The sequence below is a fragment of the Papio anubis genome, chromosome 10 (assembly GCF_008728515.1).
Source record: "Papio anubis isolate 15944 chromosome 10, Panubis1.0, whole genome shotgun sequence".
Taxonomy (NCBI): domain Eukaryota; kingdom Metazoa; phylum Chordata; class Mammalia; order Primates; family Cercopithecidae; genus Papio; species Papio anubis.
The window spans coordinates 120,881,412-120,953,500 of NC_044985.1; the positions used below are offsets into that span (position 1 = coordinate 120,881,412).

General features: G+C 44.0%; 1 protein-coding gene and 1 pseudogene across 4 annotated transcripts in view; one reads left to right on the plus strand and one right to left on the minus strand.

Moving 5' to 3' along the window:
* Window positions 1-12,230: 12,230 nt before the first annotated feature.
* LOC108581493 lies at window positions 12,231-32,009 on the minus strand (annotated as a pseudogene). Its single transcript, XR_002515983.2, has 4 exons — window positions 31,929-32,009; window positions 30,228-30,366; window positions 29,480-29,616; window positions 12,231-29,161 (listed from the first exon to the last, which is right to left on the minus strand). The product of XR_002515983.2 is annotated as an uncharacterized LOC108581493 (transcript).
* Window positions 32,010-59,220: 27,211 nt separating this feature from the next.
* The window catches only part of COPS8 (COP9 signalosome subunit 8), a 14,147-nt gene continuing 1,278 nt past the window's right edge, over window positions 59,221-72,089 (plus strand). The window contains exons 1-8 of one of the 3 annotated variants that reach the window (XM_009183401.3): window positions 59,353-59,952; window positions 60,643-60,707; window positions 61,037-61,107; window positions 62,813-62,861; window positions 64,102-64,234; window positions 68,589-68,696; window positions 70,279-70,341; window positions 71,374-71,421. In XM_009183401.3, the coding sequence (XP_009181665.1) occupies window positions 61,106-61,107; window positions 62,813-62,861; window positions 64,102-64,234; window positions 68,589-68,696; window positions 70,279-70,341; window positions 71,374-71,421 (403 nt within the window). In that variant the 5' untranslated portion in view covers window positions 59,353-59,952; window positions 60,643-60,707; window positions 61,037-61,105. Of the gene's footprint in view, window positions 59,953-60,642; window positions 60,708-61,036; window positions 61,108-62,812; window positions 62,862-64,101; window positions 64,235-68,588; window positions 68,697-70,278; window positions 70,342-71,373; window positions 71,422-72,089 lie in introns of all 3 variants that reach the window. The other 2 variants (XM_003908130.4, XM_021924182.2) reach the window with 2 other exon arrangements.

Here is a 72,089-nt window from a genome sequence, read left to right on the forward strand (position 1 = left end):
CATTCATTTCAGGGGTATTTGCTGAGAGGCTGCTGTGTGCCATGCACTCCCTCGGAGCCCTAGACACATTAGGAGGTGGCATTTAGAGTGTCCTAGGGGGCAAGAGCTGGAGTCACAGAGTAGATGAGATTGCTCAGGAGACCATGAGTTAAGAGAGAGGAGACTCAAGGGCAGAACTTCAGGGAAAACGTCTCTTCTATGAAAGGGGTGAACAGGAGAAGTTGTGCCAAAGCCCCAGGGAAGGAGGAAAGCTCTTGACCCCCCAACCACTACCCAACCTGCTATCTGCCCACCTCCATGAGCTCCATGAGTGAGCCCTGAAATGCAGGGGAGGAGAGAGGTTACAGGGCGAGGTGACTGCATCTGACCACCTGACTGAGGAATAGTCTTCCCCTACAGGAAAGGCATTCTCCCCTTCTGAAGGTGCAGCTTAGAGAGGGAAGGACACTTAAGAAGCAGTGAGAAATTGGATATGCAGCCGCCAAGCCAGGGCAGCTGAGTCCACCTGGTGGCCGGTGGGTGATATGAAGGCAGTACTATCATTACAAGTGATTTCAAGAGAGGCTGCAGCAAAGTTATCAAAGATGGTCAGTGTTCATGACGGCCATGGAAGCTTCAATTTGTGTAGACTGGATCTTTTACTAAGTTCTTTCAACATCCTTTACCTCATTTGATTTTCACCATAGCCATGTGAGACTTGACCCCTCAAAGATGGGAAAGTTGGGGCCAAAAGGAGATTTAACGAACTCGCCCAAAGACGCACAGCTGGAATGAAAGTTACATGAAAGTGACCCATTGCAATGGGAGCATCAAGATTGTTTAATTTATTGTGCACGGTCCTCTTTTTTTATGCTATGTGAAATGTCAAGAATAATTTCCTGATAATCAACAATGCTCATTTCTTTGTTTCTTTCCCTTTTACTGCCTTTTCAGAAACTTTGCTCATGTCTTTTGGAAGCTTCTATTCCAATGAGTCTTTTCCAGCTCTCCATTATTGGCAAGGTGTGAGGGAACTAGTCACTCCCCAAAGACTACCAGAAAAGTTCATTTTCTAGTTGAGCTGGGAGGTGCACCTTAACCAGGAATATGGAGACTTCCTCTGGTTTCACATGGAGGCCTCCCGCCTTCTCGTGTATGCCAGTGGGGCAGTTACTGAGTTGGGTAAAGATGCTCTTACTGGCCATACAGGGTATGTTGAAGAAATGAAAATACAACCTAGGTAAGCATTCAGTTCATTTCAACCAACATTTTCTAGGTGCCTAGAATGGGCGCTGTTTGGACAAAATGGCGCATGGGGATTTAACATTCCCAAGGTCAAACAAGAAGGCCCAGGTCTCTGCGAAGCAGTCCAGGGACAACCAGCACCACCACAGATGGCTTCCCAGGCACAGGGGAGCAGCCTGGCACAGATACAATAGTTATGCGCTTTTAGGGACATGCACTCCTTAAAAACTGAAGGCAAGTATGGAATCTCCAGGAAAATGTACATGCGTGAAAACTACATATAATTTGTGGAGTTTTCTGACAGTCAGAAGTATTTCCTGTACCTCAGACTAACAAGCCCTTAAAACCTGGCCGTTTTTTTTTTTTTTTTTTTGAGATGGAGTCTCTCTCTGTTGCCCAGGATGGACTGCAGTCACATGATCTTGGCTCACTGCAACTCCCGCCTCCTGAGTTCAAGTGATTTTCCTGCCTCAGCCTCTTGAGTAGCTGAGATTATAGGTGTGCACCACTACATCTGGCTAATTTGTGTATTTTTGGTAGAGATGGGGTTTCACCGTGTTGACCAGGCTGGTCTTGAACTCCTGACCTCAAGTGATCTGCCCACTTCAGCATCCCAAACTGCTGGGATTACAGGAGTGAGCCACTGTGCCCAGCCAAAACCTTGCTCTTCTGAACAAACTCAAGGACAAAGCAGATACATGGCAAATTTCAGCTGTATATCCAGAGTTCACCATCCACTCTCTATGCCTGTTTCTGCAGCCCTTGAAGGAAGGCCATGACGGCAGCTTATAACATCAGTCTCACCCCCACTTCACCCCACCCCACTCCTTTTCCTGAAGTAAACCCTCCCCCCGTCCAAGCCAAACTCCAACGCTCACCCTTCCTCTGGGCCCTCATAGCATTTTGTTGACACTCCAGTTAAAGCCTTGCTTCCTTGTCTACCTGGGTCTCTCCCTAGGAAACTGTGAGTCCCTCAACAGCACAGGAACAACACCTTGTCCCTTGCACTTCCCACTGCCTGGCAGCCCAGAGACGCTTAGTAAATACCACTTGTGCCAATGGATGCTTAAATGGCTCAGGCACCAATTTTGATTGTTTCGTAATTCTCCAATGTGATTAAAAGTCATTTGCTGCTTCAAAACTCGGAGCGAAAGTTATTTTACAAAGGCCTGTTAAAATGACACAGCGGTGCATGGTCTAATGAGTCCTTTTGTGAAATTTCCTCTGGAATGTGAAGCACCCCAATGTTCTGAAAGCTTGCTGAAGCTCTTCTTCTGAAAGCCAACTGTGTCTGCTTCTCATGGTAAAGTTTTACAGTAGCCTTTGGCATAAGGTAATTCCATCCTACGGGACCCAAGCCAAGATGTAAGCCCCCTGGTTTAAGGTTATATCTCCTTTGTGCACTTAAAAATGTATTAAGCGAATAGATCACATGGTTAGTGCTCTTAACACAGTAAAAAATGGGGAGACACAAAGACATTTGTGGAGGCAATAGGTACATTTATCTTGATTGTGGTGATTGTCTCAGTGGGTATGAACGTATCAAACTCCTCAAACTGTGTACATTAAATAAGTGCAGGTTTGTATATCAATTTTAAAAACAACTCAATAAAGCTGTTTTTTAAACAGATATTTCTCATACAGGCAGGGCCTGGGGTTAATGGAGGCGGGGGCGCTGAGATGTGCTGGGAGGGAGGAGGGAACAGGAAGGGCTGGGGGAACAGGTGGCCCTGAGAGGAGCTAGGAGATTTGAGGGTGAGGGAGAGAACTGGGGGGCATGGGGTGCATGGTGAGCCCAGAGTCCATTGTTTAAGGTGCAGAATTTAAACTAGCCATTATCAGGTAAAAGTATTTCACAGGTGATCAAAAAGGTAATAACATCTAAGAAGTAGATATGCCATTCAATAACCAAGTTTTCTGAGAGCTTCATCAGGTATCTTGAAACTCAGGAAAAGAAGGCATGCCAGCTTTCAGCGTGGAGGAAAACAAAGTGGCATTTGGGGTGTGCTGAAGAGGTATGGGGACACTCGGGTCCCCATCTGGACCAGTCCAGGGAGGGGCCTTTGGGGGGGCTATCCTGGTCAAAACAATACAACAATCACAAAAGTCAAGCTGGTGCAGGAGGGCACGAGGCTCGGGGTCTGGAGTGGCTGACTCCTCCGTGGGGTAGGTGGTGCCAGGTACCCAGCCAGGAGGGCATTGCCACAGGGCTCCCCAGGGGCAGTCAGACACCCAAGAAGCAGGGCTGGACTGGTTCAGTGCTTTCTCCAAGGTCTGCTTCAAGGTGATGGAGGCCTGGCAGCAGCCCATGGCCCCAAGCAGGGCTCCCAGGGAAGTGGCTGCAGGAGCTGGGCAGGGTCCCAGGCCCCACAGAGAAGCCTGGCTCCTCACCCTCGGCCCACAGAGAAGGCCGGCTCCTCACCCTAGGCCCAGAGAGAAGGCCAGCTCCTCACCCTAGGCCCACAGAGAAGGCTGCAGCATTGCAGGGAGACCCAAGCAAAGCCATTCCTGTGGGACAGATGCTGACATTAACAACAAAGGCAGGAACTGAGACCCAGATGGCACTCAATCATGTGGCACTCATTCCTATGGCACTCACTCCTATGTCACTCACTCATGTGGCACTCATTCCTGTGGCACTCACTCATGTGGCACTCACTCATGTAGTGCTCACTCCTGTGGCACTCACTCCTGTGGCACTCACTCATACGTCACTCACTCCTGTGTCACTCACTCATGTCTCACTCCTGTGTCACTCACGTGTCACTCACTCCTGTGGCACTCTTGTAAGCCAGGTACTCTTCTCCATGCTGGGCATGCAATAACACACTCAACTCCTAACAATCCTGTGAGGGAAGTGCGAAGAGCATCAAACCCCTCGCATGGATGAGGAGACTGTGGCAGTGAGAGATGAAGTAACTTGCCAGGCTAGTGTTGGTGGAGTTGGGATTTAAACTCAAGCAGCATGGCTCCTGGGCTCATCCTCTTAAACCCTATGCTGTATTTTCTCATTGTATGGGGAAAGAGGAAGGAGGCAGGGAGTTAAGAGCCAGAGGTGGGCATGTTGGCTGAGCCTGGGTTTAATTCGCTCACACACACACTGCCAGCAGGGGACGTGGCCCTTGTTCCATGTCCTGGCCTCAGGGCAGCAGTCCCATGGATGGATTCTGAGCTGGGAAAGGGAGATGTAGGAGTTGCTGGAGGTATGTCTATGACTCTATAAATGGATGGTCTGAACTCCCTCCCAGACAGAGCGAAAGTCTCGCTGTGTGAGTGTCATGGACACAGCATGTGCACCCCTGGAGCCCAAGTGATGTTATTGCAACAAAGATCAGATCGTGTCCTATTTAAAAGCTTCTCCTGGCTCCCCATGTCACTCAGAAAGCTCCTTACCATGACCTGGAGACCCCTCTGACCCCACGTTCTAACTCACCTCCCTCTACTCCCTTCACTCTGCTCTATCCTGCTGGCCACCTAGCTCCTAGCTCAGGGCCTTTGCACATGGCACAGTCCCTTCCTGAAACTCCCCTCCCTTGCAGAACTGCATGGCTTACGCCTTTACTCCCCACTGGTCTCTCCTCAAATGCCACCTTCTCAGGAGGTGCCTTGGACCAACCTGTGCCAAGTCACCTTCTCCTTGCTCTGCTTCCTTACTCCATGCACCAATGCCATGTGGAATGCACACACTACATACAACACCATGAGGGGTCCACACACAACACTGTGTTGGGTATACAAATAACACCAGGTGGAGTCTACACACAACACCATGTAGAGTCTACTTATAACACCATGTGGGTCTACACACTACACACAACACCATGTGGAGTCTACACACAACACCATGTGGAGTCTACACACAACACTATATGGGGTATACACACAACACTATGTGGAGTCTACACACAACACCATGTGGGGTCTACACACAACACCATGTGGAGTCTACACATAACACTATATGGGGTCTACACACAACACCATATGGAGTCTACACAACACCATGTGAGGTCTGCACAACACCGTAAGGATCTGCACATAACACTATATGGGGTCTGCACAACACCGTATTGGAGTCTGCACAACACCATGTGGGGGAATCTGCTTATAACGCAAAACAATGGGTCTGCACACTGCACACAACACCAGCATGGGTCTACACACAACACCATGTGAAGTCTACACACAACACCATGTGAGGTCTACACACAACACCATGTGGAATCTACACACAACACCATGTATGGAGTCTACACACAACACCATATGGAGTCTACACATAACACTATATGGGGTCTACATAACACTATATGGGGTCTACACACAACACCATGTGGAGTCTACACAACACCATATGGAGTCACACAAGCATGCATGTAGGTCTACACACAACACTATATGGAGTCATACACACAACACCATGTGGAGTCTACACCCAACACCATGTGGAATCTACACCTAGCATGTAATGGGGTCTACACACAGCATGCGTAATGGGGTCTACACCTGGCAGCCATGTGGGGTCTACACATGATACCATGTGAAGTGTACGCACAACACCATATGGAATCTACACACAACACCATGTGGGGTCTACACATGACGCCATGTGAAGTCTACACACAGCACGATGTGGAATCTACACTAACTGGTTTGTTTGCTTGCTGTATGTCCGCACCCCCTCCCCACATCACAAGAACTTAGGTGGCATGAGGGCAGGAAGTTGGATGTGTTCACTGCTGTATCCCCAGATGACTGCGGAGTGAATGGAATGAATGAACACAAGCGTCCTCCCCAGCTGCACATCTAGAGCAGAAGGAGCCCCCCTCAGTTGGCCCCCGGGGTGCCTGTATTGAGGTTCTCTCTGTGGATGCCAACCATACATGGCTGATGAGGCTCCTGACAAAGCCCAGTGGAGGTTTTGGTTGCCTACTCCCCCTCTTTTTTAAGCTCTGTACCAAAATTGCTTCAGATCATCAGATACAGGCACCCTGTTCCGACGTGGTTAACTTTTCTCCAAAACACTTCATAGAAGCCGGAGTCAACATCCCAGCTACAGCTCCTATGGAAGTTCAAAGCAAGAAAAAATTATGTCCACTTCTAGAATAATGATGTGCATGTTTTGTTCTCAGTAAACTGCTGTAGGCTTAACATGCATCAGCTTTTCCAAGCTTCCCATCTGGCCTACCTACTGTGTAATTGCCATTTTTAACAGTAACATATTTTAACTGTATCATGTCTATCTAATGGAAGAGATTTGCAGTGATATTTACTCTTTGGTCATATTGTTATGATGATGAATAATTGGGTATGGTAACATCAGAAGATTAAATTCTCTCTCTTAATGGAAAATTAACTCTGAAACCAGACATTCTAGAATTTCTGTTTCCTGGAGCAATGGTTCCTGATTTGTCTGCAGCAGACCCCCAGGGGACACTCCCAGCTGCATCCTTCTTCAAGGAGTCTCACAGTCATTGCAGGCACCAAGTACGTCCTGCATACTAACAGTCTTGTGCACCAAGGCTTGACTGTCATGTAAATGTGTCCTCACAGGACTTTGAGATCAACAAGTTATGACCTCACATACACTTTTGACAGTAGGTATTTTCAATCCAACTGCACCTATTATCATGCAGAAGGCTCCCAAATGGCTAACCTCAAAGGGATCTGTGGGCTGTATAAGATTTAGAACAACTTCTCCATAATTTGGAGTCTTTAGGAGAATACAATATATTCTAATGGAGATATTTATCATCAGAAGTTCACAAAGACATACGAAACAAAAGCTCAGTTGCAAGACATTAAGAGAGAGTGCAAATAGCAAGCAATTAACTAGGAATTTTCTTTTGTCAAGTTTCCTCCCTGATGTGAAACTCACTTCATGTTTAGCTTCAACCTCTTCCAAAAACCCAGCAACAATACAATAAGTTCACTCTCTGCATTGCCTTTATACTGTGTTCCTAATGCTGCACTGGCAACTTTACTGCTCTCTTTTAATTAAACCACAAGGGTTGCAGGAGAAACGACTTCTGCAGGCATTGTAGTCACACTGAGGGGCTTCTTTAACTGTCCTCTAACTCTCTGGGTTGGCCTCTGAATAAAGCTACCCTCAAATGGGTGGACGGTCAAGTACTCCACATGGGGGTCTTAGTTCTAGAAGGCACAGAGATGACATACGTGGGAATTCCAAACACAGGCAGGAAGAGGGAAAGCGCATGGAAGTGATTTGAGTGCCTAATTTTGGCTCTCTATACAAGTAGGACAAGATTGAACACAGCTGAAAAGGAATTGGCACTGACATTTTATAGCAACTCATTTAAGACCATTGCTAAATTCATAGCAACCTTTGATATTCAAGACCTATAACTATCAAGATGTGTGCGTGTGTGCACGTATGCGTGTGTCTGTGTGCATGTGCGTGTGTGTGTCAGACCCCACCATTTCACCATGTGTGCATTGCTGCAACTGTCGAGCTTGGTTTCAGCCTTATATAACCCTGGTGGGAAAACCCAGCTACAGTGAGGCCAGTGGCTTCTCTACCAGGGCGGGTGAGTGGAGAACCAAACAGGTGGGTAGAAGTATGGACCCAGCCCCTCCCCTTTTCTCAATACAGGCCATTTTTATCTGTCTATCTAATTTGTTTATTCCTTTATCCATGTATTTAGGTGTGTACAAAAGTTCTGCTGCTCACGAAGTTTGAAATCTACTGCTCTAATCTAAATTTTCAATGATGCATAAATAAATTGCTTTACTTGCATCAAAGTGCATTTATTTTGTGAGTGATTAAAAGGCCAACTATATTGCAATTAATTCTAAAGGCTATTTTTGTTTTAAGAATGAACTAATGGGGGCCTATACATGTTGCAGCCGTCCAGGGTTTTTTTAAGCAATTAAAGCGACAACACAAATCCCTTGGTGTTCTGGAGAAGATGGGATGGGTCAGAGGAGAAGACGCACAGGTGGTAGAATCCAGGGACCTGGCCCCACCCAAGTCCTCACCCTAACACACTAGTCCAGTGGCCTTGAGCCAGCATTTGATCACTGCCATTATGCCTGTTGTGCTGGGGGTGGAGGAAATGAGAATGATATTGTCAGTACTCCCAATGCCAAAGGATGGTTGAGGGGACCAGCATGATCTACAAGCTTGTTTTCAATTAATATTTTCAAATGTAAGTTTGGGAGGCGACAAACATTCAAGCCAAAGCATAGGATATGCCTGTTTAATGAGAAAGACATAAAGAGAACATGAGGATTATCACAAGAGGGGCTTCATACAGGGTCTAAAACAGAACTAAATTCTAGCAAGCTAAAGATTGTTTCTGGACGGGCATGGTGGCTCACGCCTATAATCCCAGTATTTTGGGAGGCCAAGACTGTTGGATCACTGGTGGAGTTTGAGACCAGCCTGGGCAACCTGGTGAAACCCCAATTCTACTAAAACTACAAAAACTAGCTGGGCGTGGTGGCAGGTGCCTGTAATCCCAGCCACTCAGGAGGCTGAGGCACGGGAATCACTTGTACCTGGGAAGCGGAGGCTGCAGTGAGCCGAGATGGCACCACTACACTCCAGCCTGGATGACACAGCAAGACTCTGTCTTGAAAAAAAAAAAAAAAACCCTGAAATATAAAAAGTAAAAGATTGTTTTCCTAAGGAAATCAAAAAGAAACGGTCATGGGGTTATGTTGCTAGGAGAGGAGGAAAGTGAAGGCAATTTGTCATCCGGAGAAAGAATGGACTTCTGCTTGACATCGCTAGCTCTGTTTTCCCTTTGTTCTTTTAAATAAATAAACAAAATATAAAGAGAGGAAAGCCCAGAATTCCAAAATAATTTAGAATAAGCAAAGGGAGACAGACTCCAGAGACACCCACAGTCAGCTTCCTAGCTGGCCCTCCGAACTTGTTACCAACTTTTCCTGATGCCTCCGCCCTGCCCTACTGCCCCCACGGCTCTTTCTGCAAGGTGCCAGGGACTCCACCCTGGGGAGGGTCTCACGTTCCACATGAGTGGCTCCTCTTTGCATGTTTCCTAATTAGATCTATTTAAATCAGGAATCCACCGCCTTGTGCAATTAGGCATCTAATAATTGTTCAAAGTTGACGGTAATTTTTATAAGTTTGCCAAGGTCATTTAAGCCTAATGATCTTGAGTTCAATCCAAACTCTAAGTAATGGCTCATTTACAGTTTGGATGTGTTCAGTATACAGTAAATTGGTTTTTTCTTTAACTGCACTGGTTTGCTAAGATATTTCTGTCAATAATTTTTTAGTAATGCCCTTTTTTGAGTAATGAGATTCTGAGACCATGGCCTTTAAGATACTTGGATAAGGTTTACTTATGTAATTGTATTTTATCCTCCATACAAGCCTTTTTATCCCTTAACATTATTTTTCCTCATTGTTTCCTTAGAATGTTCATTTTTTTTCTTTTTTCAGTTTTATTTAACATCATTATGCCTTTTTTCCTCCACCCTATGGAAGGTACTTTTTACACCAAAGCCTCTGTCACTAGCTATCGATGATTGGAAATGTGACATCCAGTGTGGACGTTTATCTTAACAGAATCATTAATTTACAACAAAACACTAAATACCAGTCCCCTCCAGGAAAAAGTGAAGCAGACTTTGCATTCCTTAGCTTTTTTTTTCATAAAAGATATTTTAGATCCATTTTACTGTATGAATCATTTCTCTTCCAAATCCAATATGTTAAACGATTTCACAGTATAGCATTTATCAAAAAAACCTACATCCTGGCCGGGTGCAGGGGTTCACACCTGTAATCCCAGCACTTTGGGAGGCCGAGGTGGGTGGACCACCTGAGGTAAGGGGTTCGAGACCAGCCTGACCAACATGGTGAAACCCCATCTCTACTAAAAATACAAAAATTAGCCAGATGTGGTGGTGCATGCCTGTGATCCCAGCTACTTGGGAGGCTGAGGCAGGAGAATTGCTTGAACCCAGAAGTCAGAGGTTGCAGTGAGCTGAGACCATGCCACTGCGTTCCAATAGAATGCAGTGCTACTGTCGGAATAGGCGACAGAGTGAGACTCCATCTCAAAACAAAACAAAACAAACCTACATCCTGTGCCAGGTCCTAGAATGATTCCACAACAGTTGTGGTGTCCCCTGCTGGGTTTGACCCTGTTCTTTATTTCAGCTAGTGTCCGCAGCAATGACTCTCAGCAGCTGCTTGTCACAGCGAAAGGCGTGCTTCGTTCTAGCAGCTGCATTTGATGTGTAGGACAGCCCTAGGGGGGTTGCTATTCCCATTCCACAGATAAAGGAACTGACGGTCCAGAGTCACATAGTGAGAGCAATGAAGCCAGGATTTAGACTTCTGTGGGTCTGAATTCAAACCCAGTCACTGCACTGTACATGTACGAGTTTCCCCTTTCGACCACGTGGAACTGACTTTGTACACTCTTGGAAAGCAAACAAGTCTGACACGACCTCCTCACTTTGTCCGTCAGTGCTAGCAAAGGTTTCTTGAAGTTGCAAAGCTGATTTTTGCAGCCTCGTGGGCACCCATTTGAGGGGGTTCACCTAGGCCCAGAGCCCCCTCCTCCTGGTGGCAGCCCCATGGATTTCCCCTTCGTAAGGCCCTTGTGAAATCTGAGAGCAGAGTTCTAAGCAAGAATTCAGAGAATCATCTCCCAAACCCAGAAAGGCCAGACTTATCCACCCCAGGGCGTCTGACCTTCTAAATTCCAACCTTTCACTCAATTCTGAGCTCCAGAGACTACCTTGATTTTTAGTTAATGGAAAAGACAAAGCAGAACAAAACAGCAGACCTGCAAGAAGTAAGAACTTGCTTCATGGAATACTTTGTCGCCTTAGGGGTGCTGGATGCTATTTATACCCCCATTTTTAATCATGTCTTTAAAAATTACTGATAAGGTTTAAAGCATTTGCCTGATGGTATGTCAACACCTCCAAATACATAATTTCGCCTGTGTCAAAGAATCGGGGACTCCACCCCATCAACCCCTAGGATGCTGGCTGACTCAGCACCAAGCAGAGCCAAGCTCCCAAAGCCGCAATGTTTAAACAGGTGAAAAATTATGCAAGCCAGGTTCCAAAACTGCTCCCCTTATTAATCCATCCGAAGAATACTAACATTAGGTAAACAACAACCTGCATTTTTGTATTTTGCAGCTAGACACTTTTCTTTCTCTATTTCCAGGAAATAAGAAAAAAAAAGAACAGCCCTTGCAATAGACATAGGTTCATAGAAAAATGAGAAGGCAAGGGGCATTTAGAAGTAGCAACAAGTTGAAATTTTCTTATATGCCTCTGACAGTGGTAAGGTTATGTTTTTAAATTTTAAGTAAAATTGTTTAGATACATTAATGTTCATTAATAGGGATTGTGTTCATTAATAGGAATCCCCCTGTGGCCAGAGCCCAAGAGAATTTCTTCTTAAGAAACTGATCAGAGAAGGAGAAGAGCCTTCTCAGGTGACTGCTTTCTCAAAAAAAAATTTTTTTTTTTTGAGATGGAGTCTCGCTCTGTCGCCCAGGCTGGAGTGCAGTGGCGCGACCTTGGCTCACTGCAACCTCTGCCTCCTGAGGTCGAGAGATTCTACTGCCTCAGCCTCCCAAGTAGCTGGGATTACAGGCATGTACCACCACGCCCTGCTAATTTTTGTATTTTTAGTAGAGACAGGGATTCAACATGTTGGCCAGGCTGGTCTCGAACTCCTGACCTCAGGTGATCTGCTCACCTTGGCCTCCCAAAGTGCTGGGATTACAAGTGTGAGCCACCGTGCCTGGCCTCAATACCATCTTTTTTTTTGAGATGGAGTCTCACTGTCTCCCAGGCTGGAGTGCAGTAGTGCGATTTCGGCTCACTGCAAGCTCCGCCTCCCGGGTTCACGCCATTCTTCGTCCTCAGCCTCCCAAGTAGCTGGGCTACAGGCACCCGACACCATGCCCGGCTAATTTTTTGTATTTTTAGTAGAGACAGGGTTTCACCATGTTAGCCAGGATGGCCTCAATCTCCTGACCTCGTGATCCGCCCGCCTCGGCCTCCCAAAGTACTGGGATTACAGCCGTGAGTCACCGCGCCCGGCCCTCAATACTATGTTTTGACAAAGAAGACTGACCCGTGAAAGGCCGACCCTGTGGAGCTGATTCTACTAATCATGCCTACTAAGATGGTGCTCAGCCCATCACTTCCACCTGATACCTCAGGCAGTTCCTTGGATCAACGGACTTTTTATTTATGACCTCAGAGGAGAGGGGCAAACTTGAACTTCCTTCGTAGACCACCCCCCGCCCCCACCCAGTACTCTCCTTTCCTCTCTAACCATCCCTCCTTCTTTATCAGCTTCATGGTGTGTGTGTGTATGTTTACTCTGTCTACATACAGGTAGGAAGTGTCATCTTTCGGGGTCAGCTAAAACCCTTTTGGGTACTGATGAAGTTCCAGGCACATTCACCTTTGCCCACAGCTTCTGAGTGCCGCCTCTTCAGAGGCACCTAATGCAGCTTCAGGCCTTGAGGCCTCTCCAGTGCGAGCCACGCCTCCTGCACCCCGGATTCTGAAGGAGGGGGTCAAGTTTCCGGGCAGGCCCCATGGAAGCCTCATTCATCTGGCTCCAGGTGTGCAGGAAGCATCCCCTCTGTCCCAGGCAGGAGAGCGGGGCAGACAGCAGGCCGACAACTCTCCCTCAAGGAGCCAGCTCACCCTCTTTGCCCCCTGACCTGGCCTCAGATCACACAGGTTCCGGCTCAGGATAATGCTGGGAAAAGACACTTCATGTCACATCATGTCACTCCAGTGATCTGTTCTCTCCTCTACCTTAGGAAATGTGTTCTCGGCTTGGTTGTGTTGTTCTCACCTAAAACTCTGAGACAGAAAATTCTCATTTTAACACCCTATGATTGGCATGGATATCAACTAAGTGTTAAGAGCAGATGGTAAAAGAAGGTTTAGAGTTTCACATCGTTTTTGCATAATTAAATTAAATATTTATAGACATCCCCTAAAAAAGAGGTGTTAAAATGGTGTGGGTAGTGGAGTTATGAGCGATTTCTCCGTATGTGACAATTACTTTTCACAATGGACACCTTTAGAATGACATACAGACGTGAAAATGTGGTTTTTCAAAACATGAAAATAAAACACAGAAAAGGCTACAATGCTATTAAGGCTACACTACTCCACCTTGAGTGATTTCCTTTGAAAGGAAAATGATTCTCATGAATTCCCATGGTCGACAAATTCTTTCATCATAATGTTACTTAAATATGTACAAATATAAAACTAGCTATAAAACCCGTATTCACTAGCAATGTGCATTTACAGGGGGAACAAAAGAAAGGCCCTAACTTAAAAACTAATAGAATTTAAATCAACGATACTCATTTGATATGACAGATTGCATTATTTGGCTAAAACAAAATTGCTAGTTCTGAGTTGATTAGAAAATGATGTGTTGGTGGCTTTCTGTTGACTTGTCACTGCCTGGAATGTGTTTTTATGTTCAGCTTGGTGGACCACTGTTTGCATCACCAATATTATCATTGTCATAATTTACGCTTTTTATTTTTTACATATTCTCCTGGTTATGTTTAACTGCCAATACACTCTGTTGACAGGCCAATCATTTTAAAATATATTCCAAAATGCAATCATGAAAAATAAAAATATGTCATTGAATGAAAACGTCCTTGTGGGCCATCTCCTGCTACATTGACTGCAAACTGACTGTTGCAATTGCCTCTGATGAAGTATATGAGGTTAGGACCCGGCAGACGCATCCCTGGGAGGGGAGCGTGTTGGGCTGACAGCGGAGGCCCAGGTCCTCTTGGCTCCACCGCCAGTGTGAGGGGAGGTCTCAGTTCACCCAGCATGCTTTTCTGTCTAACCTCTGCTACCTTTATTGCTTAAGTAAAACATGACTTCATTTGGCCTTGTTGATGCAGCGGTATCACCTTAACATTAAGTATGCCTCTGCTGCTATTAATCCAGGACAATTAAAGAAAGCATCCGTTTGCAATACTAGGCCTTTTAAATTCTGTCAGATCAAAGTCTTCGCTCACTAAGTAACTTAAGACAGTGAAGTCTTAGTCTATAAAAACGTTCTACCAAATGATCTAGGAGAAATGTTGCCCTCACAGCTGGTTAAAGAATTCAGCTTGACACAATGAGAAACGGGGAAGGATGCTGCTGTTAGGACCTGGTACATTTTTTGAAACCACAGGGCACTGAAGTGGAGGCAAATGTAAGTGGGACCTTGAAATAACGTGACAAAAGTCATTGTCCTGATAATTCCAAGAAGGCCTATGATCATTTTTTTCAGTAATCATCAAAATGGAAAACATAATGCAAAATTCTCATGGAGAACTTGCCGGTGGATGTGAAATTTGCACAGAATTAATTTTTTCAGCGACACAGTCCAGTCATTTGACAGTCCCTGGTGTTGCCTGGCTGGTGGAGAGGTCACTTCAGTCTCCACCCCCATCTTCACAGGGTGGCTTCCCTGTGTGTGTCTTTAACTTGATCACATCTGCAATGACCCTATTTCCAACTAAGGCCATTGTGTTAGTCTGTTTGTGCTGCTCTAAAAATTATCAGAGACTGGGCAATGTATGAAAAACAGAAATTTATTTCTTCTAGTCTTTGCTGGAAAGTCCAAGGTGAAGATGCCGGCAGGTCCAGTGTGTGGTGAGAGTCCATTCCTCACAGATAATGCAGCCTCGTGTCCTCACATGGGGGAAGGGGCAGGAGGGGCAAAAAGGGGTGAGCTCCCTCAGTCAAGCGCTTTTATACAGGCATCTACTTCCCTTTACCTCCTAAAGACCCTATTTCTTTGTATTGTTACATTGGGGATTAAGTTTCGACAGAAGCATTCAAACCACAGCAGTCACATTCACGGGTTCCATGTGGACGTGAACTTTGCGGGGGACACTATTCAACCCAGGACAAAAGCCCATACTTACTTCCTGAGCACCTGCTTAACGTATGAGAAACAATTGTACGTCTCTTGATTTCCCAAATTTCATATTCCAGTGTGAAAGTATAAAGACACATACTCGTACTATCTGGGCATGAAGGTCAGCTCTGTTCTCCAATTATTAAAGAATATATTATCACTGTAAAAGCATGCTACTTTGAGGGAAAAACAGAAGAACTATTCATTCATTTCTCATTCAATTAGCATTTTTAAACACTAAGATACAAGCTTTGCATGTATTTTGTGGGGCAAGAGTTAAGTATACCTAAGACAAGGTTGTTGGCTCTTAAACCACTGATGAATCCAGTTTTGTCCCAGACCTGGCCCTCATCTCTGCTACAAAGCAGCAATGGCCCATTCCAACTCCAGGAGGAGACATTCCCTTTCATCCTCCCACTCTAGGGCAGCAAGAACTTTTTGCAAAGAAAGCAGGAAAGATAGCGAGCAGAGAGCTGCTTTGTCTTTGGGACTGGTTTGCAAATAGAATCTCTCAAAGCAAACTCTTCCCCTGGAAAGTTTAGGATTTCTCCATGGGACAGAAAAATAAGCCTTCCTATTGTCAGATAGGTAAGGCAGTGAAATGGTTTTCCTTCTCAAAAAGGAGTGTCCCTCCTTTGCCATCAGAAGACTGTCAACATTGTCTTAAGCAGGTGAGACGAAATTTTAACAAGAGGGAGAAATCGATCAAAGAGAATGTTTTCCACTTCGGGTGAAACTTACATAACATTCCCACAATTTATGAGGTGTGCCTTGTCCATGTGTCTCCTCTATCGTATTAATCACTTAATGCTTTTCTGTAAGTTGACTCATTTGAACATTTAAATACTTTTTCCCATCCTAGGCAGTAATATCCATGGGAAAAAAATTGATTTAATGCTCCATTTATATTTTTCAAATTCAAATTAAATATATAACTAAAAAATAAAAAATATTCATCCATCTGTCATGTAAAATCCTCCCAACTAGCACCCATGGGCTATGGCTGCACATGAGAAATACTGATTTAATGTAAGCTGAATGGCGATGAGTTCCCGCAATGAGCAGTGATGACTCTGGACCCAACAGGAAGAGAATGTGGTCATAGGAGAGGAGGATGCCAAAGGCAGTCAGTGTGGCGGTCAACCACACAGAACTCTGCAGCCCTGCAGACCTGGCTTTGGTTCCAGCTTCATTACTGAACACAGAGCCTATCTTGTTTAGGCCTCAGTTTCCTTTTACACACATTTGGAATACTATCTCCTAACTCACTGTGTTACTGTGAATGTTGACATTCACTCACTCACAGACATTTATTGAATGCCTTTTATGGGGTACCAGGAACTGTGCTTGCGTCCTAGTTCCAAGCAAGAACCCCAGTCCATGCCATATGCATGTTTCAGCAATCATCTCTAAGTTACTTGTTTAGTAACTCTCTGTATATACACTGTTATCAATATGCAATGTAGTTAACATTCAATCAATGTCCTTATTTCTCGTTTTCCAATTAAAGAACTGCAGAATACCTGGGCATGCATGGATCCTACTCATGATCAGATGCTAATTGTAATGCAGACTAATTTCTGCCTGCATGGAGCTTCCCACCTGCTAGGGGAAAAGAGACATAAATTAACTAATTTCAAAAGTGCATATATAATTACAAAGTGGGAAGAGTCCCAGGAATAGAGATGGCATTGAAGAATGTAACACAAAGAGTCCTAACCTGGGTTAAGAAATCAATGAGATAATGTATATGAAATACTGTGAAATAGCCCATTGTCCATGTTAAGCTGGCGATGATGATAAAACTGAAACAAGAGTTGGAATTCCCAGTGTCTGATCCACGCTAGGCTGAAGGCATTGCCAGTGGTCCAAGGAAGAACCCCACTCAGTCTATCTGCATGGATGATCAGTCATCTCAATTTGAAGTTACTTGTTCATAAAATCACTCCATATACATGGCCATGTACAGTACAGTTGAAATTTATTTTAATTATTGTCTTTATTTCTACTTTTTCAATGAAAGAACCACTTTGTGATATGGTCTATACAAGAATGCCTGGACAGTGCAGACTGTACAGATGATTAAGTCACTACACTAATGCTCAGTGAGGACTGACCCCAATAGAGGATTTAGGTCATGTAGCAACAGATGGTACATTCTCATCAAAACCTAGAGTGCCTCATCAACTGTCCAATGGAACACTGTGGAGTTTGCTGGAGATATTCCAAATGAATGCACATTACATGCTTCCATCTCCGTTTATCTCGCGCAGTTGTAGGGTGATTAATCTGATAACGTAATAGTGATTTAAAATATTTACTTTTACCATGACATATCATTTATTCAACTGTACTTCAAAGCATCACCTGGATGCTCCCATGTTGCTGCCGTAATCATGCAAATGTAAACATTTGGATTGTGATTGGATGACCTAATTACTTTGACATTTGTCATTTATTTTTTAATTTCCCTTTCATTTACAAAGGCATGGGAAATGCAGTACTTGCCAAAAAATCACCGCGTACATGCAAAGGGGGAATTTATAATATTTAATGACTTCAGATTTCCCTGCTGCTGAGTCCATATTCTCCACTGTCAGCAGCAGAGCCAAGAGAGGAAATCACAGAGGAATCTTTGATATCAAAGAAAAGCAACTTGAATGGCAGGGAGGGAGATAATGGGTATCGGTTTCTTAGAAAAGACAGGAGTGACATAAACTAGGACATGGAGGGTAGAAAGGAAGCCTGGCCTCACCTGGCATGCCAGAACTCAGTGTTTACTTTATAATAATGTCAAATAAGCATCCCTGATATCAGACACCCTACAATTGTGCACTTTCTTTTTCCTGGGATATGTTTAGTTCCTTTACAAGAAGATGAAAGTGAACCAACTTTTATAGGAAAAAAATCTGAAAACCTAACAACCTGCCCTTTCAATGAAATAATCAAAGTAACATTTTTGGGTTTAGTACATTTTCCCAAAGAAATCTGACAATATGATGCTTACACAGTTTTCTTGACACTTTTTTTCAATGTTCATTATTTGAATGATGCTGTTAAGAAGCCGACCAAGGCCCAGGAAACACACGCAATTTATATAACTTGCATAAAGGGAATTTGTGTTAATGAGACTTGAGAACTCCAGGAAGATCTGCTTCCTCTTAGAAAACTGTGCCGTGTTCTCCGTCATTCATGTGTTCAATTATTGAACTAACATTTGGGAAAATAGGTTAGTCTGGCTGGAGATGATGTTTTGTGGATCCCCTGCCCTTTCTCTCAAACTTCCTAGAGCCACCTCGGCTCTCCTCACGCCACTGTTACCACCTCTGCCTTCAGGGTGACTCAGACATCTTTGCTTACCTGGCAGCAGGCAACAGCCTCTAAGAAGGGAAATGCTCACATGGGCAAGAAACGCCAATTGCTGCCGGGTAGTAAAAGAAGTTTCAAAAGCGCAAAGGAAAACATTCAAAAGAATTCCCACTGAAGCTCCCCGGACCAAAGAACTTTGGTATATAACATTACAACACTGAGCAGAGACCTGATTTGCAGAAGGACCATCATGACTCCTAAGAACAAGCTAGATTGGGCTTTGTTTCCACCATGTTCCATTTCAAAGTTTCCCAGAAGATTATAATGTGTCAAGGTTTTTTCAGAAAATTTCAGTGCAGTGATCTCGTAGTTTTTCTCATGTGAAGCAATACGCCCCCAAGGATGTCAGATAACAGAGGCATCATGGAAGTTTACCCTAAGAAGTTAATGACGGGCGGCGCTGCTACTCATTCCTAGAATACTTGCATTGACTCGTGAAAACCACAAATAGAGACGGAAATCCTCCCCATATGGCGGGGCGAGCAGAAGTTCTTTGGAACAGGTGGAGTAGCCTTTCAGCATCCCCAGAAGGGACCTGCATGAGGAGCATTTCAAGCATGACCTGAGAGGAGCTATGTAGGAGAAGGGGGATTGATTAGGATGTCCATAAAGACAGCCTGCTGCAAAGGGCAGGCCAAGGGTAGTTCCCTAAGGAAAACAGGAAGACTGTTACCAACAGGAGTGGGGAAGCAAGGGGAGAGCAGATGCTCCCCACAAAGATGGTGCATTTTCTAGAACATCCTTTCCCCTCCTGGAAGACTCTCATCTGAGTGCTACACTTGAGTCCCACAGCCTTTCGAGGCGGGAGAAAGGGAGATGCCTCAGTTATGCAGACGACAGGGCAAAGGGAGCCTGTCTCCATAGCATCGCTGTCCCAACAGCAAGCACGGCAAATCTCCAGGGTCCAGTGTCCTGCAAGATTGAACTCGAGGGGAGAGCGCCTGGAGCATTTGGTTTACACAAGAATGTCTAGGAGACGTTATTGGAGGTCAACATCCCGTCCAAATTCCTCCACCTGTAGAGGAAGCAAGGCCGCAGCACGGATGATGTGAGACAGAAAAGCTCTCCGCAAGAAGCCTGTCCCCAGCTCATGTGCTCACACTTACTGAATAGTCCTCACAGCTCTGTCTAAAGCTCTCACTTACTTTTGAGGAGATAAAAGCCATCAAAAGCCAGGAACTTAAAACATGTTTGAAGAGTCACCTTTACCATGTGGCCTCTTGGGGGTGTTTTGAAACCCTCAGTCAGCTCACTAATTTCAGAGAAAAAGGCCTGGGAATTCACTGCATATTTCTTGTTAAGTGGAGTCAGTACCTGAGGACAAGAGGGAGGTGCCTCCTTCCCCCAAGGATTCGGACAGAGAGAAAATCCTCTGAGGCTTGGGGAAAGAGAGGGTCTAGAAATCCGGCCTGGGTCCTCCTGGGAATGTCCATGGTGTCGTTGCTCAGAGGCTGTTTGTAATCTCAGCAATGCAGCAACAGAGATTGTGACCACAGTTACGAAGGCTGCTCTTGAGTCTGAAAGAAACTGTGAGGCAATGGAGAAGTCGATAGACCCGGTGGCCTTTATCCAAGGCTTTCCAAGAATGAGAGATGTTAAATAAGGCAGACACCAACACTGGGGCTACTCATTAGCTGCTTTCTATTAAGAAGTGGAAACAGGTTTTTAGTGTTCACCATCTCCACCGAGATTTTTCCTGAAACCATGTTCACTTCCCCACTTCCATATCCCTCTCATTCCCAGGTCCACTAATCCTGAGAAGGAGGTTCCAGCTAGCAATCTCTAACACGGAAATATCACTTATGAAAAAATTAACCAATTGCTATTCTGGTTTATTTTATCCACTTATTGTAGCAATATTTGGAATCACTTCTTATATTCCAGGCACTGTGCTACTGTTTGATGGTATCCAAATTTGAATAAGATACAACACTATTTCTAAATGTCTTTAGCATTATAGAGACATTTAGAAAATGCTGTGGCACTGCAGTCACATGCTAGAAGAGCAGAGAAGAAAGCTACCTAACTCTATTGGTTGGGTGGTGGTGTTGGCTGAGGTTGGATTCCTGGAGGAGGTTTTGTCTAGGCTGAGTCTTTAATGCACCTCATCTTTTAATAGGTAACAGATAGATCAATGGCAGAGGGAACATGAAAAAGCATAGAGACGTGATTTAACATGGTATGTTTGAGAAACCTCAAGAATTTTGGTGTTGTTGAAGTGAAGAGTTTGAGGCAGTGAGTTGTGAAAAATAAGGATAGAAAAATTTATACAGGAGCCAGAAGTTTGAATGCAAGAGCTTCTCAAAAAGGCTGTGTGAACCCCCTAGGTATGGAGCTTCTATGGTACTAAGCCAGGGGGAAGAAATTAATACACAGCCATTAGGAGTAAAATTTAAACTTTACTGAAAGACATAAAAGAATCCCTGAACAAATGACAGACCTGCATGTTTATGAAAGAGAAGGCATAATGTCACAAATATGTCATTTCTCCCCTAATCAATCCAATGCAATTCTCACTTACAGTCCTGGTGGGCTTTTCTTTGTGAAACTTGAGAAACTGATTCTAAAATTCACTTTTGATGAAAAACTAAGACAGAGGGTATCATGGGCTGAATTGCATTCCCTCGAATTTCCTATGTTTAAGTTCTAACCCCTAATACCTCAGAATGTAACTACATTTGGAAATAGGGTCTTTGCAGAAGTTAAGTTAAAATTGCGGTCATGATGGGGTGGGGCTAATCCAATATTGATGAATATTATAAGAGAAATTCACAAACAGACACATACAGAGAGGAGATGATGTAAAGACACAGGGAGAAGGCCATCTACAAGCTAAGAAGAGAGGCCTGGAACAGATCCTACCTTCATGGCCCTTAGAAAAAAAGCCAACCCAGCCAACACCTTGATCTTGAACTTCCAGCCTCCACAACTGTGAGAAAATAAATGTCTGCTGTTTAGAAATTTCTGTTTTTTATGGCAGCCCTACTACAACAGGGTTTATAATGGCAGCCCTAGCAAACTGATTCAGAGGATCTTGTGCAATTGCTATTGTGAAACTATACAATTTAAACAGCCTAATATTAGTCCCATGATAGACAAACAGACCAGTGCAACAGAATAGAACATCCAGAAACAGGCCCATTAGAAAAGCAAACATTTTAATCTGATAATACTAATGCTCACACTTTCCAGGCACTTGGTATGTACCTTGGCAAAAACGGAAGATACACATCCCTTGTTACCCAACAATTCTCCCTTTGGATGCCTATTCTAGAAAAATTCTCATGTGAACAAAAGGTAATGTGTGTATGATGCTCATTTCAGTGCTGTCCAGCAAACAACAACAACGAAAACCACCTAAATGTCCATCAAGAGAAAAATGGAGGGGCAAATTGTAATATAGTCACTTGATGGAATTGCTTTTCAAATCTGAAAAAAGTCTTTATTCACCTTTGTTTTTGAAAAATATTTTCACTGGGTACAGATTCAAGAGTGGCAATTTTTTCTTTCAGTACTTTTAAAATGCAGCTCCAATGGCTTCTCACTTGCATTGTTTCTTCTGAGAAATCTGCTGTCACCCTTATCTTCCCTCCTCTTTATTTTGTCTGTCTTTTCCTTTTGTCTTTTTCTGTATGACTGCTTTTAAGATGTTCTCTTAGTCACTGGTTTTAGCCAATTTGGTTAGTATGTGCTTTGGTGTAATTTACTTAAGGTTCTCGGAGCTTATTGGATCTATGGGTTTATAATATTCATTAAATTTGGAAAATTTTGGCCATTATCTATTTAAATGTTTTTTCTGCCCCCTTCCCTTTGGTGATTCCAATTACATATATATTAAACCACCTGACATGATTTCACAGCTTACTGATGTACTGGAGTTTTTTTTTCTGTACTATTCCCTCTTTGTTTCATTTTAGATAGTTTCTACTACTAGATCTTAAAATTTACCAAGCTTTTCTTCTGCAGTGTCTAACATGTTGCTAACCCTGTAATTTATTTTTTGTCTTATATGTTGTATTTTTTTCATCTCTAGGAGTTTGTCTTGTGTCATTTTTGTATCTCCCATGCTTTTATTTAACTTTTTGAACATACGGAATACAGTTATTATACTGATATTTTAATGTCCTTGTCTGCTAATTTTAACATTGGTGCCAGTTCTGGGTCAATTTTGATGGACTGACCTCTCCATTAAGGGTTATATTCTTCTGCTTCCCTGAATGCCTGGTATTGAGTACTGAAAGTTGCTGTAGTCCTTTCAATATTATTGAGCTTTATTCTGGGATGTAATTAAGTTACTGGAAATAGATTGATCCTTTTGAGTCTGGCTTTTAAGATCTTCTAGGTAGGACCACAGCAATGCTGACTCTATTTCTACTTATTCTCCACTGATTAAGGGAAGCCTGTCTGTGTATTCAAACCAAATGTCCTGTGAATCATGAAGCTCTTCAGTCCAGCTAATAGAAACAGGAGCTGTTCTCAGGCCCTGGTCAGCTCCAGTTACTTCCGGTCTTTTTGGGTGGTTCTTTCCCCAAAGTTGGGAGGTTTTCATGTGATCATGACTACTCACCAGAACCCTCAGTGGTGACCCTCCGCACCCTCTGTCTGCCTCCCGATCATTCTTTCTGTACAGCGCTGTCCTTGCTGGCATTCTGTCCTGTGAGCTCCTCCTGCCTCTTGGATTTCTCTATACTCTCAGTTCTGTCTCCTCAACTCAGGGACTCCACTGAGCTCTGCCTGGGTTCCCCCTTCTCTGAATAGGAGCCTAGAAACACTATCAAGGAAGACAGGCTGAGCAATTGGAGGCCTCATTATTGTTCATTTGCTGTCACAGAGAGTTCACTGCCCTTCATTGTTTGATGTCCAGTGACTTGAAAACATTATATCACATGTTTTGCCTGTGTTTTGATTGTTTTGGGGAGGAAGGTAAATAAAATCCCCATCACTTCATTTTGTCTGGAAAAGCAAGTGCATTTGATAGAATATTGCAGCTTTCATAAATGAACTAGATTATTAGGATTATATGCAGTAACAGAGATCTGACATTAAATATTGAGTAAAAATAATCCAATTTGAAGAAAAATATATTCTGTCTGAAAAAGTTTACTTAATTTCAAAACATGCAAAGGTATCCTGTATACCAGTTTTATATAGAGAAACATAAACATATGTATGAGAAACACCTAAGCCAACACAGGGGAGGTGATGCATCAGGAAAGAGAAAATTGGAAGAGAGGACCAGGGGATAATAAAATGGGGTTTGAACTTTATCTATAATGTCTTATTTAAAATAAAAACATCAAACAAACATCTAAATATGTTAGTATATTAGCATTACTTAGAGCTGATGGTTGGCTAAAAGAATACTCACTATATATTTTTAAGTCTCCCAATTATTTCTTAATTTAAAATATCTGTTATTTAGGTTATTAGCAGCTTCTGCTGCCGAGAACAGATATTTGAATTTGCCTTTCGGGCTCACCACCCTGCTCACCATCCTTGCTCACATTTGCATAATTAAACAGCTCACAGAGGTGTCTTCCTCAGGAAAAAGAAAACCTTCTTCTAAGAAGGAAATATCCAATAATAGAATTCTAAGGAGGTAAATTGTTGTGGGTGGTTATTGGAGAGGTTTTTTTAAGATGTAGGCAGAGTTCTAAATTCGCATCTGCAAAATAGAAAAATCTGTTTTGATAAATACTCATTTAGACTGACCTGTGCACATCTATTACTGCTCATTCTTGTGCTTTCAGTGAAATTAGTGGTGTGTGTATGTACATGTGCACATTTTCTTGTTCAAGGATAACAGGAATAGAGAACCTCAAAGACTCAGGAGGATTTGTAGGCTCCACTCTCAGGGTGATATAAGAAGGCACTGAATTCCCCTGCTGTCCATTTTGTAATATTATTTAATGTTAATTCACGAACACCCCAGTGCATGAATTGCTGTTAGGGCTATTGCATGATTACCTTGGGGGGCTAGTCTACACCCCTGTGAGAAATGTCATGTTTCTCTTGACGAGAGTCAGTGGTGCCAGTGTCACAAGTGACAGGAAGAGGCCAATCTAGGGACAAAAAGCAAAGAATTGCATAATTTGTTTGTGGGAGCCTTTGCCAGTCTGGTTTGGACTCAAAAGTAAACAGATGTTCTGAAAATTCACCAATGGAGTCCACAGGCTCCTGCCATGTGGAACAGGGAGAGGAAGGCTTCAGCCGGCGGGCTCTGAAGGTAACATATGCATTTCTTGTAATATTTTTCCCTTCCATTAACTCACAAATTTCCATACAATTTTGAAGCTACGGGCTGATCATTGCTATGCTTTGAAGAATTAAGGGCAAGTGTATTCCACAGTCAAAGCGGGCCATGGAGGACGCCGTGCACCCAAGGCAGATCCCAGCTGGGCCCTGTGGAGCCGTGTCCTCGGGAGAGTCACGGAAGCAGAGGCAGCAGAATGGCATGACCAGGAGACTCGCTGGATGATCGTGGGGCCCACTCCTGAACACACGGGGCAGCTGTCTCTGATACTTGTCAATGTTACTTGGAAATAATTTGAGAAGGGCTTTTTTGGGCAATTAAATTATTAGGCATCTCTCATGACATTAACATCTCATTATTAACTGAAAATGTGGTTTCATTTTATAGTTGTGGATTGGTGAGGAGCAGATATGTGGATGCCTCTCTGGGAAGGAACAGGAGACGAAGACTGAGCGTTAGCCCCCCTCGTTGCTCTGCGGCAGGACAGCGCAGCCTTTCTTCTGTTTCACACAAGCTGATGGGATGCACACTCCATGGTGAAAACAGAGCCAGGTGGATTCGCTCCCGTCACAACCCTTCCTTTTCTCCTCAAGAACCATGACTAAACTTTTCTGATGACAATATGGGACTGCAGGTGAGGGATGGTGTCATCGTTTCCCAGGCTTGCATCTTAGATATTTATAAAGAAGGAAATTTTGGCACTTTAATACTGATAACACCTTATTTGTGTATGGCCTATGACAGATCTGTCTTTACAGGCAAAGGCAGCTGAGAAGAAAACAAGAGAGGAAACAGGCAAAGGCAGTGTTTGACAGACTGAAGGAAGAAGGATGAGGGGGCTCTTGAGAACTGGAGAAATAAATAGCAAAGCCATTCTCAATCAAGGGTTATTCAAGGAAATAGCAGCCACACTCGACATTTCAAACAGATGAAATCTAATACAGGAAATTGCTTAAACAGGTACTGGGCAAGTGGAGTCTCTAACCAGGGGATGGCAGACAATGGGAAGACTAGCACAGTGGGCAGCTGCTGCCACCATCTCAGTGCTGGGCGGGTACAGGGAGGAGCATCCTGGCAGCACCCGGGGATCCAGGTCACCCAGTGAAAACGGCAACAGAGGCAGGAAAATCCAGGCAGGGCCTGAGCCATGGAGACACTAAGTTGTGGCTGGAGACTCCACAAGAAGAACAGAAAGGAGATGCAGCCTGGCTTTTCCTGGCCTCTGGCCCACCACTCTCAACCAAATTCTTCCAGGATCTGAAGGGCAAGGGAGCTGAGAGGGGGCATCTCGTGTGATGGTGATCAGAGTAGGGAAGGGCAGGAATCAATCCAAAGAGTGAGGTTGCCAGATCAAACACAAATGCCCAGTTTGAATATCAGATAAACAATGAAAAATTTTTAGCATAACTATGCCTCATGTGATATTTGGTATTCAGTTATACAAACATTTATCCATTGTTTTTCTGAAATTCAAATCGACCTGAGCACCCTGTGTGTTTACTTAAAAATCTGAGAGCAAATGGGGAGGTAACTGGCACCTATGGCAATAAATGCTAACAGGGGCCCAGAATTCTTCCTGACCCAGAGGGTTACACCCACGAAGGAAACGGAATTTTGCAAAAGACTAAAGGTTCATTCCAGGAAAAAAATGAAAATTAGGGGAGGGAGATGGCTGAGGAGTTAATACATCAAAGTCTTCAAAATACCTTACAGTAAAGATCAAGGACAAAAGGATTCCCACAGATGCTGGAAAAGGAAGCCTGGGGCTAGGGGATGGGATTGTGAGTTTGCACTCGAGGATCCTGATTATGAGTCATGTCACTGATTGAAGCCTGAAACCAATTAGAGTCAAAATTATGCTTGGCCTCAAAATGAAAAATCTGAGGCATGATTTTTGAAGGATGAGAAAGCACAAGCTTTTATTGGGGTCTCTCATCACCTTGCTGTGCTGTGGTGGGAACTGGCACAAAAAACAGGAAGAATTGGAGAAAAAACCATCACCCTCTGGATCCCAGGAGATTCTCGGGAGTTTGGATCAGTGACGAGTGCTGTCATCTGCTCTCGGGAAGGAGATTGTCGGGAGATAGTCGCTAACTTGGGGGTATTGAATTATCAGTGGGCCTGCCGGCACGTGGGGCTTTCTTTGGGCATATTGTACCCTCCTTAAACACTCACACACACACACTCACACATACTCACACACACACGCTCACACACACACTCACACACACTCACACACATACACTCACACACACACACTCACACACACACTCACACTCACACACACATATACACACATTCTCACACACACACACACTCACATGCACACTCACACACACACACACACTGGAGGCAGAAAAGGTAACTTGGAAATGACTCACACTGCCTGTCCAACCTGAGCAGATGGTATACCTCTCACTGGGGAGCAGTTGTAGCACCTCAATTTTCAACCCTCTCTCTACCATCAATAACCAACAGCTTAAAGCCAAGAGGGCTTTGAACACACTTATAACACTTATTGAGGACTGATTTGTTTTGACAGCAACTGAGGCAGGACTGACGGGAAAACTGTTGTATCAGTATTCAGGAGTGAACTATTTCTGCATGAAAGAGGTACTTCTGCTACCTCTTGCTTTTCAGTTACAAACACAAACATGTTCAATGAACAAGAGCAGGCACGGTTAACTCCAAGAGAGTTATCTGCTCTGCCAGAAAGCTTTCTTGTCTACCCAAATTTTCATATAAAAATTCAAATTGTGCAAGAAGTTTAGTGACCCGAAAGCAATATAGGCTAGTTACCCACAGCAGCAGAGGTTAAAAATGGCTGCTGCCCTCAGAGGTCATGCAATCTAAAGTGAGGTAAGTCTTCAGTAAAGTGAGTTAGGAGCTGACGGAGCAATGAGTGGGAAAGCTGCATGCTGAGCTTGTTGTGGGATCGCAATTTAAGGTAGCAGTTCTGGGACAAAGAACTTTAGGAATTGAACCTCCCAGATTTGGATACCTCTTTCTAACTCCAAACTCTCGTGGGGAAACAACTCCACAGGCTGACAGTTCTGTGAAGCGCCTTCCTGAGGCTTCCTATTTGTTTGTATCATATTCAAGTGCTGCTGCTGCTGCTGTTACTTTACAATCCTTGGAAACAAAATACACATAGATTCTGAATCCACATGCTCAACGTGGCTGCCACTAGCCACCCGTGACTACTGAGTATTTAAAGTGTGACTGGGGCAACTGAAAAACTAAATTTTTAATTTTAATTTTACTTTAATTAATTGTAAATTAAAACTGGGACTTGATTCAGTTATTGGAAAACTTTGAAGTATCTTTGGGGACACTTGGGCGTGTGAATTTAAGTTTTTAACTGCAGATCTTATGAAATTTAAATACAGATCAAGTAGTTCTAATGAAAATTTAGCATCTGCCTTGAGATGTAAAGTAAGTAGAAAATACATACTAGATTTTAAAGATTTGGGAGGAAAACTATAAAATATCTCATTAATAAGCTCATCATGTAATTGGTTACATGACGAAATAGCATTTTGGATATATTGGGTTAAATAAGTTATAGTATTAAAATTAATTTTGCCTGTTTTATATTTTCTGTTTTTAATACAGCTACTGGAAAACTCAAAGTTACTATGTGACTTACATTATATTTCTGTTGGATGAAACTTCTCTGAATTCCCATATCTTCATATGCTCTGTATCTCTATGAGCTTAAATGTATAGAGGCCCCGCTCTCTACCTCAGCCTTCTTCCCTTGTAATCTCCCTAGAACAGTTGGGTACAAGTTGACTGGGAAAAAAGTGAGGATAGAGATGAGGGCGGCGCGTGCAATCACAGTGGGAGTATGAGGTGGACGAATGGACTTGTCCTCTCAGCCAACCTTTTGTTCCCTTCACTCTCTCATCTCTGGTAGGAAGAGGATCTTCAGTAACACAGAGCAAAGAAAGGGAGACTTTGCCCGAATGCAACGTCATGATTATGAGAGAGCCATTGTGTGCATGAGAAATGTTTGGTTCACCCCAAGTGACTCGCCTTGAAGACCCTGAAGGGCTATAACACTTGCTTGACTTCTAGATCATTGCCCTGATGGTCCCAGGGGCCAATGGTCTCCTTCTCTGTGCTCTGTGAGAACCTCTGGCCCCCAGTGGAAGGGAGCCTGAGAGAGATGCATGTATGGGAAACTCTGGAAGGAATGTGGGGACAAGAGAGAAGAGGGAGGAGGACAGGACAGAAGGGACACCCAGGCATTGGCCTGGTTCCGGCTGCATGTGGCGGACCGGATGAGACATGTATCTCAACGGGGTGCACCGTCTTCCAGCCTCTGTGTACGTCTGCGATTGTGCCTATCTAGAAGCTAAATTATTATCTTTCTGGTGATGGATTAGTAAGTACAACTCAGTGCTTTCATTAATAATCTATAACTCTGACCCCTAAAATAGGAATTTAATTGATGTTTCCCCAGTGTTAGCCAAAAGACAGCTGTCTAACAATATGAACTAATGCTTTAGAATAAACTTGGCTAGGCATTCCTAGCTGGGTTTGTACAGTTTGATTCTCACGACTTTTTGTGGAGGCCAACCCACTGCCAATGTCCACTTTCACATTTCCAGTAATAATGATAGCGGCTGGAATATGTAGGGCGCACAAAAGACTGTCAAAATGAGACTAGGCCTCTAATTAAGCCATACCATATCCATCCCATAAAGCTGCAAAATCATGAAGCGGGAAAGCTGGTTCTTACTATGTGAGCCTGGGAGCACAGTGACAGTTGGAATGGCATGGAATGAGGTGCACATGGCCAGCCAAGGCTTGCTTCTGCCAGACTTTTTCCCCTATGGTCAGAAAAGACAGGGGCCAAAAACCTGAGAGATGAAATAATCCATTTTTTAAAAATCCAGACCACTGGCAGGGAGATTACATTATAACCCAAAAGAGTAGTTAACATATTAGGGTCTTTGTTTATAGAACCTCACGGAGCCATGTGACAGGACGGGAATGCATTCACTGGACTTGCATTCCAATGAATCTGCTTAATACCTAGGTGTTGGGGTGTTGTGGGTCCTTGGACATGGCTTAATTTAACAGTGCTGGCAGTGGGGACGTCACCATGCATCTGTGCTCAGCCTGGAGCACAACCTGGGAGAACCTGCCCAGCATGTTTTCTGGGGGCTGGGCAGCCTGCAGAGGGAGGGGGCTATTGGAGATTTGGCAAGCAGAAGGCGACTGCTGCAAACCATGCTGGGGGCAGCACTGGTTGACCCCAAGGTGGGTAACATGAAGCCCAGCTCAGCCCCTACCCAGAGGAGTCGGCAAGGGCTGTGAGCTCAGGTAGGCTGGCATACCCCGCCTCCCCCCCTCTCAATCCCATCCCCAGGAGATGTCAATTCCGGGGCGCTCACATTTCTGCCTAGAGGAGGAGCAGAGGGACAATAAGACCCCAGTCCCCAGTGGCTGGGGGCTCCCTGGTAAACTTGGTCGCAGCGGAGGCAGCGGCGTAGGGAAGGGGCACAGACTCTCCACTCCCCCAGCGTGCCGACCTGCGACCCCACGGATGAGAGGCAGGCACCTTGACATACTAGGAGAGCCAGACCCATGCCATGGTGCTCTTAAAATCTCTTAAAGGTACAAAACAACATGTATTCCTTTTTTTAAGAAAATAGTAAAATACAAAAATCATCTGTAATCCCATCACACAGAGAGAACCACTGGTAAGAAGTTTTATGAAACATGACATTTTACTTTGTATTTACTGTTTTTCGCCTGTTATTTTCATTTCAGAACATTGTTCTATGCCACTGGGTATTTTTCAATATTACCTATTTAATAGAGATACAGTGCTCATTTTCAGGTATGCATAAATCCATCTGTCTATTGTTTGGGTTTGAAGTAGACTTCATATTAAATATATATATATGTGTGCGTGTATGTGTGTGTATATACATATGCATGTATATATGTATTTATCTTGATGTCAGCAGATTTCATTGCTGAAAAGAATTCCTTTTCTATTATTTCCCATGATTTCCCTCTCCCATTGCATATGACTTTTCAAATGGTTGTTGATACGATTTGCCTCTGTGTCCCTGACCAAATCTCATGTTGAATTGTAACCCCAGTGTCAGGGAGGACCTAGGGGAGGTGAGTGCAACATGGAGGCAGAGTTCTCATGAATGGTTTGCCACCGTCTGCCGCTGGTACTGTATAGTGACAGAGTTTTCACAAGATCTGGTTGTATAAAAGTGTGTAGGCTGGGAGCAGTGGCTCACACCTGTAATCCCAACACTTTGGGAGGCCGAGGCAGGTGGATCACTTGCAGTCAGGAGTTTGAAACCAGCCTAGCCAAAATGGTGAAACCCCATCTCTACTAAAAATAAAAGAATTAGCTGGGCGTAGTGGCGGGCACCTGTAATCCCAGCTACTCGGGAGGCTGAGGCAGGAGAATCGCTTGAATCCAGGAGGCAATGGTTGCAGTGAGCTGAGATCATGCCACTGCACTCCAGCCTGGGTGACAGAGCAAGTCTTCTTTGAAAAAAAAAAAAACTGGGGCACCTCCCGGCTCTCTCTCTTCCTCCTGCTTCTGCCAGGTGAGATGCCTGCTCCTTCACTGCCTCCACCATGGGTAAAAACTCCCGGAGGCCACCCCAGAAGTAGATGTTGCCACGCTTCCTGTAGAGCCTGTGGAACTGTGAGCCGATTCAACCTCTTTCCTTTATACATTACCCAGTCTCAGGTATTTTTCTGTAACAGTGCAAGAACGGACTAACACGGTTGTGTGGCCATGCTTCCTCAGCTGTGGCTTATTGACTGTTAAATATTTGCATGGAGCCACGTTTCCCACAGGCTGCTCCCAGCCAGCGGCTGAGCAAGGCAGGTCCACCCTGGGGAGAGGCTGGGGCTGGGTCTTCCGGTTCAGGCTTGAGGATGCCCCGTGGCTTTGCAGAACTTTCCTGGGGCCACCTGCTCGCAACCATCCCTCCTCTCTCCTTCACTGGGGTCACACTCACACCACAGTCTGAAGGCTATTCCAGCTCCCCCCAGCTTCCCCCCAGTTTCTCTTAGGCATTTTCCCTGACGAAATGGTTGCCTATTTGATCCATTTCTTTGCACCGCTTCTTAGGGGACCTGGGGTAAGACTACCTGCTTCCTACTCCTCGCCAGATCGCCCCTGTGGATGGCAGTCCTGCAGGAGGGGTCTTGCCTTGCCTCCTCCGCCGTCATGGCTTCAGGGTGCTGGGAGCTGTCACTACACGGAACACATCCCAGTTCCCAGGCTGCCCCAATATGAGGGCGCCTCCCTTCTTCATCTGCATGGTGACTCCTGAGGCCGCGTTCCTGGGGTCCTCGGCAGCCCCTCCTTCCTGTCTCCGTGATGGTGCATCTTGGCTGAGGTGTAGAAGATGGGGAAGTGAGCGGGCTGAGAGCAAAGAGAGGTGATTGATGGAAATGAGAAGAAAGGCATTCTGCTCAACTCACAGAAGCAGCCAAGGAATGGAGCACAGGCGCTGCTGAGTTCCCCCGGAGCACAGGCACAGGTGTCTCCATCGGGGACAGGGGAAAAGTTAAAAACACAAACAAGAACAAAACTTTGTGTAGGTGGTCTCTGTGCTGGGACACAAACTGAGGCCCTCTGCGTTTCACACCGAGGCCATTCATGGCATCAGGGTCCTTTTGCTCCTCTCAGGCATCCCTTCTTCCCAGTTTCTGCCTTAAGGAAAGGTCGTCATCTCTGTTTTCCTCTTGCATTGTTTTCACCTTTATCTGTGGAAAGTTGGAAAGACTGTACAGGCAGCTTTCTCCAGATGACAGGTGAAGCAATGGCCGTAGGAAACTCTACATCCATCTGAAATTGTAGTTTCTGCTGAGGGTTAATATTGTAAATGGAACCCATGAGCCCACTGTAAAGCCAAGCCCAGCTCAGTGGTGGAGGAGCGTCTACAGGAGCCATGAGGCACAGCATTTTCTAGTTCCTGCCCAGAAACAGAAAAGAAACCTTTTCTCTGCAGATTTTGTCAAGGGGTTCTGCAGGCAGTTGCACTTTCAACTCTCATTTGCCCATTAGCAAATGGAAAAATTATAATCATGTGAACTATTTTTGTTTTGTTTTTTAAATGTTGAATGATGTAGCAGTGTAGGTAAAATCCTGCATTTGGAGGCCAGAACTGTAAAAGCCATTTTTGAAAGGAAGACAGTTCTCGACAATAAGCATCTTGATCTTGAAACCCTTGAGGAGCAGGGACAGAGCAGACAGTGCAGGTGAGAGCAGGAACAAGAACAGCAAAAGAAAATGAGCAAACCATACCGGAAAAGCAACCCTTGACCAGCCCCACTGGCTCTGAGCCATGTGCCAAGTGGATTCAGGGGAGAAGCTCTGGGTCCTGCCTGCTGTGTTCTGGCCTCAATCCCAAGCTGTCCCTGAGGGCTGCACCCCAGAATCCGAGGACGTGAAAACATGGTTTTGAGCCCTCCTCTGGTGAGGAAGGGATTGGCAGACTCTCAGATCATGCCGAGGCTGCTCTTGTTTGCTGTTTCATGAATGTGTGTTTCGTGTGTATGTTGAAAGGAGCAAACTGTGCGTCGCCTGTGAAACATGGGTTTGGTTCTTCAGAAGAAATCCTTCTGGACTTCTCACAAAGCTCCAAGTTATCCAGAAGCCCCAGGGACCAAACACGCATTCTGGTTGGAACTGTGATACCCAGATGGGCCAGTCGTGGAAATGGAGCTCATGGAAGGTGGCCTCGTGATGGCTGGTGGAGCAGGAAGGATGCCAGGCAGGGCCCCCTTGAATCAGCCTGGCCGAGAGAGGTGGGCAGGATTCAGTGAGGATATCTCACACTGCACTGAAATTAATACTTTATTTACACACATATACAATACACCAAGAGACAGAAGAGGGAAAAAACTATGATAATTTGCTGTTTATGTGAGTTTCTACACGGATACAAAACACTCTTGTATACAAAGTTCACAAGGCCTGGGCTCCTTCCCAGCGCACCTCTGCTCCGCCGGGCTTCACCTCGTGTCCTCACGGCAATGCACTGCGCAGGGTGAGTCCCTCATAGCTCTCAACAGTTGAAGGTGAGCTGCTTGTCTTGGCAGGACCTTGAGAGTTAATGACGCATGTAATAGTGTGTGGGGAAAGTGAGAGACGACGGAGGATCGTGCGGTACAAAAAAAGCAAAAATATGTGTTATAGAAATAGAATATTTTTTGCATCAAACTGAAATCCTCCCTATCCTGAGAATTTCAAGACAACGACAAAGTCACAGGTCACATCCTGAAGGACGCCCTGCCGGACTCTGGCTTTACCCCTCTTAGTGCCCTGGGGTGGGGGTATCGATCTAGAAAGCCACCTATTGCAGGGCGTGTGTGTGTGTGTGTGCACGTGTGCGTGTGTTTGTGTGTATTCATTAGTGCTTGCAGTCACTGTGAAGACACCAACTGTTCTGAACAAGACTTTCCAATCATGAAGGGCGAGCTTGCCTGAAACAAACTAGAAAAACACCATAAAAGAAGAAAAGGGAAAGCATGCCCAGGAGAGCCTCAAATGTCTTTTGTCCATATTGCTGTTTTCGTAAATCCGGGGTGAATAAAAAGCTGGCACTCTCCGGGTTTTGACTGGTCCTGGAATTCTTTTGTGGTGAGCACCACCTTGTGGTCTGCCTTTTGCATTTCCCAAGAACACGATGTCACGGTCCCAGGCTTGCTGAAACCTGGTTACCACACTCGGGCTGGCCTCTCCTCCCCAGCCTCCCACGTCTGCTCCATCGTGCCTACATCCCACCCTACCAGACCCTTCCCACTCGAGGGCTCAGACTCATCTCAGGCTTGCCCCAGTAGGCTTGTCCCACTTTCTAGAAATAAGACTGAACATTAAGTTGCTGGCCTGAGCCCAAGGCCCAGGTGTCTTATTACGGTTGCTGTGCCACTCACACGGTCTCTCTGGGGCCACCCCTGGGGGACCATTGCCCTACACAGCGCCCACACACACAGTCCCTCCATATGCCCATTTTGCTCAAAATTTCTCTCTCCTCACTCCTACATCCCCCTTCAGCAACTTGCTGGGATTTTTTTTGGCATAATGTAGTGGGTCTGGCCAATCCCCAGAACAGGAACCTTCCCAGCAGCCCGCCACCCCTAGTCTACGATCACCGTCAACTTCAACCATAAACGCCTGGAGCAAGGAAAGCGTTGCCCCACCCCCTGGGAAACTCCGCATCCCTCCACATGAGGACCACCCTGCACCCGGGGGCACTGGAGGCGTCTCAGCCAAAGCAACTGCAGATGCTGGCGTAAATCCACGTCGGACAACCAAAGGTGCCTCGCAGAGCACCGCGATAAGCTCTGCAAAGGCCTGAAGCAAACAGGTAGAGCTGGGGTGTCATCCCAGAATAAAGCACAGTCAGAGAACAAGACGAGTAGATGGAGGAAGGAACCGGAACGAGGTGGCTGCATGCACTGGGTGTAAGCAGGCACTTGGGCTCTTGGTGTTTAATTCATTCTCATAGTAAGCTTTGTGAACGACTATTTTCCCATTGTACAGATGAGGATACCGAGGCTCACGGAGGTTGAAAATGTGCTTGTTTATCTTGAATTTCCCTAACACGATCAGCTTGCTATAGGTACTCAAGTTCTACAAGCTTCTAACTCCTCCCATGTAAAGCAGCAGCCAAGCTGCCCCACCAAGGCCCCCAGTTAGACGCGTCTCTGGGCATCTTTCCTTGAACTCTCTTTGTTACCACCTGCTGGTCACAGAGCCAAGGAGGGCTGCATCCCCTTCTACCACGGCTGCAGATGCCCTCTGGGAGAACATTCGGGGCAGACTCCTGAGGACCCCAGCGTGTGGAGCACCTGTCCTTGCTGTGGCCAGGCTGTGCTCCATACCAAGGTAGGCAAACGCCCTGTTGCCCACTGGGCATCATACCTGGGAACCTGGGCACACCCGAAAACTGCTCCATCATGTTCTGCCCACAGCCCCCTCGCCAAAAGGCTCAGGCTATGGGCCACGTTGAGGCAGGCACAGCTTTCCCCTGTACCCCTGTGCGAATCTTCGATTGCTGTAACTAATTGCCATAAACGTTGTGGTTTAAAACAGCACAAGTTGATGATATGTTCTGCAGGTCATTAGTTCAGTACAGATCTCACTGGACTAAAATCGAAGTATCGGCAAGTTGCATCCCTTCCCGGAGCTCTGGGGAAGGCCCGTCCCTGCTCCGTTAGGTTGCTGGTTGAACTCAGTTCCCTGGGTTCCCTGGGATTACAGACGTGCGCCACCACCCCCCACTAATTTTTGTACTTTTAGTAGAAACTGGTTTTCGCCTTGTTGGCGAGGCTGGTCTTGAGCTCCTGGCCTCATGTGATCCACCCACCTCGGCCTCCCAACGTGTTGGGATTACAGGCATGAGTCACTATGCCTGGCCTCCAGTGGACTAGTTTTGAAGGAATCTCAGGATTTGCAATCTGCTGGAAGGAATTACTAGTGTCATTAGGGACCCCCCTGAAACCACATGCAATGACAGCATGGCACACGCTGACCCCGACTGAGCTCACGATGGCAGTTGTTTTGGCTTGGCTTCTGTTTAGATGGGAAGCAACTCCCCGTGGCCCTTGGCTGAAGGTTCCTCCTGGAGTTGACCAGCACCCCCTGCAGGGGACGAACAAAGCTGACATCTCATCACCCCAGTTCACACACAGTTAAGCCCCACTGATCCTGGGATATAAGTAAAGGGGAGGCAGGACTACTTTGCTTAACTTCCCAGTCTCCTCTGATTGACTTGATGAAAAAATCCTGATGTTAAGCTCCCAGAAAAGGGTTTTCAGTGCTGAACTTGAACTGGGCACACCACCTACATCCTGTGTTCTGTATTCACAAACACAGAACACATTCGTGTCTCATCTGTGCCTCATTTGTCTTTCCCTGCCCTTACTTCCACGTGAGAGCAGCCACTTGTGATCCTGTCCATTTAAAACAATACGATCACAGGCCTGGGGCGCCAGACGCTGGACGCAGAAAAGAAAAAGACATGATAAATAACATTTAAAGCACTGCAAAGTTTGATTTTCATGTCTAATATCTGCCCCTGGAGATTCTGCTAAATGTCTTTTTCCCTCTTCATAATCCTTATAATAACAACTTTATTTGGGAATTAATCCAGATTCCCATTATTCATTGAATTACACTTTCCCAGCATGTAAGCTCCTCCCTGGTTGTAAGTTACAAAGTCTTGGAAGCTACATTAACTCTTTCAGGCCGCTGGGATGACAGGAAGGTATTGCTAGTCCTCATGTTTCAGAATTGTTTCTGAAAAGCACTAATGTAGTTTTAAAGGGTTTCCAAATTAAAACTAGAGTGAAAATTGACCACTGGGAGAATCCTATTTATACTATTATATTATGGGGTGCTTTAAATACACTTCCGTCCAGCCTACTGCCATTGGCTCTAATATATAGAATGGGCGTCTATACAGAATGCGCATCCCTCTTGCAGTAGCGCTGTGGAAGGGTTAAGCACCCACACTCTGAGGTCAAACTGTCCTGGTTGAAATCTTGACTCCATCCCTCACTAGTTGTGTGACCCCAGGTAAGTTACACAACCCCTCTGAGCCTTGGTTTCCTCATTTGTAAAGTGGAGAAAATAGCATCCACTTGATGGGGCTGCTGTAAAAGGATGAAGTAATACGGTGCAAGAGGTGCTGAGGCTGCTGCTTGGCAAACAGTGGACATTTGTGAGAGCTTGCTGTGCACCAGGCACTGTTCTATGTACTTTACATGCATTAATTCATTGAACTCGCTCAACAACCCAGAGGTTGGACATCATTATCCGTATTGCAGGCAGTGACCACTCTACAAATGTTGGTCGTCATCCGCTGATCTTGACTCCTAAAACGCATTCTCTTGGTAACTGCATCCACACTTAAGTTGGGAAACACCCCGCCCTGTCTCTAAGCCCAGTAATGGACTCTGGGCGGGGTCGATTACATGACCTAGGTCTAAGCCAATCAGAGCATCTCACTACCCTCGCGGCAGTGATTGGTCCACGCGGGCACATGACACCGCCAGGGCTGGGACTCCCCGGAAAGAGCCTTTCCCTCCTTCCTGCTGGACTAGCCTGAGAAGATGCGAGGCTGTCGCTGCTGCAGTACTGGGCGGAGGGCCTGAGAGGGAGCCAGCCTCGAGGAAACTGGGTCAACCATGGACAAGGACACACCAGCTCTGTGACGTCACGTGAGCCCACGCAGGAAACCCGCCTGCAGCCGGGACCCTATCTTGGCCCACAGCATGGGGGCTTCTCAGGGAAGCACTGGGGTGTAAGCTTCAGCCCCGAAATGCATCCCCACCCTTTTCCCCCTCCAGGCAGAGCAGAGACCACCGGAGCCTGCTTGCTGCGCGGTGGAGCCCATGTCTTCAAGGCCGGGCTAATCTTCACTGGCCTCTGGGCTCCTTCCAGCTCCACTGACAGAAAGAAAGCAGAATAGATTGCCGGGCGAGGTAATCCTAAGGTTTAGAGACTCTTTTGAGGAACCTGCCACAAAGGCCAACCAGAATCCTTATTGCACAACCAGCTACTGACCTCCCTTTAGGAGAACAGGGCTCTAGGATAGGAGCAATCACATTTAAATTCTGCAATGAGATTGCTGTTTAATCAAACAGCAAGATCATCAAAATCCTATAATTGTATGCATAATGCCACTTTGGCCTACTCACTTTCTGTCAAGAACTTTATTTTCCAATCCCGTAATTAATATCAGTATCATATTCCATTGAAGACCATCTGTTTCACCAGAGCATGTTATCAATCATCTCAGATTTCAAAACTTCACCTTGGTTTGCCCCCTTGATAGGGAAGTGAAAACGTTCTATCAACAGTCATCTAAGCTGGCATGTGTGTGGGTGGGCCGCAGGATTTGCTGGTGGATATCAGAAAAGTCATTTACCACAAAGTTCTGCTCACAGACTATTGCAAAAGAAGTAGCTCTAAAAGGAAGTTATTATGTTTGTTAACACATGAGCACTTTTCTCTTCCTTTGGGCAAATGGAACAGTGTTTTACTATCCACCCAGATTACGTCACCAATGATTGGATTCTTCAAAGAATTCAAATTATGTGGAATGTTCCCAGAGCCTTCTGGGAAGGCAAACTAAATGTAGTCACCTTGACTTCACAGGCTGGAGGGCTGGGTGTGACAGGGCCCTTCAGAGCCTTGAGACAGAACCTCAGCAGACGCTGGCAGCTGAAGACCCAGGTCAGTTCCCAAATTGACCAGACACCTCCCATCAGTCCATTCCTGCCTGTGGATGGCCTCCCGAGAACCAACTTCCAACCACAAGGTCATAGTGGATGGTACAGAGTGGGAATGAAGGACTTATTTATTTATTTATTTATTTATTTATTAGAGACAGAGTCTCGCTCTGTCACCCAGGCTAGAGTGCAGTGGTGTGATCTCAGCTCACTGCAGCCTCCGCCTCCTGGGTTCAAGTGATTCTCCTGCCTCAGCCTCCTGAGTAGCTGGGATTACAGGCACATGCCACAATGCCCGGCTAATTTTTGTATTTTTAGTAGAGATAGGGTTTCACCATGTTGGGCAGGTTGGTCTCAGTCTCCTGACCTCATGATCTGCCCACCTCGGCCTCGCAAAGTGCTGGGATTACAGGCGTAAGCCATCATGCCCAGCCAGGACTTACATAATCTTAAAGGCCCCCATCACATTCCTCACCCCTGGCCAGGAGAGTCAGGGGCTTTTCTGTTTTCCCTCTGGGTTAGACTTGCCAAAGAGACCATGTTTTCAATGTCCTTGACCATGATACCTCCAAGACATTCTTGGATGAGTTGAGGCTCAGAAAACAGTACCTCAAAAATATGGCACTTTCGTATGCTGAGGGTTTTTGAGTTAAAGGAAATTAAAAGGCTTCAGAAATAAGCTTTAGAACTAAGGTCTCTCTCCAGTCTCCCTTCATCCCCCTGTCTAGTCTATCTGATCCTCTTTCTTTCCTGAAGCACCAGGAGGGAATTTCTCTGTCTGAATAAGTTTTGCCACTGTACCTGGCCAGAAATGTAATTTAGATACCCTTCCTAGGAATCTCATCAAATAACCAGGAAAGATTAACTACTGGAGAAGAGAAGAGACTGGAATCATCACCATGCCAGACAGACTTTTCATCTGTTCTTCTGAGGACAGCTCCAAGAGATTACCAGGGAGACTTTATCTGCAAAAAAGACAACCTTTGTTCACAGTGTGGTTCTGCCCCTCACCCTCCTGCCACCTGCCCCAGAACTCAGAGGAACTTTGTCCCAGGCTATTATCTATTCTTTGGGCTCACTCATTTTCCTTAGAAATCATTTACTACCTCTCTAAAATGTCCTACAGTCCGCCACTTCCCTGTCCCTTATGTAGAGGGTATATAAGCCTCAACCATCTGGCCCTTCTTTGAGTCTCCTATTTGTAGGGCTTCCGTGGCCATATGCACCGTAATAGATGTGTAAGCCATTTTTCTCCTATGAATCTGTCTATTGTCAGTCATTTCAGTGAAACTTCACAGAGGGTGGAAGGAACGCTTTCTCTCTACCCCTACAGATGCACTGGCCATATTCCATATCTTTCCTCATCTTTCATATAATATCTGAGAGAGAAGGTAGAAGTTGTCAGTCCTTCTAGACACTAGTTTTCTCAAAGAACGGAATTCACTTCTACATTCTGCTGGGCAAAGTAAAATGCAAGGTCAGCTCAGGCTCTTGATGGGATTAGCTGCACGTGCACAGGGCACCATCTTTGGAGTCAATTTTTCACAGCTGATGATGATATTGTTCACTCCTTTTTAAAGCTGTATAGCACTCTATTGAGAGAATGTGCCATGGTTCAACCAGTCTTCTATGTCTCAGCAATTAGGCTGTTTTCAATTACATATAATGCCTTAGTGAATACAATTGTGATTGCTATTTTTGAGAAGAGGATTGTTGGGCCAAAGGGTAAATATATGTTACCTGAGGCTGCTGTAACAGAGTGCCACAAACTTTGTGGTTAAAAATAACAGAAACTTATTCTCTCACAGCTCTGGAGGCTATAATTCCAAAGTCAAGGAGTCAGCCAGGTTGTACTCTCCAGGAAGTTTACAGGGAAGAATCCTTCCTTGCTTGTTCCAGTCTCTGGTGTTGCCAGCAATCCTTGGCATTCCTTGGCTTGTAGATGCATCACTCCATCCTCTGCCCCTGTCATCACATGAACATCTCCCCGTGTGTCTGTGTCTGTTCTTTAATTCTGATAACAACACCAGTCATATTGGGCTTAATATCCGCCCTAATTCAGTATGACCTCATCTTAACTTGATTATTCTGCAAAGACCCTATAAGTAAATGAGGTTACATTCATAGGTTCCAGGTGAGCTTGAAGTTGGGCGGAAACACTCTTCAACCTCTTACAGGAAATGCATGCATACGGTGGTTATATGGTGTCAAGCTCCCCTTCATGGAATAGTACCATGTTGCTGTCCCCCAAGGATGAAAGGGAACAGCTTTGTCCCCAGAGCCATAGCAATGCAGCTTGTGGTCAAGCTTTTGAATTTTTGCCAGTCTGATATCTGAAAACCAACATCTCTGTCTTTTATTTTTTGTTATGGATAAAGATGAGCATTTTTTTCTTACATATTCATTTGTCCATTGGTGGGGGAAAACCTGTTCATGTGTTTGTCCATCTTTCTAGTGGGTTTTTTGGTCTATTTTCCTCAGTTTTTTAATACAGAATTTTTATGGGATTTTCTATTAATCCGTTTCTGTTGTTCATTTTTATGTGATGTTGTTTCATTGACCATTTAGAAAGAATCATGGCTCACCAACTCTTCTGACTCCACAGAGCTCCCTCTGCTGTGCATTTTTGTGGTGTGTTTTAAAAACATGGCAGCTTGGCTTCAGAAACTTCCTGGCTGTTTCCTTCTTCCAGCCAAATCTGTTTGGCTTTCCTGTTTCTCAACTGCCTCTTTTCTTCAAACTGTTTATTCCACCTCTAGATGTTTCTTCTGGGCATGGGGCCCTGTCCTGGAAGAAAGCCCTGGTAGGTACTTTTGAGGGTCAACAGGGTCTAGACAGCCCTGGTCCCTTCAAACTTTAGCAGTGACAACTGCGATCACTGCTACTAAAGTTGGCAATGCCCCTCTCAGCTTCAGCTGTTGTGCTCAAATCATCTTTCTATGCTTTATGGTGAAAACTTTTGGCTACCTTGGGGTTCTCCCCTTCTCGGTCCTGTTGCTTTCTCATGTTATTTCTTGCACAGACACACAAACTTACAAGTCTTCAGGCTGTTAATGGTTTATTCCCATCTACTTATATTTTGATGTTCCTAAGAATGCCTTGTGACCTAGCTTTATTGTTTGTATCATCCATGGCTTTCTGATTCTGTATCTAGGTTTCTATCTATTCTTATGGGGGGATTCAGGGAGTTTCAAAAACTATGCTATCATCAGCATGGTAGTTCCTCACTTGTCTTTCCTCATCTTTAAGAATTCTTTATTAGTGAAATTAACCCAGTGTCTCTGATACACACTGCAGCTACTTTCCACTGTTTTTAAAAGCAGTAGCTATGGCATTTTTGTTTGTATACATAGGTGCTATGGTTTGAAGATTTGTCCTCTCCAAACTCACATTAAAACTTAATCCCTAATGTGGCCGTACTGAGAAGTGGGGCCTTTAATGGATGATTGGGTCATTAAGGCTCTTCCCTCTTAAATAGATTGATCCATTCATGGATTAATGGCTTAATGGTGACTTTACAAGAAGAATAGGAAAAACCTGAGCTAGCATACTCAGCCCCATCACCATGTGATGTCCTGCCCCAACCTGGGCCTCTGCAGAAAGTCCGTAACAGCAAGAAGGCCCTCATAAGATGCAGCCCCTTCACCTTCGACTTCTCAGCCTCCATAACCGTAAGAAATAAATTTCTTTTCTTTAAAAACTACCCAGTTTCAGGTATTCTGTTATAGACAACAGAAAATGAACTAAGACAATAGATTTCTTTGCAATGTTTATATGTCCAATTTTGTTCGTTTTTTCTTTCTTGGCATCTCATCTGGATTTTTTGAGTCATAATGAGAAAGCTTTTCCCCATAGGTGAACTCACTCATGTTGCCTCCAAGTGCTTGTTTGATGTCATCTTTTACGCTTACATTTCTAATTCATTTAGAGTTTATTGTGTATCATGTGAGATAGGTTTATTTAATTTTCTCTGTGTCATTTATCAAAAAGCCAATCACTTTTCCAGCACTTGAAATGTCATCTTTATCATATATTAAATTTCCATATGTACTTGAGTTATTTCTAGACTTTCTATTCTGTTCCATTGATGTGTCTCTCTAGTCATGCACAAATACCATAAGGTTTATTTTTTAAATGCTTTCATTTTTAAACATTCATTATGAAATATAAAAAGACACACAAAAAAGTTCAAAGAGTAAGACAATGATGACCCATGTACCTATCACCTAATTTAGGGAAGAAATAATTACCACCACAGCTGAAACCTTGGTAAGCCAAAACTAAAATTCTAAGCCCCCCAACTGACTGAATTGAATCCCCCTCTCAGCTAAGGGCACTCCAAAGTAAACCTGAATAACTGGTTCAGGCCATAATGGGAAGGAGGTTCAGACATGCCAGATTACATTCTCCTCCCTTTGGAATTCAGGCACAACTAGCCAGCATTAACATTAAAACAGGAATATTAAGATAGAAAAAAACAGACTCTTTGTAGCAATAAAATAACCTGACTCTAGTACACCATCACATGACAGATAGCAGGCACTGAAAGAAATCAAAGCATTTTACCCCAAAGTATATTCCTTTGACATATTTTTAATAGCCCTGGAAAGCTGTTTCATGTGGGAAAAATCTACATTCTATACAGAATCATCTCCCCTTTTCAGATCTTTTCCTGATCCAGGAGAGAATTAACTAAGAGTTTGCACCTTTTAAGGCCTAATAAGAGACATATACCATCTATTCTCCATAATAAGAACCTTGATCTCCACAGCTCCTTATCTTAACCTGGTTACTGCTTTCTGTTGATTCCAGGTCTTTAGGTAATATAATAATCAATTGCCAATCAGAAAATCTTTTCATCTATGTATGACCTATAAGCACACCCCCACCGAGCTTTGAGTTGTCCTACTTTTCCAGACCAAACAAATGCATATCTTACCTGTATTGATTGATGTCTCATGTTTTTCTAAAATGTATAAAACCCAACCACTTTGGGCCCATGTTCTCAGGACCTCCTGGGGCTGTGTCATAGGTCATGATTCTCACATTTGGCTCAGAATAAATCTCTTCAAATATTTTACAGAGTTGGCTCTTTTTCACCAGCACCATTTTGTGTACCCTTCCCCCAGAATATCAGCAGAAATCCTGCTGGGGAAGGGTACAATGAATCCCTACCAACAACCATATAAGTGATCTTGGAAAGGGATCCTTCCCCAGTTGAGCCTTGAGATGAGACCACAGTCCCAGACAACACCTTAATCACAGCCTTGTGAGTGACTCTGATAGAACACAACTAAGGTACACAAGGATTCCTGAACCGCAAAAAGCATCAGATAACCCATGTCTGTTGTATTAATCTGCTAAGTTTTGGGATTGATATGCAATCTTAATTGATATAGAAATAGACTAGTAAATTCTAGAAAACCCCAAGAGAACTAAAGGAATTCCTCAAGGCAATATGTTTCACTCTAATGTGAGGGCTGAATGTATTTGCCACCGTATCGCAGCAGTTAGTAAAGTGTCTGGCACTCAGTAGGTGCTTAATAAGAAAATGGCTCCTGGAAAGAGAAGAACAGACATGGGTGGGAATGAGTAGAACTTGGAATGGGGAAGTAGGCAGAGTGCATCCCAGTGTGGAGGCCATTTGAAATTGAAAGGGTTATCAGGAAGAACATGGATTCACAGTGTGGCCTCAGATATTCTGCTGTGACTGGGTATAAAGTCATTTCCAGGCTGCCTCTGGCACTGATCCCCAGGAGTTTGGACATAACTGGGGTGAACACTCATTGGTGCTGTGGGGCCTCCTCAATCTGTGCAATGCTGCTGAGAACATGGGCTTTGGAGTCAGAGAGCCCTGAGTTAAATCCCTGAGAGTTGGGATAGTTATCTGACTTCTCTGAGCCTCGGTTCTTCATTTGGTGTCATGAGTATTGCAGATGAATCAAATGAGGTAGCTTAATAAATGGTCATTCAAATCCAGCCAAATCCAGTTTAAAAAGCATCCTCAACTCTTATCAGACAGGTATCTTCCAAGATATGCAACAGCCTCAAGCTGGTTCCTGTCGGCCGCTCCTATGGCCATGGAGGTTTTCTATAGAGGCCAGGGACTCAGTACCCCTGGGGCTCACACACCCCTTTGAGAAGGCCATGAATGCTGTGGAAAGTGATGATGAACAAAAAATCTTTCCCCGGGAAGCTGCAGGAGAAGCCCCTGGCGTTTCTGTAGGGACTGGACTGTGCTCCCTGCAGAATGCCCTTCCCAGTGCGAAGACATAGGGGTGCCCAGAGAAAAGCCTTCCTGATACCTTCCCCTCCTACTCTCCCGGGAACTTCATCCAGTTTTCCCAAGGATGCTTCAGGCTGATCATGACCTTTCCCCCAGCCTCACGGACAAGGACGAGGTCCACTCGGCTTGGACCACCTCATTCAGGATGGAGCCAAGAAGCGGATGCAGCCCAAGGAAGCCTGGCAAGACTTAGACAAGCATACAGCACCTGGAAAGGGACTCCCTGAAAGCACACTTAAAGGGGCTGCCACTTAAAAACTAATTTTGGGGAAAAGGAAAAATAAAGAGAGGAGGAAAAGTTATGCCCAACCCAAGACCTGTCTGTGTTGCCTCAGCCAGTGGGGAATTTAGGATCCTGCACGGTGCCACACCGCCCCCTGGTGGGAAAGACTGAGATTGCACCGACGGTCTCCAGATGTCCTTGTCTGGCTTGACCCTTTCACCTCTACTTTGGAGGCAAGAACATCGGAAATTATTTCCCAAGACTGCATTCCCTCAAGTTAAGTATAATGCTTGATTTCTGCTATCAAAGGTAAAAAAGACATGTCTTAAAACCCTGTATGAATAAGGTTGTGGGACATCCCAACCTGGCATTCCTATAATTAACAAAAATCACCATTTATTTGCCCATGTCCTGAGCCAAGAATAATCTAATGCAATGCTTAAGACAGCCTTACTTTGCAGCCTGGCTGTTAACCATAGTTTTACAGGTGCAGGCATAGACTCAGAGAGGGGCTATGGCCTTGCCCAAAGTCACACGGTCAGTGCCAGGATTCTCAAGCCTGGGCGCTCAAACACACCGCTATAAACAGCCTAGGAGAAACATAACCGTCTCTGCTTGGTTCCCTCAAAATACAGGATTAACTCTTTTTGACTCCCAGCATTGTTATGTTTCTTTTCTTACTGAATATTGGCTTTCCATTAGGCAACTCCAAAGCCTAGTTTTTCTAGGAAAGTATAAGTCATCCCTTTGAGGAAGCTTATTAATCACATACTGTTTTCAAGGTGGCTGGGCTAGGCACTGTGGGAAGAGTCTACTGGCGGGAGGCTCACATTAACCTGAGGTGACTTTGGTGACTCTGACATAAGGCTACGATGAGATGCTCTGAGCTCTGAAATCAATGTGTGTCGCTAGTATAAGAACAGGATTAGGCTTAGGGAGTCACTGTGATACAGACGGGCTTGGGTGCAAAGTGTATTGGGAGTTGGAGAGCTCTGAGTAAGCAGAAGGCAGGAGAGGGGAGGGACGGGCAATGCTCAGGATTAGGGCCCCTGATCAAGCACACGGGACGTGGCAACCACAAGAAATCTGGGGCAAGTAGTTTGGCAGCAGCCTTCATTTTAGCACAGAAATGCCGACAGGTTTCTTCTTGCACACCCAGTCTGATCTTTTGGTAGAAGCAGGCTGAAGTTATTTGTTGGGAGGACTCTGAAGCCATGCCCAGGCTCCATGGGAAAGTCGGCTGTGATTGACTAGTGATGTCTGCCATGGTCAGCATCTGGGGTAGTGGCAGGATTCATGCCAGGAATTTGCAGTTTCTGCTTCTAAGAGGGCTGCCTGCACACAAGATAACTATGCCAAAAGACTGGGCATGGAGGAAATGACCTAACACAACAGGAGAAAATCCGAGAGAATGAGATAAGAGTACTAGAGCCTGAACCCAGTGGGAACGGATAGGGTTCTGGGTGATTCTGTAGGCATGGAAGAATGCGGAAGATAGAAGTAATCAGCATAAACAAGTAGGAAGTATTGCAGGACAGAGAACAGATGTCTCAGGCAGACATATCAGATGATACTGGGGAGGGCAACTATAAAGAGAGAAGAGGACTCCTTGGAGGTCAACATGGCTGTCCTGTCCCTGGCTCTCCTGGCCCAGGCTCTCTTGGCCCAGCCCCTGAACTGAGATCTGAGAGAGCAAGTTGTGAGGGGAGAGCAGCATCTGGACATGCTTTTGTCCTCTTTGTCAGAATTGCCATGGGAGCTGAAAGCATCAGCCCATCTGATATGCTTTGGATCTGTGTCCCACGAAATCTCATGTCTGATTGTAATCCCCAGTGTTGGGACTGGGGCCTGGTGGGAGGTGGTTGCATCACAGGGGTGGGTTTCTCATGAATGATTTAGCACCATTGCCTTGGTGGTGTTCCCGCGATAGTGAGTGAGTTCTCCTGAAATCTGGTGTTTAAAAGTGTGTGGCATCTCTTCACTCTCTCTTGCTTCTGCTCCCACCATGAGAGACACCTGTTCCCCCTTTGCCTTCTGCCATGATTGTAAGTTTCCTGAAGCTTCCCCAGAAGCCAAGCAGATGCCAGAATCATGCTTCCTCTACAGCCTGTGGAACCGTGAACCAATTAAACCTCTTTTTAAAATAAATCATCCAGTCTCAGGTATTTGTTTATAACAGTGCGAGAACAGACTCATACAACACCCTACTGCTTGAGTCATAGAGGCAAAAGGAAAAGAGCAAGGGTGGATGGAAAACAAGGAAGGCAAAAAAGCAAGGTGAGATCCTGTTCTCAGGGAATAAATTAAAGAAAAGGGAGCACGCTTAGCATTCATTCAACAAACATTTATGGAACACATGCTATGTGCAGTGCTCACAATACACCAAGCTTCACTGAGCTCACAGAATTAAAATAAAATGAGAAATCAAAAGCATAATGACCTGTTCTATATTTCCACTCAGGCCGTTAGCCACGACACATGTCCTGACTCAGGAAACAGCTAATGAGTGTGAGAGTGGCCTTCAATGATGTCATGTGCCTGGAAGCCACCCTGCTCTGGAAGCACCATCGCTCTGTTCCCGGGTCGCTGCGTGCCTGTGCTCTTCCTCCATGCTTTATTTATAACCCCTTTGCCTTTGCCTCTACCACTGCCATCATTTTTCGTGGCTTTTCTTTATTCCTCCAAACTTCCCCTAACATGTATTTGCCCTTAGCTCCAGGGCCCTTCTGAAGTTTTGCAAAAATGTTCTCTTTTATTATTCACTTGCCAACACAAGCATTAGTAAAAAGGAGGAGAAAAAAGAAAGAAAAGTGTCCTATTTTTAAAGTTTGAATTGTGAAAGTTGTCTAAGATTAGAAGAACAAAATCTTCATTGATTTTATAATATTATAAGGAGATACTTTTCACCCATAATCTAGCTCTTTATCATAATGTTAATTTCCATGTTCCCTTTCAACATTTCCCCATGAATCTAGTCTGGATTGTGACATATAATAACCAAGAGGTATATACAATATTATTTTTCATGTTTCTTCAAAGTTATTTCAGAAACACTACTTTTATATAGACTTGATATTTATGCATTTAATAGCTATTATACTTCATGCTGCTGTCCCATCTTTAGCTGTAGCTTATTTCCTCTTTTTAATAACTTCCTCAGGATAACTTCCCAGAGCCAGAATACTAAGTCCAAGGCTAAGACTGTTTCATTGCTCTCATTGTGTACTGCTACCTGCCTTTCCAAACTGGTAGCATCTACTGCCACTGGGGATGACGTTGCCAAGAGATCCACTGGAAAATTCGCTGGTCATGGACATGAATGTCTAGTGGCAATGGTCCATGGCAGCACCCCCCAAACTCCAGTTCCTCCAGAGGACAACTCATCAGAATTAGTAATCTCCTCTAGTCTGCTGAGAGTTCAATGCCTCAGGAATAATAAACGTCTCCCATTCTTTCCCTATCTGTTCTTCTCACCCCAGTGGCCCCTGCTCAAAGAGTCAGCCACCCATGCTGTGGGCAGGGTTGGTTTCCACCCTGAGCAGAAAGCCAGGACTCCTGGCCACCAGGAGAGCTGGTTCAGGGCCGGCCTATTTCTACAGCTGCTTTCCAGTATCTGACACAGATCCTTGTTGGCAGAGCCATCGTCATTGCCTGGGGCCCATCCTCTAGCCTCAGGTCCTGCTGCCTCCAGCCAGGTGATCCATCTGGAAATCTTTCTCACTGATATCCATGAACTCTCCACCTCTCGCCTGCCTGCCTGGCTGGACTCTAAACCTGATACACTTCATGGCTGCAAACGATCTATGTTGACTTTTCTTCTTGAGGGTTTGGCAGGGGCTAATGTCACATTCCTCTCTTCTGTAGGTGACCTTCCTGCATGGGGCTTCCGGGGGTTGGTGACACATGCCCTGCAGCACAGAAGCCACTCTACCATCGCTGGGGCCCCAACCACACTGTCACCACACTAGGTGCACTGAGTGTCTTCCATCTGTCCCACCCATCCACTCTCCATGCTCTCCTCCCCATTATGCCTCAGAAGGTCAGCTGTATAAGCAACTGCTGCAGACTTCCTGCCCTCGGCTTCTGGCTGCGATCAGCCAATGGGGAGCCCCAGCAGGCTATCAGTGGGACCGATGGGAGGAAGGTCCTCTGTGTATTGACTCCTCACTCCCTCACTGACTGGCTGGCCCTTCAATGAAAGATCAGAGCCCCAGGCAAATAGTCTTTGCTGGGCTCTACTAAATATTCCCTCCATTTCTCTTATAAGAATTCACCCACTGAAAGTTTACAATTGTACAAATGTCACCACAATAGAAGTTTAAAATAGTTTCATCACTTTGGGAGGCTGAGGTGGGCAAATTGCCTGAGCTCAGGAGTTACAGACGAGCCTGGGCAACACGGCGAAACCCTGTCTCTACTAAAAATACAAAAAATTAGCCAGGTGTGGTGGTGCATGCCTATAATCCCAGCTACTTGGGAGGCTGAGCCACGAGAATCACTTGAACCTGAGAGGTGGAGGTTGCGGTGAGCCGAGATCGTGCCACTGCACTCCAGCCTGGGCAACAGAGTGAGACTGTAAAATAATAATAATATTTTCATCACGCCAAAAAGAAACCCCAGATACATTAGCAGTAATTTCCTATTTCCCCCAAATATCCCAGTCCATGGCAACCACCAATCTGCTTCTCTCTGTGGACTTGCTACTCTGGACACTTCATGTAAATAAAATAATACAATATGGGCTTTGTGCATCTGTCTTCTTTCACTTAATATATGTTTTCAAGATTTAACCATATTGCAGCATGTATCAGCACTGCATTCCTCGTTATGGGTGAATAACATTTTGTTGTATGGATATACCACATTTTATTTAGTCATTCGCCAGTTGATGAACATTTGGGTTTTTCTTCTTTTTGGCTATTATGAATTAAGCTTGCTATGAACATTCACTTACAAGTGTTTGTGGGGATATACGTTTTCCTTTCTCTTGGAATGAAAGTGGAATATACCTATATAATATACCTACGAGTGGACTGCTACATCATATGGCAACTCTGAAAACTTTTGAGGAGTTACCAGATGATTTTCCAAAGCAGCACCATGGTATAGTCCTTCAGCAGGGCATAAGGGCTCTCGTTTCTCCAAATCCTCACCAACACTTGCTGCTGTCTTTTTATTATAACCACCCAAGTAGGTGTGAAGTGCTATTTATCATACTGTGGTTTTGATTTGCATTTGCCTGATGACTAATGACGTAAAACATCTTTTCATGTGTGTTTGGACATCTGTCTTCTTTGGAGAGACGTCTGAGCAAATCCTTACTCCATCTTAACATCAGGTTATTTGCCTTTTTATTTTTGAGTTTTAAGAGTTATCAATATATTTTAAATTTTAAATTCAGGTCTTTTATCTGGCATGTGACTTGTAAAAATATTCTTCCATTCTTGGTTCTTTCCACTTTTTGATGGTGTCTTTTGAAGAACAAAAGTTTTTAAGTTTGATAATGTCCAATTTATTGATTTTTGTCTTTTGTTCCTTGTGCTTTCAGTGTCATATCTAAGAAATCAGGGCTTAATGCCTAGACATAAAGATTTATCCTGTTTTTTTTCTAAGACTATTATAGTCTTAACTCTTACAGTTAGGTCTTAGATCTATTTTGAGTTAATTTTTGTAGGTAGTGTGAGATAGAGGTCCAACTTCATTTTTCTGCATGTGGATATACAGTCATTCAACCATCATTTGTTGAGAAGACTGTTCTTTCCCCCACTGAATGGTCTTAATACCCTGGTTGAAAATCAGTTATCAATGCAAGGGCGTATTTCTGGATCCTCAATTCTATTCCATTGATCTTTATGTCGATTCTTATTATCCATTTACCGAAATGTCTATCCAATGTTTATTATTGTAGCTTAACAGTGGGTTTTGATATCAGAAAGTATGAGTCCTCATAGTTCTTTGTTTTCAAGATTGTTTGGGGGTATTCTGTGTTCCTTAAGTTTTTATATGAATTTTAGGATGTGCTCGTCAATTTTAGCGTTACAATCATAATATAAAGTCTTCCACTCCAGGAACAAGGGATGTCTTCCATTTACCTAGGTCTTTAATTTCCTTCAACAATGTTGAGCAGTTTTCAGAGTTTTACACTTCTTTATATTTATTTCTAACTATTTTATTCTTTTTCATACTATTACAGGTGATATGGTTTAGCTGTGTCCCCACCCAAATCTCATCTTGATTTGTAGTTCCCATAATCCCCATGTGTCATGGGAAGGACTTGGTGGGAGGTGACTGAATCATGGGGGCAGTTACCTCCATGCTGTTCTTGTGATAGTGAGTGAGTTCTCAAGGTATCTGATGGTTTTTATTTTGCTGTTGTTGTTTTGTTTGTTTGTTTGTTGAGACAGAGTCTCACTCTGTCACCCAGGCTGGAGGGCAGTGGCATGACCTCGGTTCAGTGCAACCTCCGTCTCCCGGGTTCAAGTGATTCTGGTGCCTCAGCCTCCCAAGTAGCTGAGACTACAGGCACGTGCCACCACGCCCAGCTTATTTTTTTGTATTTTTAGTAGAGACAGGTGTTTTGCCATGTTGGTCAGGCTGTTCTCGAACTCCTGACCTCAGGTGATCCACCCGCCTCGGCCTCTCAAAGTGCTGGGATTACAGGCGTGAGCCACCGTGCCCAGCCATCTGATGGGTTTTATAAGGCAGTTTTCCCTGCTCTTGCTAGCTGTCTCTTTCCTGCTGCCGTGTGAAGGTCTGTGCTTCCTTTCACCTTCTGCCATGATTGTAAGTTTCCCGAAGCCTCCCCAGATACGCGGAACGGAGTCAATTAAATCTCTTTCCTTCACAAATTACCCAGTCTTGGGCAGTTCTTTATATTAATAGTAGCGTGAGAATGGACTAATACAACAGGTGAAACTGTTTTCTTAATTTCACATTTGGTTTATTCATTGCTAACGTACAGAAATAAAATTGATATTTGCATGTTGATTTTGTATCCTGCAACCTCGCTGGACCCAATACTATGTCAATCAAGGTAAATGACCAAGGCAAGTCTCGATCATTTTAAGGAGGTTTATTTGCCAAAATTAAGGATGTGCCTGAGAGACAGGTCTATGCCTTTCTCAAGAGATGATCTTTGAGAGCTTCAATGTTCAAGGGGGAAAGGGTGGGATATTGAGAAATGCACAATTTTCATGTAAGAGTGGGTTAGAGGAAAAGAGTCATTCATGTCTTTGGCTCTGTGAATATACGTTTTTACTTAAGATAACGTAGATAATAGGGCAGAGGAAAAAATTAGATATGAATTTGTCTCAGGTGGGCAGAGGGATAGCTTTGAGTTCTGTCCTATGTCCTCGCACCTGTGAAGATAAGCTATTAATTTACATTGCCATGGTGAACTTTAACAGAAATGCTTTAGGGTAAAGATCTTGGCGCCCACAGAGGAGGTGTGTAGCTTTTCATGTGTGTAGCCATCTTATTTAGGAAACAAAATGGGAGGTAGGCTTGCATGACCCACTTTCCGGCTTGACTTTTCCCTTTGGCTTAGTAAGTTTGGGATCCAAAGATTTATTTTCCTTTCACAATTAGTTCTACCTGTTTTTTTGTTTGTTTTTGTTTTTTGGTGGATTTCTTTTTTTTTTTTTTTTTTTTTTTTGAGACAGAGTCTCGCTCTGTCGCCTGGGCTGGAGTGCAGTGGCCGGATCTCAGCTCACAGCAAGCTCCGCCTCCTGGGTTCACGCCATTCTCCTGCCTCAGCCTCCGAAGTAGCTGGGACTACAGGCGCCCGCCACCTCGCCCGGCTAGCTTTTTGTATTTTTTAGTAGAGACGGGGTTTCACCGTGTTCGCCAGGATGGTCTCGATCTCCTGACCTCGTGATCCGCCCATCTCGGCCTCCCAAAGTGCTGGGATTACAGGCTTGAGCCACCGCACCCGGCCTTGGTGGATTTCTTATATACAAGATCACGTCATCTTTAGTAGATAGAGCTTTACTACTTCCTTTCCAATCTGGACGCTTTTCATTGATTTTTTTTCTCTAATCTCCCTGGCTAGAACCTGTAGTACGTTGTTGACTAAAAATGGCAAAAGCAGACTTTCTTGTCTTCCTCCTGATCATAGAGAAAAGCCATCAGTCTTTGACCATTAAATGTAATGTTAACTGCAGGTTTTACATAAGTGCCTTTTATCCGTTTGAAGACATTCCCTTCTCTTCATTAAGTGTTTTTATTACTAAAAAAAAGTTGGATTTTGTTTTATAAATGTATTCTGCATCTATTGAGATGAACGTGTGTTTTGATCCATTATTCTGCTGATATGGCTTATTACACTGATCGATTTTTGGATGCCACAGTCATTACTCTGGCACATGGCAGGAGTGGTAGCCTTTGGTCTTCTCAGCTTTTGTACTGTACACAGAATATATGTTTACCCTAGAAAGCAAGCTGGAGTGAAGGCAATTAGGACCCCTGCTTCCGGGCCTGTTATACCTAGTGCATAGTCTCCACCCATGAGTGGGAGCTTGGTGGAGGAAGGGAGCCTCCTGCCTTTTGGCCACACTTATCTGGAATTTGGCCTTAAACTTGGCGTTGGAATGGATGAGAAATGCTTATATCCCTTGCCTTCTTGTGAGACACCTTATCCCTTGTTTGAGAGAAGAAGGGAGAGTGAGCCCCATCTTCTTGACCACATCCACCCACAGTGGAGCTTCTATCAAGCTGAGCTAGGTGTGGGGCAGGAAGGAGCAGGTTGCAGCTCAAATGCCACACACTCTCTCTGTTCTTACCAAGTTGTGATATATTTTATTGAATTGTTTTTTCATTTTTTATATACCTTTAAGATAATTTCCAGAAACTTTTAAGTTTTCTCAGAAATCATTTTCTCCAACGATGGCTGTTTCAGTGGGGAGTGTGTCCGCAGAAGTAGAACTCCCCTTCATATACTTTTTAAACTCTAGGGGTGGTAACGATGTTACACTATTGCGAGCCCTGGGGTGCTATCCTTTGTAGTTTTCCAATATCTTTGTAAATAGCCATTTTATTAAATTTTCCTCAAATTGCCCAATCTGAGATATGGTTTGGCTCTGTGTCCCCACCCAAATCTCATCTCGAATTGTAATCCCCATGTGTCAAGGGAGGGAGGTGATTGGATCATGAGGGCAGTTGCCCCCTGCTATTCTCCTATTCTCGTGATAGTGAGTTCTTATGAGATCTGACAGTTTTTTGGTGTTTTTTCTTTTTGTTTTTGTTTTTTGGGTTTTTTTTTTTTGTTTTTTTTTTGGTTTTGAGACGGAGTCTCGCTCTGTTGCCCAGGCTGGAGTGCAGTGGCGCGATTGGCTCACTGCAAGCTCCGCCTCGCGGGTTCACGCCATTCTCCTGCCTCAGCCTCCCGAGTAGCTGGGACTACAGGCGCCGCCACCTCGCCCGGCTAATGATTTTTTTGTATTTTTAGTAGAGACGAGGTTTCACCGTGTTAGCCAGGATGGTCTCGATCTCCTGACCTTGTGATCCGCCCGTCTCGGCCTCCCAAAGTGCTGGGATTTTTGTTTTTTTTGATGGAGTCTCACTCTGTCGCCCAGGCTGGAGTGCAGTGGCGTGATCTCGGCTCACTGCAACCTCCACCTCCCAGGTTCCAGGGGTTCTCCTGCCTCAGCCTCCTGAGTAGCTGGGACTACAGGTGCCTGCCACCATGCCCGGCTAATTTTTTGTATTTTTAGTAGAGATGGGGTTTCATCGTGTTAGCCAGGATAGTCTCAATCTCCTGACCTCATGATCCGCCCATCTCAGCCTCCCAAAGTGCTGGGATTACAGGCGTGAGCCACCGCACCTGGCCAAGATCTGACGGTTTTATAAGTGTTTGAGAATTCCTCCTTTGCTCTTCTCTCACCTGCCTCCATGTAAGATGTACCTGATTCCCCTTCTGCCATGATTGTAAGTTTCCTGAGGCCTCCTCAGCTGTGCAGAACTGTGAGTCAATCAAACGTCTTTCCTGTATAAATGATCCACTCTTGGGTATTTCTTTATAACGGTGTGAAAACAGATGAATACACTAAGCATTCCATGTTTCTTGCTGCAATCCTGACTGACACAATGGGAGTGTTCTGAGCACAGAGGTGACGAGGGCTCATCCTCTGTTCTCCTCTCCTACGCTTTGTCCCACACTGGCCGACTTATCCACACCCCAGAGCTTCAAGAGCAGGTGCATGGGCCTAAGAGCCCCAGGAGGGGAGATGGGCCACTTGATAAACGCTTGCTGTGGTTTCTTCATGACATGAATCAGACAGATCATGTAGCTGTAGACCCAGCTATGGAAACTGTGATCCCGAAGCAAATGGGCAACCAGTGTGAAACTGGGGGGAGCACACCTGAGGCCCTGTGACATCACTTCTTCAGGGACCTTATTCATAATAAATGACTCTATAGTCCCCAGGAGCAAATGGAGCAGAAAACTTTGAAAGGGTAGAAAATAGGACCAAAAAACATCAAATTTCAGAGTTTTGAGGTAGCCATTGTGCTAGTCCATTTTTGCGTTACTATAAAGAAATACCTGAGACTGGGTAATTTATGGAGAAAACAGGTCTACTTTGGCTCATGATTCTGTTGGCTGTACAGGAGGCATAGTACTGGCTTTTGCTTCTGGTGAAGCTTCAGTAAATTTCCAATTATGGTGGAAGGTGAAGGGGGAGCAGACATGTCACATAGCAAGACAGGGAACAAGACAGAGGGAGGCGATTTCGTGTTCCTTTAAACAACCAGGTGTCATGTGAACTGCCAGAGTGAAAACTCACTCATCACCAAGTGGATGGCACTAAGCCATTCGTGAGAGATCCATCCCCATGATCCAATCACCTCCCACGAGGCCCCCCTCCAACACTGGGGATCACATTTCAACACAAGACTTGGAGGGGACAAACACCCAAACTGTATCAGCCATCCTGGTACAATTTCCAACCTCCTCAATCACTGTGCTTCTCTCAGAGAAGAGTTATGGAAAAAGGGTCCGCCTGCACAAGGGGAAGACCAGGGGCAGTAACGGGTCTGAGACCCCCATCCTCCAGCTTTCGGAGTGCACGCTTCCCTTCAGCATGCTGACCCCATCCCTCATTGCAAGAGCAGAGAGAAATGCAGTCCTTCCCACTACAGCACCAGCATCTCCAGGAACAGAGGGTCCCTGTGGGTGCCTCTCATTGACTTTCTTGTTTCTTCCCAGTCTCGACCCCTCTTCTGAGTCACACCTCCGGAGATGACAGCCTTTTACGCCACACTGCCCTTTCCTGTACCCTTTCACTTCTCCCATTTACTATCAAAAGTCTGGGGGGAAAGGTGGTGCCAGCACAGTACAGTGACAATTTAAAACTGAATGTCAACCATCACAGCCCTGAAGACGCTTCAGTGCTTCACTGCCACTTGGAGTTCCCGGTGTCCAGAGCAGGGTCTCACCTTAGACCCCAACTGCTCCCAGAGACTCCTCTCTGCCCCGCGAGGACTCTCTTCCTACCCTTTCTGGCACCCAGGCTCCAACTCCCAAATTCCCGTACTGCTCTTCTAAAGAACAGCTTGGTCCTTTAAGTGACACCCCATCTCCACCTCTAACCTGTGATATGTATCAAAAGCCTCACCGGGATTTTCTATTCAGCGAAGAGCCACCTTTGTAGGTTTCCACCTCTTATAGGCCCAAAGCACCTGCCAAAGCTTTCACATGATAGTTTTCCCTTTAAATGATCAAATTGCCAAGCAGCGTTTCTCCTGAGTATTTCTTTGCCCCAAAAGGGTTAGAGATCAGTATTACAAGCTTCAAAATCCTGCTCTTCATAGTTCTGTCAAATGATCTGACAATCATACTACCCTCAGTCCTTCCTTCCTTGCAGCCATGGATGAAACTCTGTTGCTTTATTCCTCCAAGATCTCTCTAGTTCTGCTAACTGCTTATGTGCCCTTCTATTTAATGTTGGCAGTTCCATGAGGAACACTATAGTGTTGTTTTTTTTTTTTTTCTTTACATTCCATTCAGGGAATTACTAAACAATCATTTCCACACAGAGATGTTGTGGATTACACAAAAATAATCAAAGATGGCTGTTTCTGTCTTGAAATGCTTAATAATTTTATCTGTAAACTTGTGGTTTGTAAGTGAGGTCCATTAAGACAATGGAGCATGAGCCAGGGAAACAGGCCTCTACATGTGGCCACTGATGTTCCACACAGCATTCACAGTGCACCATGCACACTGAATTCCCTGTGGACCCCTGATGTTGCAAGGCCAGCAAGACTCAAAGTGAGCACAAGGTACTCGTGCTGTATCTACAACTGAGTGAGCTGGGTGCTGAGCCCTGAAAGGCCACACTTTTTCCCTTAGAGCCTAAACTTGTTTCGAAGGCAGAAAGAAGGCAATGATGTCTTAAGAAACATGAAGGAACCATATTGTGTTAGTCAGGGTTCTCTAGAGGGACAGAACTAATAGGATCTATATCTATATCTATCTATCCATCTATCAAGAGAAAGAGAGGAGTTTATTAAGTATTAACTCACATGATCACGAGGTCCCACAATAGGCTGTCTTCAAGCTGAGGAGCAAGGAGAGCCAGTCCGAGTCCCAAGCTGAAGAACTTGGAGTCCAGTGTTCCAGGGCAGGAAGCACCCAGCACGGGAGAAAGATGTAGGCTGGGAGGTTGGGAGGGTAGGCCAGTCACTCTTTTCGCATTTTTCTGCCTGCTTTATATTTCTAGCTGCGCTGGTATCTGATTAGATGGTGACCATCTAGATTAACAGTGGATCTGCCTTTCCCAGCCCACTGACTCAAATGTTGATCTCCTTTGGCAACACCCTCACGGACACACCCAAGATCAATACTTTGCATCCTTCAATCCAATCAAGTTGACGCTCAGTATTAACCATCACACATATCATATCTTTTCTTATTCGTGCACTTCTTTATATTAAACACCGGATTATGCCGAAAGGCCAGTCCATAGTCCTTTTGCCTTTCAGTCCTTCCTTACTCATGAGTGAGTCACAGGTCGAGAGTGGAGGTGGAATTCGTGCATATAAAGTGCGATGAAAACAGGTAAGTTCACTTTGTGCAGCGTGGTTCTGGTAAAAACAAAATACATACGCATGTATAAGCTATGAAGTACAAATTGTATCATTTCTGTGATTCCACATATGAGTTCAGTGCACTTATATTAATATTTAAAACTGGCATTGCACAACGTAAAGATGAATGGTAAACTTCATGCTAACAATTTAAATCTAAATTTTTCTTGGAATGATATTAAATAACCCATAAAAACACTATGAAAAGAGAGAAACTGAGAGGAAAGAGAAAGTTTTATATTTTATGACCTTAAAGTCACTTTCCTTCTGTTTTCTGAACAAGGAAGCTCTGCACTTTTCTCTGAGCCCCACAAATTATGCAGCCAGCCTTGCAGCAGGGACCAATCAAAGCCTCTTTCCTGGGGGTCTAGTGAGGGATGTAAAAAACAAGTATGTTAATAAATAATATGCAATATATAATGTTCGCTAACAATCAGTGCTGTGCGAAACTAAAACTGAAGAGGCCAGGATGGCTACAGCAAGCCGGGGGAGAGCTGAGAATTAGATGTAAATTCTGAGCGATAGGAAGGGCCCTGGATTTCAGGGCGTTGTGCATAAGAGTAACCAGATCTGCTCTACGTTTCAGGCAAGAAAAAAAAATTCCCTCTGGCTGCGGTTCGGAGAATACCGCGGAAGGAGGCAGGGGTCCCGGCTGGAGAAGCGTGGCTCCGGAGTGGGGGGGTGTGCGGGGCGAGCCCGGGCCGGGGACGCTACCCAACAAGCAGGTCTGGGGAGACTCAAACCTTACATTCCGAGTTTTTAAGCTTGTCTCCTCAAAGCGGGGAACTCACGAACGTTTCGTGAGCGCCTACGGTATGCAGGGCACGGAGCGGAGCCCTAGGGTCACCGACTTTACCAGGACAGCCGAGCAGCTGCAGGATCCGTCGTGTTCCCTAGCAATTTTAATATTTAAAAATGCGTTACTGTTGCTGTTGTTTTCTATATATTGGTTATCTTCGTGAAGAACCCTCAAAAGTGCAACGAACTCCTCCCTGCCAGGGGGCGGCCGTGCGCTCTGAGCACAGCTTCCAGCCGAGCCGGCCAGGTCCTCCAGGGCACCGAGAGAGCCGGCCAGAACGGCGGCGCCCTATCCCGGCCGCGGCAATGTCTGACGGCGCCCCGGAACTGACGGTCTGGTGCGCAGGGGCGCTCGGCGGCAACGGCGGCTTTAAACGTCATCGCGGGCGCGACGCCCGAGGGACGGTCTGGGGTTTGGCTGTCCGGAAGGTTCGGTGGCGAGACCGGCCGGGAAGATGCCAGTGGCGGTGATGGCGGAAAGTGCCTTCAGTTTCAAAAAGTTGCTGGATCAGTGCGAGAACCAGGAGCTCGAGGTAGCCCTTTGCGTTCCCTGGGAGAAACTGCGGAGTAGTCTTAGGCCCCGGGGCGGCACCAGTTTCCAGGGTAACGGGGTCTGAGGCTCGCGGGCTTTGGGAGCTCGCGGGGCGGGCGCGGGAGGTGGACGTGTGGAGCCCTGACCGTCGCGGCCTGCTGCGACCGGGCCCGGTCTCCCCTAAGTCACCGGGACCTTTTTGTTATATGTCTTCAGCTTGTGATCCCGAAAACCCTGTGCATCTTTGCTCCAGCACCTACCGATAAGCCCATATTAATTAGACATCTTTCATTCCTAGTATCGGGTTGGTAGAGAGTAGTAATGTGGATTTTATTAAAGATCTTGGTATATACACACACACCAACACACACACCCCAAAGCACACACACACACCAAGAAAGATGTGACCATTGTAACCTTTTCTTAACTCACAGAGCCTTTCTTGTAATGTTGTCAAGTAAGCTTGCCACTTTGTCTTCAGTAAGACAAATGAAAGTTATGCAGCTGTTAAAGTTAACGTTTTTCTTAGACACTTAAAAAGTGTTTATATCATTAGTTTTAAAATTAACTAAAGGAAACAACATCCAGAAGAAGCAGCTCACTAATAGACAATAGATACTTCCCAATTGAGTTAAAATTGAAAGAATTGTCTTTGCAACGCAGCTGTGGTGATTTTCTGTCTCTTATTCAGGACGCTTGATGTAATGGGCAGAATCAGAATGCTTCAGGAATCTGTCGAAATTGTTTCTTATACTAGTAAGATCATTTAAATGGGACTTTGAGAACTGGGGAAGGGGATTCTCTTACATATTCTTGAATGTATAGAGAAACTGAGGCCCAAAGGGAGATAAATCAAAGCTGATGACGAATATAAACTTAATACTCAGGATTTTCGTGTTTAATACTTCTCTAAGCTGTTTCTAAATCTATACTAGGACTATAAGATTATTTATAATCTTAGACTAAAAAGGCTTACTTTTTAATTAGCATTTATAAAATATTATTTCAAAAATGAAAGTTAAAGGGTAAGTGAGGTTTTTTAAATTTTGTGTTGTTTTGTTTTGTTTTCATTTTTGGCCTTCTAGGCCCCTGGAGGAATTGCTACACCCCCAGTGTATGGTCAGCTTCTAGCTTTATATTTGCTGCATAATGACATGTAAGTACGTTTAACCTAAAGCCAAGAGCAGCAGGTTTCTCAAAAGTTATATGGAAATATTTCTGCCCTGAAGTAGCACCACCAAACATAGGCACAACGAGCTACCTCTTTTATTATAATAACTATTACATCTATTTCCTATTGAATCATAGCTTAATGAATTATGATTAGGTCGTCATTGTCTTATATATACTTTCTAGAAAACTTTTCAATTTATTATGAGAAACTGTGTCAGTAAATTCATTTAATCTTTGTCTTTTTAAAATACTTTTATTCATATTAATAAAACAAAAGAAGTGGAAAGAGAAGATTGCAGCCGAGAGATTCATTACAAACATGTATGAGATTTGAAAGTTTTTTTAAATTTTTAATTATTCCTATTTCACGTTCACATGGAAAAGTCAGAAAGCATAACTATGCTAGGCCAGGCGTGGTGGCACACGCCTATAATCCCAGCACTCTGGGAGACTGAGGCAAGTGGATGGCTTGAGTCCAGGAGTTTGAGACCAGCCTGGGGATTATAGTGAAACCCTATCTGCTCTAAAAATACAAAAAATTAGCTGGATGTGGTTGCGCATGCCTCTAATCCCAGCTACCTGGGAGGCTGAGGTGGGGAGAATTACCAGAGCCCAGAAAGTCGAGGCTGCAGTGAGCCGATATTGCGCCACTGCACTGCAGCCTGGGCAACCAAAGTGAGACCCTGTCTCAAAAAGAAAGCATAACTGTGCAAAAAAAAAAAAAAAAAAAAAAAAAAAAAAATCTCCTGTAGTTCTGTAGACTCACTGATCATTCCTGATAAAATTTTATTTTAAATTGTTCCAAAACCTTTCTTTTATATCTTTTTAAAAACTAAATTGAAATTTTTATTACATATGTACGTTTGGTTTTTTTTTTAATTTTTTGTAAAACTATCATTATATGTTTGTCATAGTTCAAGCCTCCAAACCCATACAAACTCCTGCCTCAGAAGCTCTACCCACTGGTAGGAGGGACTGTGACAGGGAGAGAAGTGTTATGTACCATGCTTATTGTCAGGGAATGCTGGAGCCTTCATAGTACATAAGTTTGTTTACTTTTGTATCCAAATAAATCATTTGGGCCGTTCTATATGTCCTCGTGTTTGTTGCCTTAATTTGGGATATGGATTATTATTTTTTAAAAAGTTCACTAGAAATGGCAAAATATTACTTTGGTAAAAATATTTCATGTCCTTTTTTTTTTTTTTTTTTTTTTTTTGAGACGGAGTCTCGCTCTGTCCCCCAGGCTGGAGTGCAGTGGCCGGATCTCAGCTCACTGCAAGCTCCGCCTCCTGGGTTTACGCCATTCTCCCGCCTCAGCCTCCCGAGTAGCTGGGACTACAGGCGCCCGCCACCTCGCCCGGCTAGTTTTTTGTATTTTTTAGTGGAGACGGGGTTTCACCGTGTTAGCCAGGGTGGTCTCGATCTCCTGACCCCGTAATCCGCCCATCTCGGCCTCCCAAAGTGCTGGGATTACAGGGTTGAGCCACCGCGCCTGGCCTTCATGTCCTTTTTATCTGGAAAACTACTATTGTTTCCCCAAAACAAATTCATATAACACTAAATTTTACTTTGTGTTATGTAAAGTATACTTCTGAATGTTTGCCTTGGGACCTGATCGTTTTTAACATTTACGGAGATGATTATGTTTTTAATTGATTCTTCTTCTTTGTGGTGGCATAAATTAGGAATAATGCAAGATATCTTTGGAAAAGAATACCACCTGCTATAAAATCTGTAAGTATCCTCTGAACCTGCCTTACTGCTTTAATGTAATGACATTCCCTTAAATGGCAACCTTTTATAAGTTTCTGTTTTCTGTCTGACATCCTAGAAATAGTCATCAAACTAGTATTAAGGATTCAAAATAAATCTTCAGAGTCCTCTAGTCAGAAATTTGAATTTTGCTGGGATGATGTAGAATTTGTGCCCACTTCCTACTGATTAGATTTCTTGAGACAATTCTATGTGCAGCTTCCCTAGTTAAACAGCTGAGCCAGTTTAGATGAAGGAAGGTCCTGGAGGTGGCGGAAGCAGCCGAGGTGATTTTCAACCAGTTTATGTTGCTTCCTGTAATGGTACTTATTTTGAAACTGCCATTGTTTACAAGAATATTCTAAGAATGATTCACAGCAGTAAGATTATTTTTGCTAATTAGGATTTTAAATTTCTTATTTTGGATGGGAGATTAGGAGAAATAGCCTGTGAAAAGGTTCTTCCAAAGTGGAATGAAGTAAAATTTTAATGTCAGATGATTCCATGTGTCTAACATGAGTGTAAAGTGAAATTTTTAACATTCTCAGGATATTACCAAGAATTCATCTCAACTTTTGTTCATTGTCGATATTCATCAAGAGATCAGATTAGTATTTTTACTTTTTTTTTTTCCCTCACACATCCTGTTAAGTAAGATTGGAATATTCCTCAATTTCTTTGGCTAAATAAAGAACAACTATAAATTATGCACATAAGTTTCAATGATATTAGTGGAAGCTCTATCCTTAGAGAGGCTACAATGTGTGACATCTTAAATTGACAGTCTCTATTGTTAACCATTTTGCTATTACTTTTGACCTAAATATATATACATAATATATCTATGAAATTCAAAGACAGCATCTTTAAAAACAACGCTTAAGCTAATTAGTCTCCAGGCTTAATTCTGAAATGGTTTTGGACTACTTTCTCATGCCTTAATTTACTGTTGTAATTAAAAATGTGTATTAGGCCTACAGATAAATTTTATCTTACTGCTCATAGTGTTTAAAAACCCTTTTGATAGTGATTGGGCTGAAAAAGTAATTGCATCTTTTAAAATAAATGTTGAATTAGGTTTTAATGATGTAACTAACAAGTTTTTATATCATTTCTGGTATTTTGTTTCAAGTTTTATATCATTTCTGGTATTTTGTTTTAAGATACAATCATTGGTACATTTACAGAGTGAATACCTCTAAGGCAATAATATTTATTGCAGGCAAATTCTGAACTTGGGGGAATCTGGTCAGTAGGACAAAGAATCTGGCAGAGAGATTTCCCTGGGATCTATACAACCATCAACGCTCACCAGTGGTCTGAGACGGTCCAGCCAATTATGGAAGCACTTAGAGGTAGTGTTTCTTTGTGATTAAAAATGAAATTAGATGAGACTTGGTCCCTAAGTGCTGCAGTGTTGAAGTAATAAATCAGTGGTGTGTGTTTAAGTAGATATTTTTGATAGGTGAAAAGAGCAGTTTTCAAAATTTTTCAGATTTGCCCTAATCATGCTTCTTCATTTTTTGTTGCTTGAGATTACATTGGCTCCTGTGCCTTTGTTGTTTCTTAATTCTAGATAGAAATTGCTCGTCAGTTTTAAGTTTTGTTTTGTTTTTTGGTTTTTGGGGTTTTTTTTGCTATTAAAATGAGATCTTGTAATATTCTAACAAGTTTAAGGTATGGGTTTGTAGAGATGTGAAAATAGAGACTGCTCTTTGAATTTTGTCAGCCTCAGCCTTTGAGGTGTTGTCTTAAGCTTCTGGATTTTGTAACTAATCAGTTTAATACATAGATGCTCAAATGCATTTTTTTTTTTTTTTTTTTTTTGAGACGGAGTCTCGCTCTGTCGCCCAGGCTGGAGTGCAGTGGCCGGATCTCAGCTCACTGCAAGCTCCGCCTCCCGGGTTCACGCCATTCTCCGGCCTCAGCCTCCCGAGTAGCTGGGACTACAGGCGCCCGCCACCTCGCCCTGCTAGTTTTTTGTATTTCTTAATAGAGACGGGGTTTCACTGTGTTAGCCAGGATGGTCTCGATCTCCTGACCTCGTGATCTGCCCGTCTCGGCCTCCCAAAGTGCTGGGATTACAGGCTTGAGCCACCGCGCCCGGCCTCAAATGCATTTTTAATTGCTTTGAAAGATTACAAGCCTGGTGTGACAGAGCACTGATCCCACAATAAAATCTCATTCCCTGCCTCTCTACGTTCTCCCACCCTTAACATTTGCCTCCAGTCGTCCTGGTTCACTCTTTATAAAATTGTATAATCTTGTTTTATGTTGTTGTGTACTCTTATTTCTTACTGTTACTCTTACTTCCACAGTTAATATCCACCTTCACTGTATGCCCTCCTGCTGTGGAGGATGTCAGGGAGCAGGAATTTTTTAATAACTGTTCATCATTCTGCTAAGGGATATCAGCTTTACAGGGCAGCAGACAGCAAAGATTGTTTCTGAGATGCACATAATTCCCTTGGCATGGTAAAATTCTTAGCAGCATAAAACAGAACAATGTCAGTGACAAAACAGGAGGCAGCTTCTTTAAATGTGAATGAAATGAGCAGAATCCTAAGGCAGGCAGATAGATGGGAAGGGAGGAGTGTGGAAGAAGATTGCACAGGTATAGCAGGGGCAGTTTCAGAAAGTAGCACCGGAAACCTCTTCATATAAGGCCTGAGGAATTGGTGTTACAGTGGACTTTCATAGTATCCTTGTGATTCAGCCTTGTGATTGTGGTGGTGCGGTCACAGGCCATGTGCCTTTTCCCAGTGTTACACAGCGGGTTCATTGGCAGGACTGGGCTTGGGGCTCTTTACTCATTCAGCAAGCATTCCGTTGTGCACCGTGGGATCTGTAGTTTTATTCCTTCCCAGAGCCTCCTTTCACTGAATTCCATGAGATTGAGAATTCCTGGAAAGAAGTTCAGTAGACCCAGGAAAGGCTATACAGCATACCGTGTGGGAGTTTGAACTCTGGATCCATGCTTCTGGAGTTTAAATTCTGATTCTTTCACTTACTGGGGTGACTCCTCAGTGTCTCATTTTCCTCATTTGTGAAAATATACCTTATTCTAAAGTACTACAATATTCCTGAACATATCCTGAGACTTTTACAAATCTCCAGATTCATGAATGGTACTGTGGTTTCCTTTGTAATATGCAGCCAGGTCAGGATAGTCTCTTAACAGATTGGTCTTACTGATGAATTTAACATTTTGCTTCTTAACATATTAGAAACTTATTTTCTAGCTAAGATCTCTTTCCATTCTATTCTAAATTAGGCACAGTCCTATTGAAAAACTGAAAATGACTTAACTGAAGAGAAGCTAGCGAAAAGTATTTTTGCAGGAAACAAGGGCTGAGGAAGTACCCAGGAACTAGGGAGACAGTAGCCATTCTCATCTGAGGCCTGAAAGGGCAAGGCGACAGGCCAGTGTTTCTGGGGGAGACCCACAGGATGGATACAGAAGGTCAGCTGGAGCAAGGCAGGGAAGGGACATGGGAAGTAAATTCCCTGACCTTCTTTCCCAGCCTGTGACTTGATAGACCCCCATTTGCCAAAGTAGGGGAGCTCAGGTGCCACAGGCATTGGTGGCCAACCTCCCTGGCTTACAGCATGGCTGGGAAAGACAGAAGAGGATTCGAAAGGATGGGAGTGACTAGCTCCTCTTGCCTTCTGTCTCCAGCACAGGCAGAGATGGATGAGCGGCACTTGAGTATTTGTTGAACAACTGAATTTGCGTTCTGTTAGCATTTCTGTTTTCACCAAAAATGTGTTCCATCAACAACTGCCACAGATATTAGGTGCTGGCTCAATTTATTCCACCTTCCAGCATGTCATTCTGGGGCCTGAGGTTACAGATTTCACAACTTGGGGATCACAGAGTGACTAGTTGGAATGTAGATGTGATTCGTGCCAAGTGGATATTGCAGCTTCTGAGACTAAGAACACTTAGCCTTTATTTTTGCTTCGTCAACTCACTTCTGCCTGCCATTGCATGTTTTTCTTTCCTTTTCCAGTTATATCTTTTTACTTTTCTCTCCCTTTTGTTTATCTCCTCCATTCTTATTGTATTCCTGTTTTATTCCCCACTCTGAAAATATCAGAATATTTGAACTGAAGTAAATGTTTTTGAAATATGGTTGGCTTACCAATTGAATATAGTTTTATGGTGTATACTTTTGTTTCTCTAAAAAATATATATTTCTTTTCCATTGTTGGCTCAGTTCTTATCCATTGAATATCTGCAGCCTTAATAGAAAACGTTTCTTGGTGTTGTAAAGTCTGTTAGGTTACAGGCTGGTTAAAGGAAGGAAGGAACCTACAATAAGAAGTGTAAAGCCACAGAAGGAAGAGCGGACAGACAGTGGCTGAGTGAAAGCTGGAGAGGATGTCGGGCTCAGTATGAAGGGAAGGCACGGGAGTGTCAGCAGTTTTTAAGGAATCTGAGAAAACAAAGCCTGAGTGTTGGAGTTGTGCCCCATTTTGGTCCTTGTGATACTGTCAACAAGCATGTATTTGGCATAGATTTCACTGGAGATGCTAGATGTTTGGGGGACTATAAAGATAATAGCCCTTCCTGTTGAGAAGTTTGGAATAGAATTGAAAAGAAGCGGGTAGGTGGAACAGTGTCTGCCGCGTAGGTGGAAAGTTGCTTGTTAAAGTAGAAGTGTAAACGATACTGCTGAGTTTAGAGAAGGGCAGAGATCGTAATGAATTATAAACAGACTTAGGAATGGTAGAGAGCAGACAGGAGGGCATTTCAGGCCACGGAACAGCGTAAACCAAAAGCCCCAGTGGGAGAAGGTGTAAGACTTGTCTGAGAGCCAGTGCACTAGTTTGACACAAAGGGCATCTGAGGGAATTGGTGTAGTTTGACAATGTCCCAGGAATGGAGAGAAGATTTTAAATACCTTAGGGTGTTTGTTTTACATACGTCCACTGGCCTATTAAATATGGAAAGTAAGACCCAGAATATTTCCTAAGCATGTGGACAGCCAGGTGGAGGAGCTCTTGCGTTACCACAAAGCACTGCACAGGAAGAAAGGCCAGCTGGTTCCACAGTGCTCAACTCTATATCACTCCGGAATTGATTTATGTGGGTATGTGAGCCTGGGGACAATCCTAAATGCCATTTTCAGGAAAGTTTTTGTTGCTGGTGGTGTTTGGCAGTCTCAGACTCATTCTTTCAGGGTGGGAATTTAGGAGTTTGAACCTTAATTCAGTCAAGAGTTTGATGCAGACTTGAAGAGTGCCCCAGTTACAGGATCTGTTCCGTGACTCCCAGGTGTGGTCCTGTATTAGAGACGTTTTTGAAAAGGACAGCTGATTACACAATTCAGTTTTCTGCTGCTTTGATTCCAGCATTTGTGAATGAAATAAGATAAGTACATTTATACCCCCATTGCGTAAACGAACTGTATTTTCTTAGGGTTAGAGCCTTGTGTTTAGTAACCCTTTTCCATCTTTGTAATTTTCATTATCTGAGATTTTTTTATCCGAGAAGTGTAAGAAATGTATTTTTTTATTCAGCAATATTTGAACCCCCTTTACATACTGGACATATATATTTGTATCTATAAGCACAGAAATCTTTGGGTTCATCTGGTCTTGCTTATGAAAACTGGACAAGGACAGTGGTGTGATTTAGCGATGTGTTTTGAAAATACCTGCTCCCCTGGTTCACTCTTTGCCAACCCTGCACTCCCACAATAGATGCAACAAGGAGACGCGCCTTCGCCCTGGTCTCTCAAGCGTATACTTCAATCATCGCTGATGATTTTGCAGCCTTTGTTGGACTTCCTGTAGAAGAGGCTGTGAAAGGTATTTTTGGCTTACTTTTTACTTTACAAGGAAAATGGAAAATAGAAGTGTGAATTGTAGGTTCACAGTCTCCTCTGAAACGCTTGGAACAGAATATGCTTTTGGAGTCCAGGCAGTGTTTTTTGAGAGGTGATATGAAACAGGTGTTGTGGAACACGCAGCAGGCACCATGCAGTCAAGCATATTAATAGTTCTGTGGCAAGCAAATGCGTGAATATCCACACAATTGGTTACAAAAATATGTCTTAATTGGCTTCTTTACTCATATCTGGAAATCCTTATTTCGCCCTTATTTGGTAAAGGCGGCATCATCCCCACATCCCTTTTCAGCCCATTTTCCCTGCCATTTCGGACCCATACCCTAGGCGCGCGCTTGCTCCCCACTCACACCTACCTGCCGGTCTCTCCAAATGTAACTTCGCATTTTCATTTCTCAGCTGATGCCCAGACTAATCCTTCCTCTTGCTCGTTGCTATAGAATATTGTATACACCTGGCCGGGTGCAGTGGCTCACACCTGTAATCCCAGCACTTTGAGAGACCAAGGCAGGTGGATCATGAGTTCGAGACCAGCCTGGCCAACATGGTGAAAATACAAAAAATTAGCTGGGCATAGTGGCAGGCACCTGTAATCCTAGCTGCTTGGGAGGCTGAGGCAGGAGAATCATTTGAACCTGGGATGCGGAGGTTGCAGTGAGCCGAGACTGTGCCACTGCACTCCAGCCTGGGCAACAGAGTGAGACTGCGTCTCAAAAAAAAAAAAGAATATTGTATACACCTTGTTGCATTGTTTTACCATGATTGACATTTTTGATTCTCCAGCTACAATATGAGCTCCATCAAGCACCACATCCTAAATTTCCAGGGCCTAGATACATGAAGAGGTCAATGAAAGTTCTTATACTAAGTTATCAAATACTTTTATTTATTCTTTTGGCTCTTAAAATTGATCCGTCATTTATTTTCTATATATAACATACTTCAGAGCTCATACTCTCAGCTGACCACCTGGATGTGAATCCTGGTACCACCCATCCCTGATGCTAGTGCCTATGTGACTTAGGACAAATCACTTGAATTCCCTCAACTTCATTTTCCATACCTGTCAAATGATGGCCCTATATCCCACTTCATAAAGTTGTGGTGGTTACATAAAATGATCCCTATAAAAGCACGTAGTCTGATACCTACAGGTAAACCTTCTGTATATGGAAGCTGTTTTTCTTATTGCCATTTTTGTTATTACTGATATGATGATCACAAAAGGCACTATATGAGTTTTCCTTATGTTTGTTTTAAATAATACTGATTAGGTTAATACTGTAATGTATTCTTGACAGAAAACTAACCATCTTTTAATGATTATAGGAGCCTAATAGAAAAATGAGGCTTTGATACCTGTTTCAGAAATATTTCAATAATAAGTTTCCATGCTTTTGTGATACATCTTTCTAGTAAAAATGCATACGATGGGTTATACTAAACACATCAGGTCTTCTGTACAACTAATGTCATGGACAAGTTTTGGATTTTGTGGGGTGTTTTATTCTTTCCGCATCTTTATGTATAATATACTTTTTTAGGTATATTAGAACAAGGATGGCAAGCTGATTCCACCACAAGAATGGTTCTGCCCAGAAAGCCAGGTAGGTGGAGCTTTCACCCATTTATGCAGCATTGAACTCTTCTAAGACTGCTTCAGGTTTTCAGGCTTTGATTTTTGATAATTGCATATAAAATTCTGCTATACTAACATAATGGAAATAACTTATTTTAAATAAAGCGTCGACAGGGTAGAAAGAATCTTAAAGATCGTGATTTATTTTCTAACGTCAGTTATTTCTAATGATGGAAATAACACATTTTAAATAAAGCATAGTAGACAGGGTAGAAAGGATCAGCTCGTTTAAACTCTTAAAAATGTATTTCCTGTATATAAATGATTTTATATAGGTGTTTCATGGTCCTTCTTACACCATAGTTTTTACTACATATTAATCTCCATCCTTTTATGGAGCCATTTGTAACTGAGCTTATCCTTCATATCCAAACTGTTGTCTGTATTTAAAAAAAACTTAAATATTCAACTGCCCCCCTTTTCTGCTTGCTCTCAAGTCATATGGGCACTTTTCCTGTGGCTTCCACTTTCTCAGAGTTAACTTCTCTAGCCCTCCTTTTAAGGCCTTAATTTCTGTGACCTGCCCTTGTTGTCATTATCTGAATTCCCAGCCCCTCAGTCTTGCTGTTGGAAGTGAGCCACACTCCTTCCTGCCTGATAGTTTCTCTTCCTTCTGCTGACCAGGAGTGTCCTTTTCTGCCAGATCTTTAGAGCCAGGCTTAATGCCCACTTCCATAAACCCGCCTGCATCCACGTCAACCCAAATTTCCTTCCACCTACTCGGAATGCCTACGTTTAGACATTGTTGAACGTACAGTAAAGGATTCTCAATGTGCTCAGCCCTTTGAGTTACAAAGAGTGGGAAGACATGATCCCAGTCAAGTGAGATAGTGGGGAAGAGTAATATAATGAAGAGTTATGATAGAGGATGGTTATTATCCCTGTTTGAGAAATAAATGGCCATAAATGCATGTTGTGCTGAAAATCGCATGTTCTATGAAAGGTCTTTACAATGACTTTTGTAAATTGAGCTGTACATTTTTTTTTTTTTTTAATTTAGTTGCAGGGGCCCTGGATGTTTCCTTTAACAAGTTTATTCCCTTATCAGGTATGTATTTTCATATGCACATTTTTAAAATGTCTCATTGTTCCTAATTTCTTTTTTGTAGTATATATATGTATATGTGTGTGTATCTATTTCTTACCTTGTAAACAGAGGTTAAATTTCATAAATGTGTAATAATACATCTGGTTACAAGAGTGAAACTGGGCTCCCCTAGAGCTTGCCTTGAAGCGGTGGCCTCCTCCGGGCCAGCTGCAGAGCCTTCTTATTCTCATGTTGGGGAGGCCCGCCAGAGCTGTTCACCAGCACTGTTATTCAGAAGGCATCCTGAGGCTGACGTGTAGTAACTTAAATGTTGGAATGTAAATTCCTTGAGGTTCTTTGTGGGATTTTTTGTTTGTTTGTTTGTTTGTTTGGTTCATTGACAATTTAATATTCTTCAGTGAAGCCTGGGGCATGGTAGGCATGCTAATTATTTCTTGAATTTAATGTTGCATGGGTAGGGATGTTTTCAAGAAGAGCTGTGATCTTTTAAACGAGATGTTGCTTGATAAAAGTGTCTTTAACCTTTACATAGAATACTTCAATAACAACAACATCAGACATGCCTTTACTACCAGTTAGGTAAAACCATACTCATAAAAGTTGAGACTTCTTGACTTGCTTTTCAAAAATGTCCAAGGCTCTATGATGTAAGATTTTGTCTAAAACCA